We start from the raw sequence: 72089 nt of genomic DNA on the forward strand, positions 1-72089 counted from the left end.
GCGTTCTCTTAATGAGCGCTACGTTTGCTTAATGAATGCTGCCCATGCGTGCGCGTTCTCTGCGCGTGCGCGTGGGTGGTAAAATATCAATTCTATGCTTCAGCGCCATCCACGTGTTTGCGTGCTTTCTTCTAGATTCTTCATCGACGCGTGCGCGTCATGTACGCGTGTGCGTCATGTACGCGTGCGCGTCGGCTGCAAAATTTCAAATTCCAATTTTGAATGTGCCCAAAAACGGTGGTATAGTGAACGTAGCGCTTTCTTTAAAAACGAGCGCCAACCACTTCCACACGTACGCGTCATGCACGCGTACGCGTGGATCTTCGAAAGTTGTCCCTGACGCGTAAACGTCCTGTACGCGTGCGCGTCACAAGTGAGCGTGGCGTTCTTTATTTGAACGCTACGTTATACTGCAGTGCTCTTCTTTCTCTTCACTTTTTCACCTAAAATCAACCAAACAAGCAATCAAAGTCTCACCAAAATCACAAATTTTTTGCATCATTCCTAATAATCACCTATTTCTTGCATAAATCTCATGATTTTGTATAAAGTTAGTGATGTTTGATTGAATCAAAATAAACACAAAATTCCACTCCAATCACTTACTTATTGTGCAAGAAAGTGCATAAAACCTAATGAAAAAAATAAAAAAATGTCATCACAACACCAAACTTAAATCTTGCTTGTCCCCAAGCAAGCACTAAAACATGAGAAGAAATGAAAGAAAACAGAAAAGCATATATGTCCTTATTTAGCAGGTAATTGAATTTTGTTCATGGGGTTTTATGCAGATGTACTTGAAGCTCTACTTTTATTAGATTTTAGGATTGAAATGTCCCTTTCAGTGATAACCGAAGTTGCTACTGTGAACCTTGCTATTCATCCATCCCTGGTGTTTTGATTTTCTTTTGTCTTTCATGCTGAGAAGCTTACACTCTTATTCTTAGCTAAGTGTTATGTGTTGCAGCAGCTTTTTAGCTTTGTTTTTCAATCAACACATCTTCACTACAAACACTTGGCTCACAATTCATCCTAAGACATTGATACCCAGCACCTCTTTGGGTTGCTAAATGCCTTGTAACTAGGTTGCTCTTGATAATGAACTTTCGGTTGATAATCCCGGATTAATAAACCCAAGTTATCAAGTTTTAAAATACTCCTTAGAACCTATTTGTCCAAGAAGACCCTAGTACAAAAGGGCACCACAGGCATATGTCCTAAGGTCCAAGCTATTGGTGTCTAGCCTTATTATTTGTTTCTTTCATTTTTGTTGCCAATTCTTGGCTTTTCTTTCCTTCTTCTTTTGCTCTTCCTTTTTCCAGGGATACTTGTTAATTGAAGGTTCATAACAGCATTTAAGTTCACACTTCAAAGGAACATCTTAACCTTTATCCTTTATTAGTGAGCTTACTTTAGCAATCAAACATATATACCACCACTGAATTTTATTATTATTCCTACCACATTGGACAATCACTTTCTGTTTCAACATTTTCTCTTATTTATGCAGGGAAACAAGACATATATTCAAGTAGATGAGTGATGCAGACACTTTGGCTAGATCACTTAATTAAATAAGAACAGGACAGTAAACTTGCAGCGTACAGATAAGGGTAAAGTTATCAGAAAGGAGAACAATTAATCTTCCAACTAAAGCACAGTAAACATAAATAGTTGAGTAACAATACAACCTTTTGGTATCTTCTTGCTTAGTCTTTCATCCTCCCTCTTTGCTTTTGTGCTTTTCTTGCTGATGATGTACAGCCCTTCCAAAAATTTGAATAGTTTTCTGCACTGATAATGGAAATTACTTGTCCCCCAAGCACTTGAAAAGTGGTTAATATGCAAGAATGTTTGTAGGCTTTTGAACTTACTTTGGTGTGTGAACACCAAACTTAGTCCCTTGCCAATACCTCTTATGCAACAAATCAACCATATACATGAAACCTTGTGCCTTTGCTAAAGAGAGCAAAACTAAAAACTAGAAAACAGAAAATGGTTGAGTAGTTTTCCTGATTGTTTAGAGCTAATAACCATTTATGCAGAAGGTTGAAATGTGTTTTTAAATGAAATTTTTGGTGGAACACCAAACTTATCATCCTTCACTCACCCTTAAATTGTTTTGGTGTGTAACACCAAACTTAGCTCCTTGCAATACAGATAAATCTACTTAACCCTTTTATTGAAATAGTTAGGAAAAGAAAACTACCTTTGGTTTGGTTGCCTCCCAACAAGCGCTTGTTTATCGTTATTAGCTTGACGTTGGTTCCTTGTTAGGGTGGTTGATGATTATGGTGCCTCAACTTGTCCCCTCTCACTGTGAGCCTTCTTCCTGTGCTTTGATGATCAATCTCTATATGCTCCAACGAGAGTATCTTATTGACAGTGTAATAATCATCAGTTTGTGGGCCTGTTTCCAACTGTTGGTAGATCAGTTTCACTTTGTCTCCTTTTGAGAACCCTTCAGTTGGGATTCTTTTGTTTCTCCACCCTTTTGGAACCTTTTTTCTTGCTCTTCTTTCCCTTCTTTGGTGACCCTTCTGTCTTGGCAGCAGGTTTTATGTCAGGGGCTTTCTTCCTAGTGATCAAATTTCTAATCTCTTTTTGCCTTCCCTTCTCAGCCTTCACATCTTTACTACCCTCTTGTTCTTCTCCACTGTCTGTCTTTTGATTCAAAGGCGAGTTGATGAGTGCCTCCGTGGATTTTCCTTCCAATGCAAGTCTTCTTCTTCAACTTTCATGCAGCTTTTCTCTTCAGCAGTATACTACATTTCCTTAAAGACATTTAGAGTGATCTTCTCATCATGTGCCCTCAAAGTCATTTCTCCTTTTTCCACATCAATGATGGCCCTTGCTGTGGCTAGGAAAGGCCTTTCTAATATGATAGAATCACTTCCCTCTTCATCTAGATCCAAGATCACAAAATCTGCTGGAAATATGAACTTACCTACTGATGAGCGGATAATTTATATGCTTTTTGGCATTATTTTTAAGTAGTTTTTAGTATGTTTTAGTTAGTTTTTAGTATATTTTTATTAGTTTTTAAATAAAATTCATATTTCTGGACTTTACTATGAGTTTGTGTGTTTTTCTGTGATTTTAGGTAATTTCTGGCTGAAATTGAGTGACTTGAGCAAAAATCTGATTCAGAGGCTGAAGAAGGACTGCAGATGCTGTTGGATTCTGACCTCCCTGCACTCGAAATGGATTTTCTAGAGCTACCGAAGCCCAATTGGTGCGCTCTCAATTGCGTTGAAAAGTAGACATCCAGGGCTTTCCAAAAATATATAATAGTCCATACGTTGCCCGAGTTTTGATGATGCAAACTGGCGTTCAAACGCCAACTTCCTACCCTATTCTGGAGTTAAACGCCAGAAACAGGTTGCAAACCAGAGTTAAACGCCAGAAACAGGTTGCAAACCAGAGTTAAACGCCAGAAATAGGCTACAACCTGGCCTTTAACTCCAAAAAGTGTCTCTACACATGAAAGCTCAATGCTCAGCCCAAGCACACACCAAGTGGGCCCGGAAGTGGATTTCTGCATCATTTACTTATTTTCTGTAACCCTAGTTACTAGTCTAGTATAAAAACTACTTTTAGTGATTTATTTCACATCTTTGGATCATTTTTGAGACTATCTCTATATCACTTTTGATCTCTTGATCACGTTTAGGGGGCTGGCCATTCAGCCATGCCTGGACCACTTTCACTTTTGTATTTTCAACGGTGGAGTTTCTACACCCCATAGATTAGGGTGTGGAGCTCTACTGTTCCTCATGAATTAATGCAAAGTACTATTGTTTTCTTATTCAATTCAAGCTTATTCCTATTCTAAGATATTCATTTGCAATTCAACATGATGAATATGATGATCCGTGACACTCATCACTATTCTCAACCTATGAACGCGTGCCTGACAACCACTTCCATTCTACCTTGGGTTGAGTGTTTATCTCTTAGCCTCCATTCCGAAATATCGGAGTCTTCGTGGTATAAGCTAGAATTATTGGCGGCCATTCTTGAGATCCGGAAAGTCTAAACCTTGTTTGTGGTATTCCGAGTAGGATCTGGGAAGGGATGACTGTGACGAGCTTCAAACTCGCGAGTGTTGGGCGTAGTGACAGATGCAAAAGGATCACTGGATCCTATTCCAACATGATCGAGAACCGACAGATGATTATCCGTGTAGTGACAGCGCATTTGGACCATTTTTACTGAGAGGACGGGAAGTAGCCATTGACAACGGTGATGCCCAACATACAGCTTGCCATGGAAAGGAGTATGAATGATTGGATGAAGAAAATAGGAAAGCAGGGATTCAGAAGAAACAAAGCATCTCCATACGCTTATCTGAAATTCTCACCAATGAATTACATAAGTATCTCTATCTTATTTTCTGTTATTTATATTTTAATTATCAAAATCCCATAACCATTTGAATCTGCCTGACTGAGATTTACAAGATGACCATAGCTTGCTTCAAGCCGACAATCTTCGTAGAATCGAGCCTTACTCACGTAAGGTTTATTACTTGCACAACCCAGTGCACTTGCTGGTTAGTTGTGCGAAGTTGTGAAGAAGAATTTGAGATTATGAACGTGCGTACTGAGTTTTTGGCGCCGTTGCTAGAGATCACAATTTCGTGCACCACCTACTTTGACTAGGAGATTCTCAACCACTCCATTAGGGACTACCATTGATCTATCAGCGAGTTGCAAGGTCATCCTTATAGGTTTCACTTCTTCTGTGGAAAATTTTTGATGTGTGGAAAACGATCCAACACGAAACTAACCGGCAAGTGCACCGGGTCGCATCAAGTAATAAAACTCACGAGAGTGAGGTCGATCCCACAGGGATTGAAGGATTGAGCAATTTTAGTTTAGTGGATGACTTAGTCTAGCGAATCAAGAGTTGATTTGAGTGGTTTGTATTTGACAGAAGCTAAATTGCATGAAATTAAAAGGGAGAGGGACAATTGGCAAGAATTTAAAGTGCAGAGAAATTAAAGAGGCTGAATCTTAAAGTGCAAGTAATATAAATTGCAGAAACTTAGATTGCAAGAAATGTAAATTGCAGAATCTTAAAGTGCAAGAAATGTAAATGTCTTGAATTGTAAAGGGAATTGGGAATTGGATTTGCAGAAATTAAACAAGGAAAAGTAAAATGCAATAAACAGAAAAGTAGAAGATGACTTGAATTAAACCGGATCTAAAACGGAAATGGGAAAAAGCTTGGTGTAGCAATGAAATAAAGAAATTAAAATTTAAAACTATAGATCTCAGGACTCAAGAGACTAGATAGCTGAGTCTAGATCTCACTGCCTTCCTAGATCCAGCAAGAACAGTTGCAAAGGAAATAAAGAAGTGTAAATTGCAGAGAGAGTAAAAGAAGAAGCAATTAACAGAAAAGGAAATTCAATTATGCAGAAAATTAAACAAGATCTCAAGGTGAGATTGAAACAGAAGTTCTTCAATTCTTCACCCAAGATCCAAAGCAAGAAAAGTAAAGAGTGCTCAAGCAAGAACAAGAAAGAAGAGAGATCAATTCTCCTTCCCAATTCTCTAGAATTCTAAAACAACAATTCAAAAATATAAAGGTGAGTTCTCCACTGTAAGTCTCTAAGAATTCTAAAAGAAAAGCTCTCTCTGTAAGTGTTTTTCCCAATGCTAAAGGAAAGCTCCAAGAAAACTTAAATCCTAAGCTATTTATACACTTTCTTCAATGGTCTTCAAGCCTTGAATTGGGCCTTTGCTCTTGATGGAATTGGGTTGACAAAAGCCTCTGTTGATTGCACTTGAAGTTGGAGAGAAATCCCTTGTGAACCGGGCTATAAATCATAAAAGCTTGAGTCAAAGTTTGAGACAAACTTTGGCTCAAGCTTTTCATATCAGCTGCCCTCATTTGCTGCTACCAACGTTTGGGCTAAAGTTTGAGGTCAAACTTTAGTCCAAACGTTGATCCCCTTGTGTGCATATGTGGCGCCAACATTTGCCAAAAAGTTTGAGGCAAACGTTGGCGCAAGCTTTTCTCCTCCAGGGTGTGTTGGTGTGGCGCCAACGTTTGCCAAAAAGCTTGAGGCAAACGTTGACGCAAGCTTTTCTCCTCCAAGGTGTTGGTGTGTGGTGCCAACGTTTGCCAAAAAGCTTGAGGCAAACGTTGGCGCAAGCTTTTTGCTCCAACCAATGTGAATTCACTCTTCCAAAAGTTTGAGCTAAAGTTTGAGGCAAACTTTGGCTCAAGCTTTTTACCTCTTTGGGTTACTAAATGCCTTGTAACTAGGTTGCTCTTGATAGTGGACTTTCAGTTGATAATCCCGGGTTAGTTAACCCAAGTTACCAAGTGTTGATGCACTCCAAAGAACTTAATAATCCAAGCAGATCCTAGTGCAAAAATACCACAGGCATATATTCCAAGGTTCAAGCTATTGGTGTCTAGCTTTATTTTCTTTCTTCTTTTGTCCTGCTGCCACCTTTGGCTTTTTCTTTTCTCTTTTTGTTCTTCTTTTCAGCCAAGGACTTTATCTTGTTGAGATTCATAGACAGTGAGCTATTTTCTACTTAAAAGGAGACAGTCTAGTCCTTTTATTCCCTAAAAGTGAGCTATCATACAATCACACATACATACCACCACTCACTATTATTGTACTTTCCGCTAACAAAGAACTATCTTACTTCACATTCCAAACATTTCTTTTATTGAATTACAGATGCAGGGGACAAAGCTTGCATTTAGTTAAGTGAAAGTAAACACATAAGCACACACTTAGACTAGCTTATTTATTTCAAAAAAAATTGATTCTACTTGTACTAGATGAACACTTTAGCAAGATATAAATCATAGCATCTCTCAACAGCTGAAGTTAAGTGTAGATACAACCTATTGGTTTGCAGTTCTTTTGTCCTTCTTTCTGTTGGTCCCCTTTTGAGTCATGGTGCATAATGTCTTCAATTGGTGGTTAGTTCCCTGCATAATTCTCAAAAGTTGCTTGCTTCTCAAGCCCTTAGGTGACTGGTTAGTATGCATGAATTGAGTGCGGCTTTTGGATTTAATTTGGTGTGGGAACACCAAACTTAGTTCCTTGCCACTTCCTCTGATGCAACAGGTTAACTATATGTAAAATCTTGTGTTCTTGCTAAAAGTTATAAAGTTAAAACTAGAGAGCAATTAAGTAATTGAATAATCTGTTTGATTGCTTGGAGCTAGTATTGTGCAAGAAGTGAGAATGTGTTTTTAAATGATGTTTTGGTGGAACACCAAACTTATAATCCTTTATTCTCCTTTAAATTGTTTTGGTGTGTAACACCAAACTTAGCTCCTTACAATGCATACCAAATATTCAACATTTTTATTGAAAAGGCTATGAAAAGAAAACTACCTCTGGTTGGGTTGCCTCCCAACAAGCGCTCTTTTAATGTCACTAGCTTGACATTGGGGCTTTCTTTCATGGTGGTTGATGGTTATAGTGCCTCAACTTGTCCCCTCTGATTGTGAGCTTCTTCTTTGTTCCTTGGTTTTCTATCTCAGCATGTTCTTGTGAGAGTATTTTGCTCACAGTATAGTAATCATCAATCTGTTGGCTTGCTTCCAGTTGTTGATAGACTAACTGCACTTTGTCGCCTTTGGAGAGCCCTTCTGTTGGAATTTTTTTGTTCTTCCAACCCTTTTTGATTCTGTTTTCATTCTTCTTCCTTCTGCTTATTGATCCTTTCTACTTGCAAGTGGGCTTCATTTTGGGATTCCTCTTCTTGATAACTAACACATCAATGCTTTCATGAATCTCTTCATTGCTCTGTACAAGTTCTTTTTCTTCTTCCCATGCTGCATTATCTACTTCTTGAGGGAAGTCCCTTTTGAATCAATGATCTGCATTCTTCAGTGAGCATCACAGTTTCCTTTTCTAGCCAACTTTTTTTCTTGTTAATAAGCTCCTTCAAAAACTTGGCATACAGAGGCATTTGCTCAAGTGCTTCAGCCAAGGGAATGTTGATCTCTAGCTTCTTGAAAGTCTCAAGGAACTTATGAAAGTGTTGATTCTTTGCCTCCTTGTTGAATCTCTGGGGATATGGCAGTGGAGGTACAAAGTTCTTCTCTGCTTGTTGCTTTTGATTCTTGGTTGGCTCTTCAATTGCTTCATTCCCCTTTTTTGGAATTTTTGATTGTTCCTCCTTTTCTTGAGTTTGCTTTGAAATTTGCTTGCTTGCCATTGCATCATCACCATTGGCTTCCTCTGCGTGTGTTGGCTTTTCCCCCTCTATTGGCCTTTTGCTGTTCTCCGCTTACTTCCTTGTAGTGTCATTGTTGCTCATCAATGTTCTCCCACTTCTTAACTGTATTGCCTTGCATTCTTCCTTAGGATTTGGAATTGTGTCACTTGGCAGGGAACTTGATGGTCTCTCTACAGAAATCTGCTTGGATATTTGCCCAATCTGTCTCTCTAGGTTCTTCATGGAAGATTCATGGTTCTTGGTTGTCATTTCTTGGTGTTTCCATATTTTGTCTATCAAAGTTTCCAAGTTAGTGATTCTTTGAGAGTCCTGTGGAATTGGCTGGTTATGGGGCTGTTGCTCCTCTTGAGTTTCTTCATTTGTTCCCCATGTGGTTGATGGTTGATTGGTGCCTACTGCTGTAACTTGGAGGCTATCAATCCTCTTGGCCATTTGCTCAAATTGTTGTTGAATCTGCTGCTGCATCAATTTGTTTTGAGTTAGGATTGAGTCCACTCCTTCCAACTCCATCACTCCCTTCCTCTGTGATGGTTGGCGTTGCCTTTGGTGAGCGAAGAAATACTGGTTGTTAGCTACCATATCAATGAGATTTTGAGCTTCTTCTGCAGTTTTCATGAGTTGCAAAGAGCCTCCAGCTGAATGATCCAAGGCCTCTTGAGATTTCAATGTCAAGCCTTCATAGAAATTCTGCAATCTATCCCACTCATTGAACATTCCAGGGGGACACTTCCTGATCAGAGCCTTGTACCTTTCCCATGCCTCATATAATGGTTCAACCTCCATTTGGGTGAATGTTTGTACTTCAGTCTTCAATCTGACAACCCTTTGAGGTGGGTAAATATTGGCAAGGAATTTGCTCACTAGATCATCCCAATTGTCAATGCTGTCTCTTGGGAAAGATTCCAACCATTGGGTGGCTTTGTCTCTGAGAGAGAATGGAAATAGCAGTAGCTTATAGCTGTCAGGATGCACTCCATTGGTTTTAACAGTGTCACAATACTTCACTTAATCATTGCCAATCTATTTCAATCCCCGGCAACGGCATCAAAAACTTGATGTGTGGAAAACGATCCAAAACGAAACTAACCGGCAAGTGCACCGGGTCGCATCAAGTAATAAAACTCACGAGAGTGAGGTCGATCCCACAGGGATTGAAGGATTGAGCAATTTTAGTTTAGTGGATGACTTAGTCTAGCAAACCAACAGTTGATTTGAGTGGTTTGTATTTGACAGAAGCTAAATTGCATGAAATTAAAAGGGAGAGGGACAATTGGCAAGAATTTAAAGTGTAGAGAAATTAAAGAGGCTGAATCTTAAAGTGCAAGTAATATAAATTGCAGAAACTTAGATTGCAAGAAATGTAAATTGCAGAATCTTAAAGTGCAAGAAATGTAAATGGCTTGAATTGTAAAGGGAATTGGGAATTGGATTTGCAGAAATTAAACAAGGAAAAGTAAAATGCAATAAACAGAAAAGTAGAAGATGACTTGAATTAAACCGGATCTAAAACGGAAATGGGAAAAAGCTTGGTGTAACAATGAAATAAAGAAATTGAAATTTAAAACTGTAGATCTCAAGACTCAAGAGACTAGATAGCTGAGTCTAGATCTCACTGCCTTCCTAGATCCAGCAAGAACAATTGCAAGGAAATAAAGAAGTGTAAATTGCAGAGAGAGTAGAAGAAGAAGCAATTAACAGAAAAGGAAATTCAATTATGCAGAAAATTAAACAAGATCTCAAGGTGAGATTGAAACAGAAGTTCTTCAATTCTCCACACAAGATCCAAAGCAAGAAAAGTAAAGAGTGCAGAGCAAGAACAAGGAAGAAGAGAGATCAAGTATTGATTGCACTTGGAGTTGGAGAGAAATCCATTGTGAATCGGGCTATAAATCATAAAAGCTTGAGTCAAAGTTTGAGGCAAACTTTGGCTCAAGCTTTTTATATCAGCTGCCCTCATTTGCTGCTACCAACGTTTGGGCTAAAGTTTCAGGTCAAACTTTAGGCCAAACGTTGATCCCCTTGTGTGCATATGTGGCGCCAACGTTTGCCAAAAAGTTTGAGGCAAATGTTGGCGCAAGCTTTTCTCCTCCAGGGTGTGTTGGTGTGGCGCCAACGTTTGCCAAAAAGCTTGAGGCAAACGTTGGCGCAAGCTTTTCTCCTCCAGGGTGTTGGTGTGTGGCGCCAACGTTTGCCAAAAAGCTTGAGGCAAACGTTAGCGCAAGCTTTTTGCTCCAACCAATGTGAATTCACTCTTCCAAAAGTTTGAGCTAAAGTTTGAGGCAAACTTTGGCTCAAACTTTTTGTTCTCTCTTGCTCCTCGCCCTTTCTTCTTTCTTCAACCTTCTTTAAAGCTCTTTTCACATATCATCAATCAATCAAACACATCAAAGCTATGCTCAAAATCATGAGTTTGTTATTCTTTCATAATATATGACAATTATAGCATAAAATCTCATGAAATTACATTAATTCATCCATGGTTGATTGAATCAAAGGAAATATGAAATTTCACCCAATTGGCTTACTTATGGCTCAAGAAAGTGCATAAAATCAATTGAAACCAAAAGAAAAAGACTAGTGAAACTAGGCTAAGATGACTTGTCATCAATTTTCTCATCAAAGATAAGGGCATCAGATTGATACTTGATCCTAAATCACACAATGCCTTATCAATGGATATATTGCCAATGGTGCTGGGCAGAAAGAAACTCCCAGGATCTTTGAGTTTGGGTGGGAGCCCTTTTTGGATGATCGCACTGCATTCTTGGGTTAAGAACACTGTCTCCTTTTCGTTCCAGCTTGTCTTCTTATTAATGAGCTCCTTAAGGAACTTAGCATACAGGGGCATTTGCTTCCAATGCTTTAGCAAGTGGTATGTTAATTTCCAGTTTCTTGAAAACCTCTAGGAACTTGAGAAATTGTTGATCCTTAAGCTCTCTTTGCAATCTTTGAGGGTATTGCAGAGGAGGACTGTAAGGCTTCATTTCCTTCCTCTGTTCTTGCGAATGCTCCTCCGTAACTTGCTTTTCCTTCTTTGAAGATTGTGGTTCTTCATCCTTCTTCTTGAGCTCTTCGTAGTCCTTCTCTTCAATTGCCACTTCCTTCTTACTGCCAACCTTGTCATCCTTCAATGTTCTTCTACTCCTGAGTTGAATTGCTTTGCATTCTTCTTTGGGGTTTGGAATGGAATCACTTGCGAAAGTGTTGGTTAGTTTTTTAGGCTGTTTAGACAGTTGGCCTATTTGTCTTTCTAGGTTTCTTAGTGAAGTTTCGTGGTTCTTATTAGCTAACTCTTGATGCTTCATCATCTTCTCCATCATCATCTCCAAATTGGAGATTCTTTGGGATTCTTCGGGTGGTTGTGGCTGAGTGTGAGGTGAATGTGGTTGTTGGAAATTATTTTGGTTAGTTGATGAGTTATGGGGTGGATAGAAGTTAGAATTGGGGTAATTGTTTTGTGGTTTTCTATATGGATTTTGGTTAGTTTGCTGATGGTTCTGGTGGTTTGTGTTGCGGGAGTTGTTTTGGTTGGAGTTTCTTTGCCAAGAGTTTTGGTTCTGGTTGTCTCCCCACCTTAGATTGGGATGGTTCCTCCAAGAGGGGTTGTAAGTGTCTCCATGAAATTCGTTCTGTGCACCTTGGTTGTGCATATAGTTAACTTGTTCTGGCTGCTGCTCTTTATAGATTTCTTCATTCTGCCCCCATCCAACTGATGATTGATTTGTAGTGCCCACTGATGCTATTTGAAGGCCATCAATCCTCTTAGCCATCATCTCTATTTGTTGCTGGATTTGTTGGTGTATAACTTTATTTTGTGCCAAGATAGTATCCACACCTTCCAGCTCCAACACACCCTTCTGTTGAGCTGGTTGGCATTGCCTTTGATGACCATAGAAGTATTGGTTATTGGTCACAGTGTCTATGAGATTTTGGACTTTCTCAGCTGTCTTCATGAGCTGTATTGAACCTCCTACTGAATAATCAAGGGCTTCTTGAGCTTTCAGTGTCAAACCTTCATAGAAATTTTGAAGTCTGTCCCATTCACTAAACATCTCTGGTGGACACTTCCTGATCAAGGTTTTGTATCTTTTCCAGGTATCATACAGTGATTTTCCATCCATTTGAGTGAATGTTTGCACCTCTGTCTTCAATCTAATGATCCTCTGAGATTGGTAGAATTTGGCTCGGAATTTGCTCACTAGATCTTCCCAATTATTGATGCTTTCCTTGGGGAATGTCTCTAGCCATTGAGAAGCCTTGTCCCTCACTGAATAATCACGGGCCTCTTGAGCTTTCAGTGTCAACCCTTCATAGAAATTTTGAAGTCTATCCCATTCACTAAACATCTCTGGTGGACACTTCCTGATCAAGGTTTTGTATCTTTTCCAGGTATCATACAGTGATTTTCCATCCATTTGAGTGAATGTTTGCACCTCTGTCTTCAATCTAATGATCCTCTGAGATTGGTAGAATTTGGCTCGGAATTTGCTCACTAGATCTTCCCAATTATTGATGCTTTCCTTGGGGAATGTCTCTAGCCATTGAGAAGCCTTGTCCCTCAAGGAGAATGAGAACAGCAATAGTTTGTAGATGTCTGGATGCACACCATTTGTTTTGACAGTTTCATAAATCCTCAGAAAGATGGATAGGTGTTGGGTTGGATCTTCAAGTGGACCTCCTCCATAGGAATAATTGTTCTGCAACAAAGTAATAAGTTGAGGCTTCAACTCAAAGTTATTTGCATGGACATTGGGAGTTAGTATACTGCTCCCACAGTTTCTTGGATTGGGGAAGGTGTAAGAAGCTAGAACTCTCCATTGAGGTGGGCCATTGTTATTAGCCACTTCTTAGGGGGGATTAGGGAGATTTCCCTCCATCTCTTGGTCCTCCTCTTCTAATTCTTCTTCTCCAATAACACCCTTCCCTCTTGCAACTCTTCTCAATCTCAAAAATATCCTCTCTGGCTCAGAATCAAAAGAGGTAGATTCACCTCTTCTTCCTCCTGGCATACAACAGAAGTAAAACCAGAAACAAAAAGCAAAACGCTCCACTGCTAGAGTGAAGTTAAGATTAGCTTAATCAAAATCTCAAACAGTTAGTATAAAAACAAAGAAAAATGCTTAATCTATATTATCACATACTTAATCATTGTCAATCTAAATAAATCCCCGGCAACGACACAAAAAACTTGATGAGGGAAAATTGATTCCACACAAACTCACTGGTAAGTGTACTGGGTCGCATCAAGTAGTAAAACTCACAAAAGTGAGGTCGATCCCACAGGGATTAATGGATTGAGCAACTTTAGTATGATGATGAATTTAGTTAAGCGAATATTTAATGAATTTGGTGAAATTTGATTAACAGAAGGGAAATTGCAAGTAAACTAGAGTGCAGAATAAAAATTGGCAGAATCTTAAAGTGCAGAAGAGGTAAATTGCAGAAACTTAAAGTGCAAGAAATTTAAAAGATCTAAAACTTAAATTGTAAGAAAGGTAAATAGCTGAAACTTAAAGTGCAAGTAATTTAAATTGTAGAATCTAAATTGCTAAGAAACATAAATTGCATGAATAATAAAGGGATTTGGGTATTTGGGATCAAAACAAAACTGGAGAATGTAAACTGTAGTAAATCAGAGAAGAAAGTGTAGAAGATGAAAACTAGAATTAAGACTTAGATCCAATTTAAAATCCTAAAACAGAAAAGGAAATTTGCAGAAGAAAAATGAACAGAGAGGAAAATTTAGATCAGATCCTAAATTCTTTAACAGGAAATTTAAATTGCCAAAGAAGAAAAGAACAAAAAGAAAAATTGCAGGATAAGAAAAACAGAAAAGGGAATTTAGATCCGATCTTCAATTCTCAAATTCTAAAGACAACAGAAGAAAAATTAAAAAGAAGCTTTAGCACCAGTGTAAAAGATAATGAACATAATGAAAATAGAAAGCAAACTAAACTTAGATCTCAAAATCTCCCCAATTCCCAAAAGAAAAGCTTAAAGAAAAATTAAAAACTCAAAGGAAAAATAAAAGATCCAGCCTCCTCATGAAATCAAATTTTCTCCTATTTACAAACTTTCTAATTTAGTCATCATGTATTTGGAGTGGGCATTTTGGCCTTTATTGCAGTGGGTCAGGATGGCACTTGATTTCAGCTTCCAGGAGAACGTTGCGTTCTGAAAGTGAGCACAGCGTTCATTCATCCACGCGTACGCGTCTACTGCACCTGCGCGTTCCTTCGCAGTTTTGCTCATCGACGCGTACGCATCACATACGCGTACGCGTCATTGCCATCTTTAGCTTCCATCATGCTTGCACGCCATATTCATGCATACGTGTCTTCTATAGTGCTCTCTTAATGAGCGCTACGTTTGCTTAATGAACGCTGCCCACGCGTGTGCGTACTCTGCGCGTGCGCGTGGGTGGTAAAATATCAATTACATGCTTCAGTGCCACCCACGCATTCGCGTGCTTTCTTCCAAATTCTTCATCGACGCGTGCACGTCATGTACGCGTGAGTGTCGGCAACAAAATTTCTAATTCCAATTTTGAATGTGCCCGAAAACGCTGGTTTAGTGAACGTAGCGCTTTCTTTAAAAACGAGCGCCAACCACTTCCACGCGTACGCGTTATGCACACATACACGTGGATCTTCGAAAGTTGTCCCTAACGCGTAAGCGTCCTATACGCGTGCGCGTCACAAGTGAGCGTGGCTTTCTTTATTTGAACGCTACGTTATACTGCAGTGCTCTTCTTTCTCTTCACTTTTTCACCTGAAATCAACCAAACAAGCAATCAAAGTCTGACCAAAATCACAAAGTTTTTGCATCATTCCTAATAATCACCTATTTCTTGCATAAATCTCATGATTTTGTATAAAGTTAGTGATGTTTGATTGAATCAAAATAAAAAACAAAATGCTACTCCAATCACTTACTTATTGTGCAAGAAAGTGCATAAAACCTAATGAAACAAATAAAAAATGTTTGTGAAACTAGCATAAGATGACTTGTCATCAAAGGGGGATTACTACCTTGTTTAGCAGGTTTGTTGTCATTGAATGACTGATTTCCCTTGCTTGGGCGTTCAACGCCCAAGCTGCTGCCCCCCTGGGCATTTGAACGCCCAGTCTCTGCCCATTCCTGGCGTTTAACACCAAGAGGGATACCTCTCTGGGCGTTTGAACGCCCAGTCCCAACCTATTCTTGGCGTTCAACTCCAGGGGTGGTATTTCTCTGGGTGTTTAAACGCCCAAAACCATCTTGTGCAGAGATCTGGTTATCCTTTATGGGCTTTTCATTCTTATTGGGCTGAGGTTGGGAGCTTAAGGTTTTCCCACTCCTTAGTTGAATGGCCTGGCATTCATCTGTTATCTGCTTAGATAACTGTTGCCTTGTTTGACTCAACTGGGCTTCTACATTTCTGTTAGAAGCCTGAGTTTTTCACAGAGCCGCCTGCAATTCCAACATTTGCTGGGCTAGGGCTTGCAACTGCTGAGTCAATAGGCCATCCTGCTCTGGAGGGTTAGGTTCAGCAACTACTGTCTTAACCTCTCCTTTTAAAGAAGCCTTAGGAGATGAGTACAGATGCTGATTAATGGCATCTGTCTTAATGAGCTCTTGGGCTTCTTGAATGGTCTTTCTCATGTGTATGGAACCACCAGCAGAGTGGTCCAGGGACATTCTAGCCATGTCTGAAAGTTGATGATTGCGCATCATGTTATATTTTTCTATGCTTTTTCACGTTTAATTTTCATTAATCATGCTTAATTATTAAGTGTTTTTATGCTTAAATCATAGATTACTTTCATCCCTTTGATTTTTATCTATTTTACAGAAATTGGTGGAAAAAGAAGTAAAAAGCACAAAAGAAGCATGAAAGAAAAAAAGAGTTTAAAGGCTGAAGAAGAGAAGAAAAACGAGAAGAGCACCTTTGGCGCTACGCTCTTCACCAAAGAGTGCTTGCGATAGTGCAACTGGAAAATTTGCCGGTGACGCGTACGTGTGGGTGACGCGTACGCATCGAAGGGATAATTTTGGAAGACCACGCGTATGCATGGATGAGGCATACGCATGAAAGTGTTATTTTTGAAAGGCCACGCGCACGCATGGACAATGCGTACACATGGATTGGCACGAGCGCTACGCTCTTCTCAAGAACGCTGAAGGTCATGCGTACGCGTGGGTGACGCGTACGCGTCACAAGGGCCAAAAGCAGTTATGACGCGCACGCGTGGGTGCAAGAGCACTCCGCTCTCCTCAAGAGCACTACGCTAGCCTGCAGCCTCATTCTGAATCATTTTTCAATCAAAGTCCACTCTAAATTCAAGGAAGCAAGCCCACAATTGTCAACCAATCAAGGCCACAAGAATCATCTAGAATAGTTAATTTTTATTTGATTGTAATTTGCGTTCAATTTTATTTCAATTTGTAATTTAGGAAAGCCTATATAAAGGCCTTAGTTTCATAGAATTAGGCATGCTGGATTGGGAGAAGTCTTCAGACCCTCTCTGTTCACTATCATCTTCTTCTCCTTTCTTTCTTACTTCGTAAACATTTTAGTTATGAATTACTAACTCTTTCCATTAGGAAAGAGAGCTCTCTTGCTATTTGATGGATTAAATTGTTTTTATTCTTCTTCTTCTCTTCATCTCTCTTGATTTACTTGAAGGATTTTCGTTCTTCATTCTAGCATTCAATCATCTTGGAAAAGAGATTGAATGTATTTGGGTTTTATGGGAACCTTGGAAGAGGAAACATAAAACCATGCTTGAAAATCCTTATTACACTTGAGTAGATTTGGGTATGAATGGGATACGGTGACATTTAATCTCTCCATTATTTGGGTCTAGGAAAGTGTGTGGTATAATCAGGGACCATTCTTCATCTCTTCTCATGAGCAATTAGACCAACGAATTGGCTATTGATCAAGATTTGAGAGATTGAGTCACCAAGGAATTGGGGCTCAACCAATCATGATTGCCAAGAGGTCAATGAGTTGCATGATTAAAGATGAGATGAAATTAATTAATGCGGAGAATGCAATATCTCTTGATCCCAATGCTTATTTTATCTTTCTTTCTTTTATTTACTTTATGGTTATTTACATTTTCTGCACTTTACAATTCCAGTACTTTACTTTCTCGTACTTTACATTTATGCCATTTACTTTCTTGCACTTTATTGCTTTCCTTTACTTTTGTGTCATTTACATTTTCTGTTTAAATATCTCTCTCCAATATGAATAGTCTAACTAGGCTAATCAATAAACTATTGTTAGCTTAATCCGTTAATCCTCGTGGGATTCGACCTCACTCTATTGAGAGTTATTACTTGACGACAATTCGGTATACTTGTCGAAGGAATTCATTGTAGTGATATACATTAAATTCCAATAATCAAGTTTTTGAATTCCAATCATCAAAGAGTCCATAGTAGAAGATGTTTAACTGTACCCATTCTGAAAATATTTCAGTGGGACATTTTCATAGCATCTTCCTATACCTCTCCCAAGCATCATAAAGAGATTCACTGTCTCCTTGTTTGAAGTCTTGGATGTCCAGTCTCAGCTGGGTCATCTTCCTTGGGGGAAGGTGTTGGTTTAAAAACTTATCCACTAACTGTTTCCAAGTTTTTAAACTAGATTTAGGCTGGTTATCCAATCACATTTTTGCTTGGTCCTTTACTGCAAAAGAAAAAACCAGTAATCTATAGACATCTTGGTCTACTCCCTCACTTGTACTGTGTCAGCTATCTTTAAGAAATCTACCAGGAATCCTGTAGGTTCTTCTTGAGGAAGCCCAGAATACTGGCAGTTTTGCTGTACTAGGGTAATAAGTTGAGGGTTCACTTCAAACTTCAAAGCTACTAGCTTTGATGTGAGGTATGTTGATACTTCTTTCATAGAAGTCAACAGTGGAATTTGTATAAGACCCCAGAGTTCTCTTGAACTCTTCATTTCCACTTGGGTTCATAATTAAGAAAGGTAAAAGGAAAAAAAGAAGAAATAGAGATAGGAGAGTTGAATAATAATTAAAATATTTTTGTTTTTATTTATTTATTTAATTAATTTTTGAAAATAAGTTAATTAATTTAAAAAGAATTTAAAATTTAATTGTTAAATTTTTTAAAATAGAGGAGAGAGAAGAGAGAGAAATTTTCGAAAATTAAGAGAGAAGAGAGTTAGTTAGGTAGTTTTGAAAAAGAAGAGAGAAAAAGATGATATTATTTTCGAAAATTAAGGAAGAGAAGAGTTAGTTAGGTGGTTTTGAAAAAGAAGAGAGAGAAAATGGGAGTTAGTTTTTGAAAATTAAGAAGAGAGAGTAAGTCAGGTGGTTTTCAAAAAGATGAGAGAGAATAAGAGATATTAATTAAGAAAAGATAAAAATAAAAATAAAAGATAAGATAAGAAAAGATTTGAATTTTTATGTTTTGAAAAAGATAAGGTTTTTAAATTTGAAAAAGATTTGATTTTTGAAAACTTGACAACTAAGATATGATAAGAATAAATTTTGAAATCGAAAATCTGAATTTTTATGTTAATTTTCGAAAATTAAAGTAAAAATTAAGTTAGAAAAGATATTTTTTTATTTTTGAGTTTTATGATGAAAGGGAAAAACACAAAAAAGACACAAAACTTAAAATTTTTAGATCTAGTGCTCCCAAATTTTTGAAAATTTGGAAGGAAACACAAGGGGACTCCAAACTTAAAATTTTTAAGATCAAGACACATACAAGACTCAAGAACACCTTGAATACTCACAAGAACACAAAGAACAAAATTTAAAGACTCAAAGAACTCGAGAACATAAGAAAAGAACACCAAACTTAAAATTTTTAGAAAACTAAACTTAAATTTTCAAAAATTTGAAGAAAAATAAAAATAAAACACCAAACTTAGAAACTTGACACAAGAATTAAACAAAGAAAAATTATTTTTGAAAATTTTTAGAAAATAGGACTCAAGAACACAAAATTACTAAGAACATAGACACATTCAAAGAACAAAGATTAAACAAAGAAAATAAAAAAATAAAAAATATTTTTGGAAAAATTTTTGTGATTTTCGAAAATTTGAAGAGAAATAAAATAAAAATAAAAGACTTTAATCAAAGTTATACTCTTGCAAAAATCAAAGACTCAACAAGAACATAAATAGAACAAAGAAAAGAAAAATATTTTTGAAAAAGTTTGAAGAATTTTCGAAAATTGAGAAGAAGCAAAATGTAGAAGAGCTAACAAAATTAAAGAGAATACCTGATCTTGGGAGCAAGACAATCCAGCAGTTTGGCCAAACTCAACAATCCCCGGTAACGGCGCCAAAAATATGGTGCGTGTACGCAAACCCCACACTTTTTTACAGTAGTACCAGCAAGTGCACTGGGTCATCCAAGTAATACCTGAGAGAGTCACGGTCGATCCCACGAGGATTGTGGCTTGAAGCAAGCAATGGTTGTCTTGCAGGTCTTAGTCAGGTGGAATCGGAAGGATTTGGATTATATTATGTAAACCTTGAATGATTATATGTCATAAATGCTTAGATGTTAAGTAGAAATAAGGATAGGAATCGTATGCTGGGAATAGAGTTGAGAGTCGGAGTTGCTTTGTCTTTCTGAATAAACTTTGGTATTACTGTCTTCCTTGCTTGTGAATGATCTTCTTCTATGGTAGGCTGTATGTGATCAAAGCCATTGCCTATGGCCATTGATCTCCTCTACTATAAAATGAATGCCAGGGCCCTTGGTCATTCAATCTAATGGAGGGTGAAGCTCTAGCAAATCATTCCCCTAGCGATCCTACTCAACACGCCACAGACAAGGTCAAATCTTCCGGATCAGAGAACGCTGCTTCTTTGGATCTAGCCTATACTACGGAGACCTTAATCTCCCAAAAATTAGCTGAACTGGTGTCTCGAGAAGTCCCCAATGAAGTCGTGGATTAACCGTGTGAGAGATGTATAAACATAGCTGTTGGCTCGTCCTTTCCTTCCAAGTATTCACACAAACCCAATTAGACGTGGGTGTTTGTCAGGCACGTTCGTCTTAGTGTGGTGAACAGAGCTAATTTGTTAGATCATCCTGTTCACCACTATAAAGATCGAATATATATCTTAGAGATAGATCAAACACGGATTGAAGAAGAAATAGCAATATTTTTATTAATTCATAGGACTCAGCAGGGCTCCTCCCCTAAACCTAGGAGGTTTAGAAACTCATAATGAAAGTATAATACAAATAGGGCTGAAGATCCTTAACAAAGAGTAATCTTCTACTTTAAATACTAAACTAGCGACTAGTAAGGGTAAAATAGTCTATCTAGTGCTAAAATCCACTTCTGGGGCCCACTTTGTGAGTGTTTGGGCTGAGCTTTGATGAACTCCATGTGATTAGGCTTCCTTGGGCGTTGAACTCCAGTCCTAGCACCTTTTTGGGCATTGAACTTCAGCTTGGAATCCCTTTCTGGCGCTGGACGCCAGAACTGGTCAGACGGCTGGCATTATTGAATGCCAATTTTGGGCCTTCTACTCCAAAATAACGTATGGACTATTAAACATTGCTGGAAAGCTCTGAAAGTCAAATTTTTATAGCCATTGAGAACGCTCCATTTGGACTTTTGTAGCTCCAGAAAATCACTTCCGAGTGCAAGGAGGTCAAATCTATACAGCATATGCAGTGCTTTCTCTGTCTCTGGATCAGACTTCTGCTCCAGCTCCTCAAATTCAGCCAGAAAACACCTGAAATGGTGCAAAAACACACAAACTCATAGTGGAATCCAAAAATGTGAATTTAACACTCAAACCTGTAAAAATTTAGGGAAAACTAAGTAAAACTTATTAAAAACTATATAAAAACTATGGCAAAAAGCGTATAAAATATCCGCTCATCACATTCCTGCAGTGGCAGATGTGTTATTTCGTGCGTGTAGTGTACCCTGTGGTGGTAGAGGGGTTATTTCCTGTACATAGGGGTATAGCCAACAGGAAAGCCATATCCGGCTAGTAATGTTGGGTCGGGTAGAAACCGACAGATGAGCTTATTACCTGCAGTAGGACTAGACATGCATCATTCTTGTTTGCGCATCATTCTCTGTTGCATTCCTTTTATGTGTGTGATCTATTTCTTTATGTTTGTCTGCTTGTATGGTATATCTGTGTTTTATTTTCTTGTATTCATCTGTTCGTGTTTTGTTTTCTATTTTCTCTATTTTCTCTATTTATCTTCATCTCCTGTTTACTGCTTTGCTGTATTCTGTTATCTGTCTGCTAAATGATACCTAGGCATCTAAGGCTAGTTTTACAAGCCTTTTTCATTTTTTTTACTTGGTTTTCATGCATTTCTTAGGCAATAAGTAAGTATTTAGATGAGAATTTCATGTATATCTTGATTCAATCAAACATGGTTAAATATGTGCATTTTCATGAAATTTATGCAAGATTTACTTGAATACTATAAATGATGCAAAATCTTGTGATTATGGCAAGGCTTTGATGCATTTGTTTGGTTGATGATAGGTGGAAAGAAGCAGAGGAAGAGCAAGGAAGAGGAGAAGGAAGTAACATTGGTGGCCAAAGTTGGCTCACCAACGGTTGCCTTAAACGTTGATGGAGGAGGAAAGTGCAACGTTGGTGGCCATTTGGCTCACCAATGTTGCTGGAAACCATTTTTGAAAAAAGTAGTGCTAACGTTGGATAGAACGTTGGTGAACCAACGTTAGCCCCAACGTCCTCAAAATTGGAAGCTGGAAGAATTACCTTGTGTGCGTAAGCACAGCGTTGTGTGTGTACGCACAAGTGTGCAACGTTGGAGGGAACGTTGGTGAACCAACATTACCCCTAACGTCTGCGATCAAATTTTAGTTTTGAGATTGGAAAATTTGGCTGCGACGCGCACGCGTGGGCCACGCGCATGCGTGACTAAGCGAACGTTGGTGCACAACGTCGAGTCAAACGTTGCTGGCAACGCCCAAAAAATTTTTTTTATTCAACATTTTTACATAAACGTTGTTCACCAAAGTTAATGCCAAATTTTTTTCTAAAAGGGCACGCATGCAAGTATGAACGTTGGTGAATTAATCCCAACGTCAATGCTGCTAAAAGAGCCACTCCTAACTACTTCAATCAAGGCCAAGGCCCACATCCAAGTACATGAAGAATCCAATTGAAGATGAGAAGAAGAGTATAAATAGAAGAGTTTTTGAAGATGAAAGGGGACGGGGAAAAAAAGAGAGGCTCTCGTAGGACTAGAGGCTGGAGGATTAGAGATTCCAGAGCTCTCTTGGAGGATTAGAGACTCCAGAGAGCTTAGCTTAGGATTTTAGTTTGATACACTTTTTCTTTTTTGCACTTTTACATTTCATTTGTATTCAATTTAGTTTAGTTTATGCAATTTCAATTTCCTATATTTCTCTTCTGCAATTTTCCATTCTGCAAATTTTACGATTGAGTTTACATTAAGTTGGATCTACTTTCTTGCAATTTAGTTTCCCTTCAATTGTTCTTAGAGCGATGACCCACTGAACCCCAATCATTAGGGGGAGGAGCTCTATTGTAATTCACATAATTGAATGACCATCTTGATGCACGGAAAACTTGTCTCATAACAAATTTCCTTCGGCAAGTGTACCGAATTTGTCGTCAAGTAAAAACTCACAATAGAGTGAGGTCGAATCCCACAAGGATTGATTGATCAAGCAACTTTAATTAGAGGAATGTTCTAGTTGAGCGAATCAGAAATTGAGTTGAGAATTGCAGAAAATTAAATGGCGGAAAAGTAAATAGCAGAAAGTAAATTGTAGAATCTTAAATGGGAATGGGGGAATTGCTCATAAATGTAAATGACATAAATTAAAGAGAATGGGTAAGATCAGAAATGGGGAGTTCATTGGGCTTAGGAGATGTTGCATTCTCCGGATCAATCTCATTTTCATCTCTTCCTCAATCAATGCACTCATTGATCTCCTTGGCAATCTTAAGTGATTGAATTACAATTTCTTGTAATTCAATCTCTCAAATCTTGATCAATAGCCAATTCCTTGGTCAATTGCTCATGAGAAGAGATGAAGTATGGTCACTGATTATACCACATGCATTTCCCAAATCAAGTGTTGAGAGGATTATAGTCACACATCCATCCAAACCCAATTTGGTCCAGCATGAGAAAGCATTTCTAGCTTGATCCCTTCATTCCTCTTTCAAGGTTCAGAAGAGATCCAAGTATGAATAGCTTCTTTTCCAAGATAACTACCTAATTGGATGAAGATCGAAAGCTTTCAAGTAAAATCAAGAGAAAAGATAGAAGAAGAATAATGAAAACTAGTATTGATCCATCAAATTACAACAGAGCTCCCTAACCCAATGAAAGGGGTTTAGTTGTTCATAGCTCTGGAAAATGAAAACAAAGATGGAGAATATATGATGAAAACTAGAAGTGGAGAGAAAGTAAATACAGAGAGTAGTTCTATGCCAAGAGGCTCCCTATATTTTCCAACTCCTCAAATAATTCAAAGCTACTCCTATATATACTACTCTTCTGTTCTTCTAGTTGATTCTTCAAGTCTTGGGCCTTTGGATCTTGAGTTTGAAGCAGTTCTCTTCTTCATTGGGCTTAGCTTTTACTTGCAGAGAGAAAGTATGAAGTGGGTAGGGACTTTGGCTCAGGAAGTTAGTGGTGTTAACGTTCAGTGAAAATATGGGTTCGAGAATGTTAGTGACAATCACTTTTTTCACTAACGTTCCTCACCAAAGTTAAAAGCCACGTTAACCTCAACGTTAGTGGCACAAACGTTGCCACTAACGTTTCCACTATGTCCTTCGCACACGTTATTGGGACTCAACTTTCCCAATAATGTTGAGAAGCCTCCCCCTTCCCTATGTTAGAGTCCACGTTAACTTAGTTAACGTGGCTCTTTTAACGTAGGCTTGCCATCTTTCGAGAACGTTAGTGACACTTACCATTGTCACTAACGTTCTAAATTGCCCCTATTTTCCACGTTAACTAGGTTAACGTGGCTTCTAACGTGGCCTTACTAGCCATCTCCAACGTTAGTGACAAAGTTGGGTGTCACTAACGTTGGCGATCACCTTCCTTCTTCACGTTAGCTTCCACGTTAACTAGGTTAACGTAGGAGTCAACGTGGCTTATTGGGGGCTTGTGTGCTTCCAACGTTAGTGACAATGTTGGGTGTCACTAACGTTGTTGACCACTTTGTGTCTTCACGTTAGCTTCCACGTTAACTAGGTTAACGTGGGAGTTAACGTGGCTTAATGTGCTTTGGCCAACGTTAGTGACAATGTTGAGTGTCACTAACGTTGGCTTCCCCCTTTTCCTCTTAACGTTAGAGGCCACGTTAACTAAGTTAACGTGGACTCTAACGTGGCCACTCATGATATTGGTCCAACGTTAGTGATAATGTTAAGTGTCACTAACGTTGGCTCCATTTCTTTACTTCCACGTTAGAGTTCGCGTTAACTTAGTTAACGTGACTCTTAACGTGGGCAATGATGGCTTCGAGAGCGTTATTGTCAATCACTTTTCTCATTAACTTTGCAAGTTACTCCCATTCCACGTTAGTGTAACTAACGTAGCCACTAATGTGGTTCTTCTTTGCTTCCTATTGCCAAGGAATTGGGATCCAATCAATTACAACCTGCCATAAGATCTACTCATATGATTGAGAAGGAAGTTGAAACCCATTGATTCATGATGGATTATGATATCTCCAATCCCTAATGAATCTTTCCTTTTGTTAATTGTCCTTGAGTTCATTTCAATTGCTTGATTTACTGCTCTCTTTAATTTTCCTGCACCCAAAGCCCCTTTACATTTGATGCAATTTACATTCTATTGTCGTTTACATTTAGCTCTTTTACTTTCTTGCTCTTTAAGTTTCAGTCCTTTAAGTTTCTTGCTATTTACGTTTCAAGCAATTTATATTCAGCAATTTACATTCCCTGCAATTTACATTCTGTTAATCAATTTTCACTAAACTATTTCAATATTTTACTTGACTAGACATATCACCTCACTAAAGTTGCTTGATCCATCAATCCCTGTGGGATCGACCTCACTCTTGTGAGTTTTACTACTTGATGCCACCCGGTATACTTGCCAGTAGTTTATGCGGATGCAATTTTTTCGTATCACTAAACAACACCAAATTAATGAACGTAACTAATAACCCCATCCCTACTAAGAACTCCCCAGTTTTTACCCCCCTTTTCTCCCTTCCTCCCTTCAAATGGAGAAGGGCGTGATATTCTATGAGTTCGAGGACCCTTACATCTACGAGGATCCGGTACACCACAGTTACTTTATTATGGGATTGGAGCCTCGTATCAGATGTTATGCATTACAGAATCGAGCTTTTCAACATTCTCTGTCTAGCCCGCTTTTTGACCCCGATGCTCTTTACGAATTTCTCTTATTTTGGGTACACCCTGACGCACCTGGGAATCCTTTTCCCGATGTTCCCAGACACCCTATACCAGCTCAACCCTTGGATGAGGTGGCACCTGAGCCTATCATTCCTAATAAGCCCGAGATAGCTGGAGGGTATGTACCTACAATTCCACCAGAGTAGGACTTTTCCCCTGAGCCAATTCCTGATTTTCCACAGCATGATGAGCCGGCACTACCGGACGATGGGGTAGCTCCTACATACATAAACCAACCTGTGATCGTGAATGGTTTTGTACATAGTGACAGTATTGCTTCTGGTGGTTCTGAGGATATAGCTATAGCTATTGATGACTACGAGGAAGAGGACCCAGAGATAGAGATAGAACAGGATGAGGAGATGGACGAGCCTCATGACGATCTACTGAACGGCCACGTGTAGATATAGGTTGACAGCGGTAGGGGCATTCTTTTGATGACACTCTAGTCTGACATTGACTTTTGGTTAGTCTCTCACTTGTGTTAGTACACCCAAGAGCTAGGAGCTATAGAGTAGTTAAGCTAGCCTGGGAGCCAGCTTAGCAGCTTTTTGTATGGGCCATGCCCTAGGAGTGTCGTGTATATATTAACTACGTAGGTTGACGAGGATGTAAACTAACATTATCTCTTGTAAACGCTACATGTTTTGTCATAGTGTATATGATGTATATTATCAGCTGTGTTCTATGTTTTCTTATGCTTCCTTTATATTCCTGTCTATGTATGTATTACCTCATCGCTCGTAATGATATAAGTTAAATAAAAAAAAGTTACTCGTAAATTATCTACGTTCTAACAAGGAACAGGCTCATATATTAAATAATAGTTAATAATTAGGAAGGACAAGTTGGTAGCACTTGGCTTCTTGTATGACCATGACATACCGGGAGTTGGGTCGTTACAATTAGTATTTAAAGGGATCAGATGCACCCTGTCTAGGTATCTGGAATCTCGCATCAAGCATCATATGAATTAGCGTTTTCTCTGTATGTATGACCAACTAAACCTCTCTTGGTTAAGGTTAGGAGCTCTATTTATTTCTATAGATTAGAACTATTATTCTTCTATTTTAATTTATGTTTGATTCAATTCTAAGGATTGTTTTCGTTCTTAATCTTATGAACTGGGTGGAACGAGAGTATAACCCTGTTCTACATGAGTTCTTGTGATTCTCGAGTGAGTTATCTCGCTTGAACTACATCTTGAAAACATTCCTCTGAGGCGGCTAATTACACAACCGATGGGGATAAGCAACATCTATTTAGTCGGTTTAGGATAATTAGGGCCTTCGTGGTATAAACTAGCTTTCTAAACTTCACCATCTAATCTGAGTTAAGTAACCACGAGAGTGGCGGTTGATGAAGATTAGAGGAGGCTAAATCGCTAAGAGATTAGGGTTTAGACACTTATGGTTTGCCATAGAATGAATCATTCATTGTTAAAATAGTTGGTAAGATATTTTAATCCAAAAAGATAAACATCTCCGAGACCTTAACCGTTTTCTCACATTGTTTTCACATCAATTTGTTTGTTGCTTTCTTTATTTTTATTGCTTATTGTTCTATGCGAATTGCACACACCAAACCCTCTTTCAATTTGCCTGACCAATTCCAACAAGATAGTCATTGCTTGCTCAATTCGACAATCCTCGTGGGATCAACCCTCACTTACTTGAGGTATTACTTGGATGACCCGGTGCACTTGCCGGTTAAGTTGTGCGAGTTCACAATTCACGCACCAAACGCCAGCTCACCAGAGAGCTTGCATGCGATACGAGGCATCTGACGCCAAATGCCCAGTAGTGGCATTTAGCGCCAGCTTTCCTGAAATAAATAAAACCACAATGCACTTTAAAATAGCATCCAAACAGGCTTCAAACACTAAAAATTCAACAAAACTCAATAAATTCATATCCAAAATAACCAGAAAATAAAGAGAAGATGTCATGCATCACAACACCAAACATGAATTGTTGGTTGTGCTCAAGCAACTAAAATAATATAAAATTGGGGAATGAAATTATTAGAGAATTGAGTTTTAAATTGATCTCCTATCCATTCACTAAGTGGGGTAAATGACACTGTGTTCCTGAACAGTTTTGGCATCTCACTATCCTTTGAAGTTTAGAAGTGTCAAAGTCCTTCAGAGCTAGAGTTCGGATAATATTATGAATTCTCTTCCTTTTTAATCCCTGACTAATCCTTGAACACAGCTCTTTCTTATCTTTTCTTTGGTGCTTTGCACCTTGAGTCTAGTTGTGACTTCTAAATATTTTGTCCCAAGCTTTACTTGACATAGAAACACCACAAGCACTTGATTGGGGTACTCTTTGAGTTCAGACTTTTCTTTTTTATTTTTCTAGTCAGTGGTACTCAGAGCCTTTGGCATACTCTTTTATTTACACTTGGTCTCGACTCTTAGTGCTCTATCTCAAGAATTCCTTGACACATTTACACCACAAGCATATGGCTACGAAAACAACTTCTTTGAGCTTTTAATCATATTTGACCTTCCTAGCCATTGATGCTCAGAGCCTTGGACCTTGCTTTCTATTTTTTTTCTTTTTGCTATCTCTTTTGCTTCAAGGATTACTTTCTTGTTTAATTTAGAGAATCCATAATACTTCTCTAAATTCCTGTGCTTCAGAACTTAACACTCTCAATTTCAATATTAATTACGCACTATTCATTTCATACATTTAGAACCACTGATAATACCACCACATCAAGACAAATAAGACACTTCAGAATATATAACTCAATTTCTCATGCAATTACATCACTTTTTTTTCTTTTTCTTTCAAGCTCAGTGAGCAATACATGAGACCACTTTTCAAAATAAGCAAAAATTAAAGACACTTAAAATTATTAACTATAACTAGACTTAGTGACTCTAAATAAGATCATGCAAAAGACACTAATAAGCACTAGAAAATAGGAGATAATAATAATAATAATAGTAGAGCTAAAATAGGAAAATATACATAAAAAGAACTAAACCACCTCAAGTGTCATGGTGGCTACCTCCTCCTCCTGACGGACTTATTGGGAATCCTCTCCAAGTTCCAAAGTTGCACCTTAGCTCATCCATATCCCCCCTCTGGCTTTACTGCTCCTCCACTAGCTACTGGAGTAGGGTAGAATGGCCCTCATGATCGATCCTCATCTAATCAACAGATGATGTCAGCTGATCCCAATAGTCTCGTGGAGGAAACTAATATCCCTGAGGCATCACGGGCTGCCCTGGCTAAGGAGAGGAAACTGGCTCCTCCCTCGGGGCTCTCGCATACTCACAAGCATATTCCATGATCCTCTTGGTGATGGGCTGATGCCAAGGCATCTTGGCTAGTTTCACAAGCCATTTTTTGTTTGTTTTAGAGTTTCATGTATTTCTTAGGCAATAAGTAATATTTGGATGAGAATTTTATGCATGCCTTGATTCAATCAAATAGTATTAATTATGATATATTTTCTTGAGATTTATACCATAATTACTTGTGTGCTAAGACTGAGGCAATTTCTTATGATTTTAGCAAAGCTTTGATGCATGTGTTTGGTTGTTGATAGGTGGAAAGAAGTAGAGGAGGAGAAAGAAAAGGAGGCAATGCAACTTTCTGCAAGTTTCTGATGCCAACATACAATGTATTTCAATACATTGTGCTTTCTGGAAACTTGAGAAATTTGATGCAATGCGTACGCGTGGGCGACGCGCATGCGTGAAGCCTGGAAATTTCACAATCCACGCGTACATGTGGGTGACGCGCACGCGTGGAAAAGGCCAATATTGGAGGGAGCGTTTGTGGTCCAACGCTGAGGCCAACGTATGCGATGAGTCTCCAAAATTGGAATTGGGAAAATTTGAGGCGACGCATACGCGTCTATTACGCGTACGCGTGAATGCGAATTTTGGCCTTGCACGCGAATGCCTGAAAGACGCATACGCGCAAAAATTTGTTTGACGCGTACGCGTGGGAAACACACACGCGTGGAATGACAATTTTGACCACCCACGCGCATGCGTGGACGCGCGAACGTTGGTGCTTGGTGCACGAAATCGTGATCGTTCATTCCTTGGTAACGGTGCCAAAAACTTTATACGCAGATTCATAATCTTAGTTCTTTGTCACAACTTCGCACAACTAACCAGCAAGTGCACTGGGTCGTCCAAGTAATAAACCTTACATGAGTAAAGGTCGATCCCACGGAGATTGTCGGCTTGAAGCAATCTATGATCACCTTGTAAATCTCAGTCAGGCGAATTCAAATGGTTATAGAGTTTTAATAATTAAAAGATAAATAAAACGTAAAATAAAGATAGAGATACTTATGTAATTCATTGGTGAGAATTTCAGAAAAGCGTATAGAGATGCTTAGTTCCTTCTGAATCTCCGCTTTCCTACTGCTTTCATCCAATCCTTCATATTCCTTTCCATGGCAAGTTGTATGTTGGGCATCACCGTTATAAATGACTACATCTCGTCCTCTCAGTGAAAATGGCCCAAAATGCACTGTCACCGCACGGCTAATCATCTGTCGGTTCTCGATCCTGCTGGAAGAGGATTCAGTAATCCTTTTGCGTCTGTCACTACGCCCAGCACTCGCAAGTTTGAAGCTTGTTGATGCCAGGGCATCTTGGCCAGTTTCACTGACCTTTTCTTTAGTGTTTTTAGGTTAGTTTCATGCATTTCCTTAAGAAATAAGCTAGTTTTGGGTAGATATTCACTTACACCTTGATTCAAGCATACATTGTGCATCTTACATTATTTCATGAGGATTTTGCATAAGTTTAGTGACAAATTGTATGTTGCATTGCCCATGACTTGGACTAGAACTTTGATGCGCTCTATTGCTTGATTTTAGGACCAAAGGAAGCAAGAAATGGGAGGTAACTTGCAAAGTTAATGAGAAAAAGTGATTGCCAATAACGCTCTCAAAGCCATCATTGACCACGTTAAGAGTCACGTTAACTAAGTTAACGTGAACTCTAACGTGGAGAAGGGAAGTTGAGCCAACGTTAGTGACACTTAACATTGTCACTAACGTTGGCAAATGCTCATAAGTGGCCACGTTAGAGTCCACGTTAACTTAGTTAACGTGGCCTCTAACGTTAGAAAGGGGGAGGAACGCCAACGTTAGTGACATTCAACATTGTCACTAACGTTGGCCTAAGGAGAAACATACCACGTTAACTCCCAGGTTAACTTGGTTAACGTGGGAGCTAACGTAAGAAGCAAGCATGGTCGACAACGTTAGTGACACCCAACATTGTCACTAACGTTCTCGAAGGATGGCAAGCCCACGTTAACTAAGTTAATGATGCGGGTGGAAACTTGTCTCACAACAAATCTCCTTTCGGCAAGTGTACCGAATTTGTCGTCAAGTAAAAACTCACAATAGAGTGAGGTCGAATCCCACAGGGATTGATTGATCAAGCAACTTTAATTAGAAGAATGTTCTAGTTGAGCGAATCCGGAATTTAGGTTGAGAGTTGCAGAAAATAAATGGAGGAAATGTAAATAACAGAAAAGTAAATGCTAGAATTAAAGGACTGGAAGTAAATGACTGAAAATAAATTGCAGAATTGTAAATGGGAATGGGGGATTTGCTCATAAAAGTAAATGACAGAAATTAAAGAGAATGGGTAGATCAGAGATGGGGAGTTCATTGGGCTTAGGAGATGGTGCAATTCTCTGGATCAAGTTCATTTTCATCTCTTCCTCAATCAATGCACTCATTGATCTCCTTGGCAATCTTAAGTGATTGAATTACAATTTCTTGCAATTCAATCTCTTAAATCTTGATCAATAGCCAATTCCTTGGTCAATTGCTCATGAGAAGAGATGAAGTATGGTCACTGATTATACCACATGCATTTCCCAAATCAAGTATTGAGAGGGTTATAGTCACATACCTATCCAAACCCAATTTGGTCCAGCATGAGAAAGCAATTCTAGCTTGATCTCTTCATTCCTCTTTCAAGGTTCAAAAGAGATCCAAGTTTGAATAGCTTCTCTTCCAAGATAACTACTCAATTGGATAAAGATCGAAAGCTTTCAAGTAAAATCAAGAGAAAAGGTAGAAGAAGAATAATGAAAATTAGTATTGATCCATCAAATTACAACAGAGCTCCCTAACCCAATGAAAGGGGTTTAGTTGTTCATAGCTCTATTAAATGAAAATAAAGATGGATAATACATCATAGAACCAGAAATTTCAGAGAAAGTAAAATACAGAGAGTAATTCCCTTTTCCCAACTTCCAGAACTCCCTTAACAGTTCAAAGCTACTCCTATATATACTACTCTTCTCAGCTTCTAGTTTGCTCTTCAAGTCTTGGGCCTTTGGATCTTGAGTTTGAAGCAGTTCTTTTCTTCATTTGGGCTTGGCTTTACTTGCAGAGAGAAAGTGCTAAGTGGGCAGAGACTTTAACTCAGGGCGTTAGGGGTGTCAACATTTAGTGAAAGTATAAGTTCGAGAACGTTAGTGACACTTAACATTTTCACTAACGTTCCAATGTACCCCTTTGCCTCACGTTAGAGCCCACGTTAACTAGGTTAACGTGGCTTCTAACGTGGCCTTGCCACCCTTCGAGAACGTTAGTGACACTCAACATTGTCACTAACGTTCCAGTGTGCCCCTTTTTGCTTCCCGTTAAAGCCCACGTTAACTAGGTTAACGTGGCTTCTAACGTGGCCTTGCCACCCTTCGAGAACGTTAGTGACACTCAACATTGTCACTAACGTTCCAGTGTGCCCCTTTTTGCTTCCCGTTAAAGCCCACGTTAACTAGGTTAACGTGGCTTCTAACGTGGCCTTGCCACCCTTCGAGAACGTTAGTGACACTCAACATTGTCACTAACGTTCCAGTGTGCCCCTTTTTGCTTCCCGTTAAAGCCCACGTTAACTAGGTTAACGTGGGCTCTAATGTGGCCACTCATGAGTGTTTGCCAACGTTAGTGACAATGTTAAGTGTCACTAACGTTGGCTCAACTTCCCCTCTCCACGTTAGAGTGCACGTTAACTTAGTTAACGTGACTCTTAACGTGGGGAATGATGGCTTTGAGAGTGTTATTGGCAATCACTTTTCTCATTAACCTTGCGAGTTACCTCCCTTTCCTTGCTTCCAAGTCATGGGTAATGCAGCATACAATTTGTCACTAAATTCATGCAAAATCCTCATGAAATAATGTAAAATGCACAATGTATGCTTGAATCAAAGTGTAGGTGAATATCTACCCAAAACTAGCTTATTTCCTAAAGAAATGCATGAAACTACCCTAAAAACAGTAAAGAAAAGGTCAGTGAAACTGGCCAAGATGCCCTGGCATCAGTTAACGTGGGCTCTAACGTGGGAACAAAGGGGGCTTTTCAAAGTTATTGGAAATGTTAATTCTCAATAACGTGTGCGAAGGACTTAGAGGTAACGTTAGTGGCAACATTTATGCCACTAACGTTGAAGTTAACGTGGCTTTTACTTAGTAACGTTAGTGAGAAAGTTGATTGTCACTAACGTTCTCGAACTTATATTTTCACTAAACGTTAACACCCCTAACGTCCTGAGCTAAGGTCTCTGCCCACTTCACATTTTCTCTCTGCAAGTAAAGCCAAGCCCAAATGAAGAAGAGAACTGCTTCAAACTCAAGATCCAAAGGCCCAAGACTTGAAGAGCCAACTAGAAGCTGAGAGAAGTAGTATATATAGGAGTAGCTTTGAATTGTTGAGGGGAGTTCCAAAAGAGGGGAAAAAAGGGAACTACTCTCTGTATTTTACTTTCTCTGCAATTTCTAGTTCTATGATGTATTCTCCATCTTTATTTTCATTTTCTAGAGCTATGAACAACTAAACCCCTTTCATTGGGTTAGGGAGCTCTGTTGTAATTTGATGGATCAATACTAATTTTCATTATTCTTCTTCTATCTTTTCTCTTGATTTTACTTGAAAGCTTTCGATCTTCATCCAATTGAGTAGTTATCTTGGAAAAGAAGCTATTCAAACTTGGATCTCTTCTGAACCTTGAAAGAGGAATGAAGAGATCAAGCTAGAAATGCTTTCTCATGCTGGACCAAATTGGGTTTGGATGGGTATGTGACTATAACCCTCTCAATACTTGATTTGGGAAATGCATGTGGTATAATCAGTGACCATACTTCATCTCTTCTCATGAGCAATTGACCAAGGAATTGGCTATTGATCAAGATTTGAGACATTGAATTGTAAGAAATTGTAATTCAATCAATTAAGATTGCCAAGGAGATCAATGAGTGCATTGATTGAGGAAGAGATGAAAATGAACTTGATCCGGAGAACTGCAACATCTTCTAAGCCCAATGAACTCCCCATCTCTGATCTTACCTATTCTCTTTAATTTCTGCCATTTACTTTTATGAGCAAATCCCCCATTCCCATTTACAATTCTGCAATTTATTTTCAGTCATTTACTTCCAGCCCTTTAATTCTAGCATTTACTTTTCTGTTATTTAAATTCCCGCCATTTTATTTTCTGCAACTCTCAACCCAAATTCTGGATTCGCTCAACTAGAACATTCTTCTAATTAAAGTTGCTTGATCAATCAATCCCTGTGGGATTCGACCTCACTCTATTGTGAGTTTTTACTTGACGACAAATTCGGTACACTTGTCGAAGGAAATTTGTTGAGAGACAGTTTCCACCCGCATCACTCGTCACAGCCATCCCTTCCCAGATCCTACTCGGAGTACCACAGAAAAAGTTTAGACTTTTTGGATCTCAAGAATTGCCGCCAATAATTATAGCTTATACCACGAAGACTCTGATTGTAGGTCAGGAGGCTAACAGATATGCATTCAAGCTTGCTTTCATGTAGAACGGAAGTGTTTGTCAGGCACGCGTTCATAAGTGAGAATGATGATGAGCGTCACATAATCATCACATTCATCATATTCATGTGTGCGAATGAATATCTTAGAGAAGAAATAGGCTTGAATTGAATAGAAAAATAATAGTACTTTGCATTAATTCATGAGGAACAGCAGAGCTCCACACCTTAATCTATGGTGTGTAGAAACTCTACCGTTGAAAATACATAAGTGATAATGGTGCTCATTGGCTTCGGCCCCAGAGAGGGAACCAGAATGACCAAGATTAAAGTGCTCCAAAGACTTTGAATACAATAGTAAAAAGTCCTTATTATACTAAACTAGTTACTAGGGTTTACAAAAATGAGTAAATGATGCAGAAATCCACTTCCGGGCCCACTTGGTGTGTGCTTGGGCTGAGTGTTGAAGCTTTCACGTGTAGAGGTCTTCCTTGGAGTTAAACGCCAGTTTGTAACCTGTTTCTGGCGTTTAACTCTGCTTTGCAACTTGATTCTGGCTTTTAACGCCAGAATAGGGCAGAGAGCTGGCGTTGAACGCCAGTTTGCGTCGTCTAAACGCAGACAAAGTATGGACTATTATATATTGCTGGAAAGCCCTGAATGTCTACTTTCTAACGCAATTGAGAGCGCACCAGTTGGACTCTTGTAGCTCCAGAAAATTCACTTTGAGTGCAGGGAGGTCAGAATCCAACAGCATCTGCAGTCCTTCTTCAGCCTCTGAATCTGATTTTTGCTCAAGTTCCTCAATTTCAGCCAGAAATTACCTGAAATCACAGAAAAACACACAAACTCATAGTAAAGTCCAGAAATATGATTTTTATTTAAAAAAACTAATAAAAATATACTAAAAACTAACAAAATCATACTAAAAACTATGTAAAAATAATGCCAAAAAGCGTATAAATTATCCGCTCATCACAACACCAAACTTAAATTGTTGCTTGTCCCCAAGCAACTGAAAATCAAATAGGATTAAAAGAAGAGAATATACTATAAATTTCAAATATCAATGAAACTTAGCTCCAATTAGATGAGCGGGACTAGTAGCTTTTTGCCTCTGAACAGTTTTGGCATCTCACTTTATCCTTTGAAGTTCAGAATGATTGGCATCTATAGGAACTCAGAATTCAGATAGTGTTATTGATTCTCCTAGTTCAGTATGTTGATTCTTGAACATAGCTACTTTATGAGTCTTGGCTGTGGCCCTAAGCACTTTGTTTTCCAGTATTACCACCGGATACATAAATGCCACAGACACATAATTGGGTGAACCTTTTCAGATTGTGACTCAGCTTTGCTAAAGTCCCCAATTAGAGGTGTCTAGGGTTCTTAAGCATACTCTGTTTTTGCTTTGGACCTCAACTTTAACCGCTCAGTCTCAAGTTTTCACTTGACACTTTCACGCCACAAGCACATGGTTAGGGACAACTTGGTTTAGCCGCTTAGGCCAGGATTTTTTTCCTTTGGGCCCTCCTATCCATTGATGCTCAAAGCCTTGGATCCTTTCTATTACCCTTGACTTTTGGTTTAAAGGGTTACTGGATTTTTGCTCTTGCCTTTTGGTTTAAAGAGCTCTTGGCTTTTTCTGCTTGCTTTTTTTTTCTTTTTCTTTCTTTTATATTTTTTTTCGCCAATTTTCTTTTCTTTTTTTTTTCGCAAGCTTTTCTCTATTCACTGCTTTTTCTTGCTTCAAGAATCATTTTTATGATTTTTCAGATCATCAAATAACATTTCTCCTTTTTCATCATTCTTTAAAGAGCCAACAATTTTAACATTCATAAACAACAAATTCAAAAGACATATGCACTGTTCCAGCATTCATTCAGAAAACAAAAAAGCATTGTCACCACATCAAAATAATTAAACCAATTTCAAGGATGAATTCAAAATTATGTACTTCTTGTTCTTTTGTAATTAAAACATTTTTCATTTAAGAGAGGTGATGGATTCATAGGACATTCATAGCTTTAAGATATAGACACTTAGACACTAGTGATCATGTAATAAGACACAAACATAAATAGACATAAAGCATAGTAGACGAAAAATAGAGAAAATAAATAAACAAGGAGATTAAGGAATGGGTCCACCTTAGTGAGGGTGACGTCTTCCTCTTCTTGAAGAACCAATGGTGCTCTTGAGCTTCTCTATGTCTCTTCCTTGTCTTTGTTGCTCCTCCCTCATAGCTCTTTGATCTTCTCTAATCTCATGGAGAATGATGGAGTGCTCTTGGTGTTCCATCCTTAGTTGTCCCATGTTGGAACTTAATTCTCCTAGGGAGGTGTTGATTTGCTCCCAATAGTTTTGTGGAGGGAAGTGCATCCCTTGAGGTATCTCAGAGATTTCATGGTGAGGAATTTCCTCATGCTCTTGTTGAGGTCCATGATCTCTTGTTTGCTCCATCCTTTTCTTAGTGATGGGCTTGTCTTCATCAATGAGGACATCTCCCTCTATGTCAATTCCAGCCGAATTGCAGAGGTGGCAAATGAGGTAAGGAAAGGCCAACCTTGCCAAAGTGGAGGACTTGTTAGCCACCTTGTAGAGTTCTTGAGGTATAATCTCATGAACTTCCACTTCCTCCCCAATCATGATACTATGGATCATGATGGCCCGGTCTACAGTAACTTCAGACCGGTTGCTAGTAGGAATAATTGAGCGTTGAATGAACTCCAACCATCCTCTAGCTACAAGCTTAAGGTCTGGTCTTCTCAATTGAACCGGCTTGCCTCTTGAGTCAACTTTCCATTGAGCTCCATCCACACATATGTCCATGAGGACTTGGTCCAACCTTTGATCAAAGTTGACCCTTCTAGTGTAGGGGCGTGCATTTTCTTGCATCATTGGCAGGTTGAACGCCAACCTTACATTTTCTGGACTGAAATCTAAGTATTTTCCCCGAACCATGGTAAGCCAATTCTTTGGATTCGGGTTCATACTTTGATCATGGTTCCTATTGATCCATGCGTTTGCATAGAACTCTTGAACCATTAAGATCCCGACTTGTTGAATAGGATTAGAGAGAACTTCCCATCCTCTTCTTCTAATCTCTTGTCGGATCTCTGGATATTCGCTCTTTTTGAGCTTAAAAGGAACCTCAGGAATCACCTTTTTCTTGGCCACAACTTCATAGAAGTGGTCTTGATGGACCTTTAAGATGAATCTCTCCATCTCTCATGACTCAGAGGTGGATGCAATTGCCTTCCCTTTCCTCTTTCTTGAGGTTTCTCTGGCCTTAGGTGCCATTGATGGTTATGGAAAAACAAAAAGCAATGCTTTTACCACACCAAAATTAAAAGGTTTGCTCGTCCTCGAGCAAAAAAAGAAAGAAAGTGGTAGAGGAAGAAGAAGAATGGAGGAGATGGAGGGAGAAGGTGTATTCGGCCAAGGGGGAGAAGTGGTCATTATAATATGTGAAAATGGAGTAGTATTGAGGGGTTTATATAGGAGTGGGGTGGAGGGTAGGTTTCGTCCATTAGGGTTGGGTTTGGGAGGGAAAAGAATTTGAATTTTGGAGGTAGCGGGGTTTATGGGGAAGAGGTATGGAAGTGATTGGTGAAGGGTATTTGGGGAAGAGGTTTATGAAAAGGTGTGAAGAGGAGAGAAGAAGAGGTGGGGTAGGTGGGGATCCTGTGGGGTCCACAGATCTAGAGGGGTCAAGGACTTAACATCCCTGCTCCATTTAGGCGTGCAAAGCGCCCTTAGAGTGCATGTCTGGCATTAAACGCCAGCTTGCTGCTTGTTTCTGGCGTTTAACGCCACTTCCATGCTCTGTTCTAGCATTAAACGCCAGTCTGGTGCTTGTTTCTGGCGTTTAACGCCAGCTTGATGCTTCTTTCTGGCATTAAACGCCTGTTTGATGCTTCTTACTGGTGTTTAAATGCCAGTAAGTTCTTCCTCCAGGGTGAGCTATTTTTAATGTTGTTTTTCATTCTGTTTTTTATTTTTCAGTAGTTTTTGTGACTCCACATGATCATCAACCTAAAAAACATAAAATAGCAATGGAAAATTAATAGATATAATTATATAACATTGGGTTGCCTCCCAATAAGTACTTCTTTAATGTCAATAGCTTGACAATGAGCTCTCATGGAGCCTCATAGATATTCAGAGCAATGTTGGGACCTCCCAACACCAAACTTAGAGTTTGACTGTGGGGGCTTTGGTTGACTCTGCAGTGAGAGAAGCTTTTCTTGCTTCCTCTCCATGGTTACAGAAGGAGAACCTTGAGTTTTAAATACAAGGTAGTCCTCATTCAGTTGAAGGACCAACTCTCCTCTGTTCACATCGATCATAGCTTTTGCTGTGGCTAGGAAGGGTCATCCAAGGATGATGGATTCATCCTCCTCCTTCCCAGTTTCTAGGATTATGAAATCAGCAGGGATGTAAAGGCCTTCAACCTTTACTAGCACGTCCTCTACTAGTCCATAAACCTGTTTTCTTGAGTTGTTTGCCATCTCTAATGAGATTCTGATAGCTTGCACCTTAAAGATCCCAAGTTTCTCCATTACAGAGATTGGCATAAGGTTAATGCCTGACCCCAGGTCACATAGAGCCTTCTCAAAGGTCATGGTGCCTATGGTACAGGGAATTAAGAATTTACCAGGATCCTGTTTCTTTTGAGTTAAAGTGTGCTGAACCTAGATATTTAGTTCATTAATGAGCAATGGAGGCTCATCCTCTCAAGTCTCATTACAAAATAGCTTGGCATTCAGCTTCATGATTGCTCCTAAATACTGGGCAACTTGCCCTTGAACAATGTCTTCATCTTCTTCAGAAGATGAATAGTCATCAGAGCTCATGAATGGTAAAAGGAGGTTCAGTGGAATCTCTATGGTCTCTAGATGAGCCTCAGATTCCTTTGGTTCCTCAAAGGGAAACTCCTTATTGGTTACTGAACGTCCCAGGAGGTCTTCCTCACTAGGATTCACGTCCTCCTCCTCCTCTTTGGGTTTGGCCACACCAAGTAAGGTTATGGCCTTGCACTCTCTTTTTGGATTCTCTTCTGTATTGCTTGGGAGAGTACTAGGAGGAGTTTTAGTGACTCTTTTACTCAGCTGGCCCACTTGTGCCTCCAAATTTCTAATGGAGGACCTTGTTTCATTGATAAACCCATATTTTATGATATATATTGTGCTCAATTTAAATGATTTATTCAACCCTTCACCCACTTATTCACGTAAATTTCATGGTTTTACTTTCCCTTCCTTATTATGTGATATATGTGAAAAACATGTTTCCTATGCTTAAAAATAATTATTTCAATTACCCTTTATTACCATTCGATGCCGTGATTTGTGTGTTGAGTAGTTTCAGATCTTCTAAGACAGGAATAACTTAAAGGATGGAAAGGAAACATACAAAAATGGAAGGAAAGCACAAAATGGAGTTTTTGAAGAAACTGGCAGCGACGCGAACGCATGGACGACGCGGTCGCATGCCCAGCGCAAAAAGGCAGCGACGCGAACGCGTGACTGACTCGGACGCGCGCCATTAGCAGAACACAGATGACGCGTACGCGTGACCGAAGCGAACGCGTGACAATGAAAACTCCAAATGACGCGACCGCGTGACCCACGCGGACGCGTGATAGACGCCATGTACCAGAAATTACAGAAAATGCTCCCAGCGATTTCTGAAACCCTTTTTGGCCCAGATCCAAGTCCAGAAGGCACAGATTAGAGGTTATAAAGTGGGGGAATGAATCCATTCAAGAGGAGAGTCTCCAATTAGGCACTTTTCATGATTTAGATGTAGTTTTTAGAGAGAGGTTCTCTCCTCTCTCTTAGGTTTTAGGATCAGGATTTCTTATTATTTCAATTTAGTATTCCAACTCCTTATCAGGTTCAATATTCCTTTTACTTTATATTTCTCTTTTACTTTCAGTTATTCTAATGTTATCCTTTAATTACTTTTATTGCCAATTTGGCTTATGAACCATTCATGTTTAGGTTTGATTTTCTATTTAATATAATTTGAGGTATTTCAGAATTATGATTGCTTTCCTTTATTTATATTAATAATTTAGATTTTTCCCTTTTGGCTTTGGTAAAGTAATTGGTAACTCATGAGTTATCACACTCAACGTGATTGATAATTGTTGTCTTTGCTAATTGAATTGAACTTCAATAACTCCAGTCCTTTCTTAGGAATTGACTAGGACCTGAGGATCAAACTAATTGGTCCACTTGAGCTTCCTTTGCTTTAGTAAAGGTTAACTAAGTGGGATTAAAACTCAATTCTCATCACCATTGATAAGGATAACTAGGATAGGACTTCCAAATTCTCATACCTTGCCAAGAGTTTATTTTATAGTTATTTATTTATTTTATTTGTCATTTAAATTACTTGTTCCTTACTTTCAAAACCCCCAATTTACAAAATTCATAACCGATAATAAAGAACACCTCCCTGCAATTCCTTGAGAAGACGAACCAAGGATTAAATACTTCGGTTATCAATTTTAAAGGGGTTTGTTACTTGTGACAACCAAAACGTTTGTAAGAAAGGACTTTTGTTGGTTTAGAAGCTATACTTGCAATGGGAATTTATTCTGAATTCTAGATCACGCAAAAGTTCTCTCTTCATTCATTCATGAAACTTAAAGTGGCCTTAGATAGATCAGAGACTATATTTGCTAAGCTAGATGGATTCTGCTCAAAATTCTCTGTCTGTTGCTGAGAGGATGATGGAAAAGGCTTACTATTGCTAAACCTGTTTCTTCCACCATTATTAAAGCCTTGTTGAGGCTTTTGTTGATCCTTCCATGAGAAATTTGGATGATTTCTCCATGAGGGATTATAGGTGTTTCCATAGGGTTCACCCATGTAATTCACCTCTGCTATTGTAGGGTTCTTAGGATCATAAGCTTCTTCTTCAGAAGATGCCTCTTTAGTACTGTTGGATGAAACTTGCAATCCATTCAGACTCTGAGAAATCATATTGACTTGCTGAGTCAATATTTTATTCTTAGCCAATATGGCATTCAGAGTATCAATTTCAAGAACTCCTTTCCTCTGAGGCGTCCCATTACTCACAGGATTCTTTTCAGAAGTGTACATGAACTTGTTATTTGCAACCATGTCAATAAGTTCCTGAGCTTCTGCAGGTGTTTTCTTTAGGTGAATAGATCCACTTGCAGAATGGTCCAATGACATCTTAGATAATTCAAACAGACCATCATAGAATATATCCTGGATGGTCCATTCTGAAAGCATGTCAGAAGGACACTTTTTGGTCAGTTGCTTATACCTCTCTCAAGCTTCATAGAGGGATTCACCTTCTTTCTGTTTGAAGGTTTGAACATCCACTCTAAGCTTGCTAAGCTTTTGAGGAAAGAACTTGGCTAAAAAAGCCGTGACCAGCTTATCCCAAGAGTTCAGGCTATCTTTAGGTTGAGAGTCCAACCATATTCTAGCTCTGTCTCTTACAGCAAACGGGAAAAGCATAAGCCTGTAGACCTCAGGATCAACCCCATTGGTCTTAACAGTATCACAGATCTGCAAGAATTCAGTTAAGAACTGAAAAGGATCTTCTGATGGAAGTCCATGAAACTTGCAGTTATGTTGTATCAGAGAAACTAATTGAGGCTTTAGCTCAAAATTGTTTGCTCTAATGGCAGGGATTCAGATGCTTCTTCCATGTAAGTTGGAATTTGGTGCAGTAAAGTCACCAAGCATCTTCCTTGCATTATTATTATTTTCGGCCGTCTCCTTTTTTTTCGAGAATTTCTGTCAGATTTTCTCCAGAGAGTTGTGCTTTAACTTCCCTTAGCTTCCTCTTCAGAGTCTTTTCATGTTCAGGATCTGCTTCAACAAGAATGTTCTTATCATTGTTCCTGCTCATATGAAAAAGAAGAGAACACAAAAGAAAATATGAAATCTTCTATGTCACAGTATAGAGATTCCTTATATGAGTATAAGAATAGAAGAATGGGAGAAGGAAAAGATAAGAATTCGAACATAGAGGAGAAGAGTGGGTTCGAATTTTTGAGTGAAAGAGAAGTGTTAGTAGATAAATAAATAATTAGAAGGAGATGAGAGAGGGAAGAATTTGAAAATTAAACAAAAAAAAATAAAAATACTTTTGTTTTTAATTTAAAATAATTCAAAAATAAACTAAAAATGAAATTAAATTAAATTAAAATTTAAAATAACTAGTTAGTTTAAAAGGAATTATGAAAAAGAGGTTAGTGATTTTCGAAAATTAGAGAGAGAGAATTAGTTAGGTAGTTTTGAAAAAGATAAGAATCAAACAAAAAGATAAGATTAATTGAAAAGGATTTGAAAATCAATTTTGAAAAGACAAGAAGTTAGAAAAGATTTTGAAATTGATTTTAAAAAGGATGTGATTGAAATTTATTTTGAAAAAGATTTAAAAAAGAATTTTAAAAAGATTTGATTTTGAAAATTAAAAATGATTACTTGACTAACAAGAAACTAAAAAGATATGATTCTAGAGTTTAAAGATTGAACCTTTCTTACTAGGCAAGTAACAAACTAAAAATTTTTGAATCAATCACATTAATTGTTAGTATTAATTTCGAAAATATGAAATAGAAATAAGAAAAAGATTTTGAAAATAAATTTTGAAAATTTTGAAATTCTGAAAGAAAAATTGAAAAAGATTTGAAAAAGATAGAATTTTTAAATTGAAAATTTGACTTGACTCATAAGAAACAACTAAATTTTAAAAAGTTTTAAAAAAGTCAACTCAAATTTTCGAAAATTTATGAGAGAATAAGGGAAAGATATTTTTTTATTTTTGAATTTTTAATGAAGAAAGAGAAAAATACAAAAAAGACACAAGACATAAAAATTGTGAATCAAAACACACAATGCATCCAAGAACACTTTGAATGTCAAGATGAACACCAAGAACACTTTGAATGTCAAGATGAACATCAAGAACATGTTTTTGAAAATTTTTAAGAAAAGAAAAGCATGCAAGACACCAAACTTAGAAATTTTCAAACTTTAGACACTAACAAATTGAAAATGCATATAAAAAACAAGAAAAGACACAAAACAAGAAAAATTAAATATCAAACATAGAAAATCATCAAGAACAACTTGAAGATCATAAAGAACACATGCATGAGTTTTCAAAATTTTTAATGAAATTAAAAATATGCAATTGACACCAAACTTACAATTTGATACTAGACTCAAACAAGAAACATCAAATTATTTTTGATTTTATGATTTTATAAAAAAATTTTAGATTTTTTGAAAATTATTTTGAAAAGGAAAATAAGAATTTCAAAATTTTTAATAGGAATTCTAGGAATCTTGCAATGTTAGTCTAAAACTCCGGTCCAGGAATTAGATATGGCTTACTAGCCAGCCAAGCTTTCAGTGAAAGCTCCGGTCCAAAACACTAGACATGGCCAATGGCCAGCCAAGCTTCAGCATACATAGTTCAAGCATGTGAAGAGGAAGCCTCAGTCCAAAAGAATTTAGACATGGCTTTACAGCCAGCTAGGCTTCAACATATTATCTTGAAACTCTAGAATTCATTCTTAAAAATTCTGAAGCCATAGAATAATTTATTTTTAAAATTTTTTTTCGAAAATATAAATAATTAAAACAAAAAGCTTAAATTAAAATAAAATTACCTAATCTGAGCAACAAGATGAACCGTCAGTTGTCCAAACTCGAACAATCCCCGGTAACGGCGCCAAAAACTTGGTGCACGAAATCGTGATCGTTCATTCCTTGCTAACGGCGCCAAAAACTTTATACGCACGTTCATAATCTTAGTTCTTTGTCACAACTTCGCATAACTAACGGCGCCAAAAACTTTATACGCACGTTCATAATCTTAGTTCCTTCTGAATCTCCACTTTCCTACTGCTTTCATCCAATCCTTCATATTCCTTTCCATGGCAAGCTGTATGTTGGCCATCACCATTGTCAATGGCTACATCCCGTCCTCTCAGTGAAAATAGTCCAAAATGCGCTGTCACCGCACGGCTAATCATCTATCGGTTCTCGATCCTGTTGGAATAGGATTCAGTAATCATTTTGCGTCTGTCACTACGCCCAGCACTCGCGAGTTTGAAGCTCGTCACAGCCATCCCTTCCCAGATCCTACTCGGAATACCACAGACAAGGTTTAGACTTTCTGGATCTCAAGAATGGCCGCCAATAATTCTAGCCTATACCACGAAGACTCTGATTGTAGGTCAGGAGGCTAAGAGATATGCATTCAAGCTTACTTTCATGTAGAACGGAAGTGTTTGTCAGGCACGCGTTCATAAGTGAGAATGATGATGAGCGTCACATAATCATCACATTCATCATGTTCTTGTGTGCGAATGAATATCTTAGGGAAGAAATAGGCTTGAATTGAATAGAAAAACAATAGTACTTTGCATTAATTCATGAGGAACCACTACAAGGTTTTTGTTTATTTGTGGCAATTTTTTTCTTATTTGTGGAGGTTCATAACCCCACCAAATAGTTTGTGGGGGTTTCTAAAACCCCCCAAAATTTGAGGTGCCACGAGGTCTTTTGTGGGGGGTTTTTAAGAACCTCCACAATCTATTCAGTGGGGGGTTTTGTGTGTGTTTAGTGGAGGTTTTATATTGAACTTTTGTGGCAGTTTTAAATCACTTTTGTGGCAGTTTAAAACCCCCACAAATTGATTTTTTAATTTAACAAGAATTAACTATTTTGTGAGATTTTCAAACCTCCACAAATCCTGTAATTAATTATTTATTTTTAATTTCAAATCATTCATTAATCTCATCCCATTTATATACTCTCAAATTAGAAATTTATTTTGTAATATCAAAATTTAAAAGCTAAATCTTTTATAACACAATTCCTGAATATAAGACATAACTCTATATATAAAAATTCTCAAAGTCAATAGTTCCAAACATAATTGCATATGGTATTGTTTTACATAACTATTACTGTTTTTCTTTAAAAAGTAAAATACAACTTCAATATTTCAATGTCATCTAATTACATAAAAATATCAAATATTTGTCCTCGGATGTCCGTTACTATCACCAGCTAATCTCCTAGCATCAAAGGGAGTAGTAGGCTCACTTTCAGCATCATTAGCCTATATGTAAACATAAGATGTTATTAGTAATTTCAGTAAAGTTAAAGCATCAAGATAATTCGATATAAGCCTTACAACTCAATTTTAAAGAGCATCTAAACCTAGTGTAAGAAAACAAAAAACTGCAGCTATACGATTAAAGAGGTAGAAACATGCGGATATGCTTGGTTGCTTACTACAAAATGATATCATTATCCTAAAACATGGGTTCAGTAAAATATGGTTGCCTTTTTGTGAGGCTGATTTATTTTGGGGAAATGAATGATATATGGCTATAGCTTCCTCTGCAATCCATGCAATACGCAGCAGCAGAGCAGTTTCTCATGTTTAATGCACAACGACCACTAACAGAATGCAAGAACATTATGATGTCCATGTTCTTAACCATTCTTAGCCTAATTTTTGGCATCTAGAGTCGTGGGTTTCCACTGATAATGAAACAAGTTGGTAAAATAATGTAACAACTTTAACATAACACTAGCTTTTTTATAACTATTAAACACACCAATTGTTATCATTTGAGCCTTTTACTTTTAGTGTGTCACACTATTAAACACACCAATTATTATTCCATCTAAACTTATATTCCTAACAAATGAATTAATTATAAAGTTACCTCGCGGGCAGAAAAGAAGCCAACAAGCGCTTTGGGAATTCCTCCTTCCTTCATCATTAGATATGCTTTCATCATATCAAATGATTGCTGCAACTTAGACTCTAGACTAATGACCTTTTGCTGTGAATTATGTAAGTCGGACTCCAAATTATTGATCTTTTCCTGTAAAATTGCAGCACTAGTAGGCGAAGAAGATCCAATTGAATTAGTGGAGATGGTCATCCCATTAAGCCGACTTCTCACATTCCTAAAGGTATTTGTAGGCGCTGCTCCCATGCCGATGCAACGAACTCTCCCAGAGTGTTCAGGCCCAAAAATTTTACCAACAGCATCATTAGGGGACACCTCAAATTGTGTATTTGACTGTGTTATATTCAGCTCAATTTGTTCCTATTTAAAAGAATAAATAGAAACTATTCAATTTAAAAGTAGCAACACATGTAACCAATGGCATTGCAGATTATGATTATTCTAGTGTTCCTAGACCATTATCACAACCAAAAATTTAAAGTGAAAAGTACTTGCAAGTGAAGTGAACCACTTTCCTATAATCATTATATATCTCAATCCACAAGAAACCACACTCAAATCCCATTTTCACATGATCACATACAAATAAAATAAGATAAGATAGCAAAGGTTTACAAAATACTTAACACTATAGTTAATGCCTCGTTATTTACAAAAGACCCATCCTTTCTCTTATGTGTTTCAATGTACATCATTCCTCTACTAGGCTTCTTTCCCGTTTCCAAGTACTAAAAAAGAAAGAATAAAGAGTTAAACATTTAACATATATAATGCAAGTAAAATCACACATGTACCAAGTGTGTATATATGTACCATTTCATGTCGCCTCCGAGAGTTGGATTTAGATCCACAAGTGTGAGGAATGGTTTGCTTGCTTCAATTTTCCTTATTTTTCATGCAAAGCTCCTAAAAATAAATATAATAACTTCAATTAATATTTCTTTTAATTAAAGTACAACAATAACTAAATGAATTGTTTAGTGTCTTACAACTATAGACAGTTTTAGTCGATAATTGACAAAGCAAGCCCATTGATCTCTTGGAACATCATCAGGCACATTGTTCACCAATGCTTCTCTTCTCATGGTTAGATCATAGAACTCATTCCACAATCTTTGCCTATATGTTGCCCACTTCTTTGCAATACTTTGAATGCAATACCTGTAGGCAATCTTTTCTGTGCTTGTAAAATGGAAATGGGACTTCAAACAAACAAATAAATAAATAAATAAATACTTGAACTAATAGAAGTTTCAAATAAAATGAATTTTACCTTTATCATTGTATCAAAGCACTCATCCTTAAAAGACTTAGGCATGCCACCATTTTCTTGTCCTGACCACTTTTCAAAGCTAATTGGAAAGATACGTGCATTAGTTGCTAATATACCACAATAGCCAGCAAGTAAACCTTGTGCTTCACCATATGCCGCACCCTCTTCGTCAACCTCTACAATTACACGGTCTCCCCTAGGTAAGTTGCAAACATCCTTAACTTTGATCTTAGCTTTCTTCTTCATATTTGTAGAGTCTTAAGAAAAATAAAAAACTTAATTATTGAAAACATTCATAAATAATGCATGTATAACTATTTATCCATTTTTTTTAAAACTTCATTGTTACAATTATTCTCAAAAGTCAAATATAAAATATTAGGAGTTACAACCCTTTAAGCTAACAAATGATTATGGATCAAGACATGTTCAACCTAATAGCATAAATGATTTAAACTATGCTTTAATCACATAAATTAATTATGCAATATAAATTAATACCAATTATCTCTACATTCCAAGCAGATGAAGACTTTGAGTTAGAACAACATGTAGCTCCATCAGATGAAATGGAATTTGCAGCGGCTTGAGAAGGAGCTTGAGAAGGATCTTGAGAAGGAGCCTCACTAGCCTCTACACTAGTGGTATCTTCAAATGCTGCTGGTGCTGGAGGTTGAAGTAAACGAGAAGCATTATTGTTTTCCCTCTCATCTACAAACTTTAATGGAATTTTTATGCGTTTGCCCCTTGGCATGACTGCACATCAACAAATACAAAAATGTTAAGTATTAGTTTATTCTCTTCTATCCTCCTTACCACCCTGTGGAATATTAATGAATTCAATAACATGCCTTTTTTAATCAATCTTCAGTTGATAAGCACAGTAAACAAGACAAATAGGACAAAAATGCAGACAAATCATACCAGTGGCCAGAAATCTTTTCATGCGGTCAGCTATGAAGCTGTAAGATTCCAATTTAATTCAGTGGTTTACAATGTGTTACATCAGAATACATGGCAATTTTTGAATATTATTTATTAAAGTAAACAAATTTAACAGTAAGACCCGGTGACAGGAAAGGAGCCTCATTTGCAGAAATTGTGGCAGCTGACACACAAAAAGCAGTATATATTTGGCAGTAAACTAGTAAACTAGTACTACAATAGTGGTCAGGAATAAAACATGTGTGCTAGGTTCTAGAGGAGGACCTCAGTCTTCAAAATCTAATATGGTTCAGTAGCTGCTGGGTGAATTAGAGGCCCAGAAGAGGGAGACAGGCAATGCTAGGAAAGAATGCAATGAAACGAGAGCTAAGCTTGTTGAGGTTGAGTCCCAGCTAGATAAAGAGCGAAAAATAATCTTGTTCCTGAAAAGCATTACAGGTTTAGAACAATTACCAGCAATAGAATAACTAAATTTAAAGCAAGTGAATAAGAAGGAAGCTAAACAATGAAAATGGAAGCAAAGAAATACTTCAGACTTGTTTGGTTTTGTTTTCATTTTTAGTATATTCTATTTTCTTTTCTTCATCATCATCACTATAATTCAGAGTTTTCCTGTACAGAACATGATTCAAGAAACTTTCAAGGGATCTAAGCAAATCTAAAGCTCTAGTCATCCTCCTCACATCATTGATCTGAATAAAAGATGTTGGAATGTGTGTGTACAAAGTCTGCATATAGAACTCGAATTTTCCTTTCAATTCCTTGAATTTCTTCTTCATAAATTGATCAAATGTCATTATACTTTCAATGAGAAAATGATACTTCTTTGCAATGTCACTGTATTTCATGTTCACAAATTCCTTCAATGTTTTAGAATCACCAAAGAGCAAGTTCCTTGTTTTGTATAGGCTATACTGGATTTCAACAGTGCTATTTTCTCTTGCTGCACAAAATCTTTGAATGGCATTAGGCCCTCCTCTTTTTGATACAATTTATATAGCTTCTTAGGTTCCTTACACATGATTCTTCCCAAAATCAAACATGTGAAAATTTATCCATGATAAAGGAAGGAGACACATGGGACAGAACAATTGTTTTCCCTCAACAAAGGACAGTTTAACTATAGCAAATTAGACAATTTCAATAATGGTTACTACAAAAAACAAACTTAAATCAAATTAACTCTTCAATCAATGTAGAGAAGTACATATAACTAACCAAATTCAGACAGAATAAGCAAGGTACAAAAATCATAGGACAATAGAAAAAGTAACACATTGTTCACTTTCTTTTTCTCCACTAAGAATTAATACAAAAAAAATGAGAACAAGTCACTGATTGAGTGTACTAGCTACCTTTAAAGTCATATAAGTGCCACCATTATTTCAAATAGCAGCATACATTTTATATATCAAGCCAAATAATCTGGACAGATCTGTTTATAGAAGTTACATTTCTTGTTGTTCCTGTTTATCTTTTTCAATAAAAAAAAATTGTATTATAATTAGACAAATATAGATCCTAGATGTAGATCTACATACAGAATTCGTAATTCATGCTCTCTAGCACATTTTTAGCAAAATATCATGTCATTTTCCTTTGAACAAAGCAACACCAAAACAGATATGTCTTCAAAAGTTACAAAAAAAGTGAGAGATAAGAACACATTAAATTAACAAAGAAAGTAAACAACAAACGAGAACCAACCTCATGCTTGGCATCCAGAGAACTTTTGGTTTACAATATAATCTGAAATTTACTCTGAAAAATGGGAAATTAATTTGTATCTTCATGAACAGATCAAAATGTCAATTAATAGGACAAGAGAATAATTAATTAATCAACTAATTATAATTCACAATTAGACAGAGAGATAGAGAATCATAATCATAGCAAATAATCAAATCCAAAATAACAAAGACACAGAGAAACGTAAAGAGACAAATGAAATTCTTCAGAATAAAATGACATTTATTAATAGAGAAGAGATATCAACAAATTAATAGCGAAGAAGTACCAACGGCAGAGGAGAAATATGGAGGGAGAGAAAGTTGCGTCGAAGAAGAAGCTTGGAAGCGAACAGATCCAAAAACGCGTTGAGGAGGTGGCTCGATTAATAGCGTACAGATCTGGAAATTAATAGCGAGGAGGTGGCTCGATTAATAGCGAACAAATTAATAATGAACAGATCTGGAAACTTCACTGTGGCAGCAACAACAGTATAGAATGGACATGGCAGAAGCTCTCTACCGCAACGGACACGGCAGTGGTGGCGGTGCCGCTGGCGATGCCGGCGGCAGAAATGGCAGCGGGAATGATGCAAAAATGGCGGTGGAACCCTAAAAAGTACTCGGCAAGTTCTCACTCACCTAACTCAGTATCACAGCTAACTCAGTCTCTCAATTTTGAAAAATTGAAAAAATTAGGTGTTGTTTTAAAATTTAATATTAATTAATTATTAGTGGAGGTTTTTTAAATTGCCATAAATAAAATGTATTGTGGAGGTTTTTAAAAACCTTCACCAAAATACTCCCTCAAATAAATATTAATCTTGTAGTGAACAGCAGAGATCCACACCTTAATTTATGGTGTGTAGAAACTCTACCGTTGAAAATACATAAGTGATAATGGTGCTCATTGGCTTCGGCCCCTGAGAGGGAACCAGAATGACCAAGATTAACGTGGTCCAAGAACTTTGAATACAATAGTAAAAAGTCCTATTTATACTAAACTAGTTACTATGGTTTACAGAAATGAGTAAATGATGCAGAAATCTATTTCCGGGCCCACTTGGTGTGTGCTTGGGCTGAGCATTGAAGCTTCCACGTGTAGAGGTATTCCTTGGAGTTAAACGCCAGTTTGTAACCTATTTCTGGCGTTTAACTCTGCTTTGCAACTTGTTTCTGGCGTTTAACGCTAGAATAGGGCAGAGAGCTGGTGTTGAACGCCAGTTTCCATCGTCTAAACTCGGGCAAAGTATGGACTATTATATATTGCTGGAAAGCCCTGGATGTCTACTTTCCAACGCAATATAGAGCGCGCCATTTGGAATTCTTAAGCTCCCGAAAATCCACTTTGAGTGTAGGGAGGTCAGAATCCAACCGTATCTGCAGTCCTTCTTCAGCCTCTGAATTTGATTTTTGCTCAAGTCCCTCAATTTCAGCCAGAAATTACCTGAAATCATAGAAAAACACACAAACTCATAGTAAAGTCCAGAAATGTGATTTTTATTTAAAAATTAATAAAAATATACTAAAAACTAACGAAATCATACTAAAAACTATGTAAAAACAATGCCAAAAAGCGTATAAATTATCTGCTCATCAGTGCTCCAACATTGAGTCAAAAGTTGCTCAAAGTACCGAGAACTCATTTTCTTAAGAGAACGTTTGACTCAACGTTTGCCCTCAAACGTGGACTCCAACGTTGATATCAAAACCTTGCAATTGAGCACCCCTCTCTTCTCAACAGCATTGGAGCCACTTCAACCCACTTCAACAAAAGCCAAGGCCCACATCCAATAAATATAAGAATTGTTGAATATTGAAAGAGCTCTCTAGGAGGCCCTTAGGGGGGGCTATGGGAGTTCATCACTCTGATTTTCATTTTCTCTGCTATGTCTTTTAGTTTTATGTACTTTTCTTTTCTTTTCTATTTTTGTTTTGGGTTTTGGATAGATTGGAGGGCTGACACACACGGAGTACTAAAACTCTGCCCAATTTTACTTTTTTTGCACTTTTTTACTTTTCAATTCTATAATGTACTTTTCTAGTTCACTTTCCATTCTTAGAGCTATGAACAACTAAACCCCTTTCATTGGGTTAAGGAGCTCTATTGTAATTCAATGGATCAATAATAGTTTTCATCTTCTTCTTCTATCTTTTCTCTTGATTTTGTTAGAAAGTTTTCGATATTAATTCAATTGGATAGTTGTCTTGACAGAGAAGCTATTCATAATTGGAATTCCTTTGATCCTTGAGAGAGGGATGAGGAATTCATGCTAGAAATGCTTTCTCACATTGGATTGGATTGGGGGTTGGATAAATATCGTTACATGTAATCCTACCAATACTTTGATCTATGTATTTGTATAGTAAAATCACTGACCGAACTTCATCTCTTCCCATGAGCAATCAAATCAAGACATTGGAAAATTGTTCAAGCTTAGAGAGATTGGTGAGCCAAGACATTGGGATCCAATCACTTAAGATTGCCAAGAAATGTCAATGAATGCATTGATTGAGGAAGAGATGAAAATGATTTGATCCGGAGAGTTCAATACCTCCTAAAATCCAATGAATCCCCTATTCTGATCTCACCCATTCTCTTTACATTCTCCCCTTTTTAATTTGATGCTTAACAATCCCTATTCCCTTTTAATTTCTTGCAATTTAAATTTCTGCACTTTAGTTTCCTGTAATTTCTTTTCTGGTATTTAATTTCTGTTATTTACATTATGTCATTTACATTTCTTGCTCTTTAAGTTTCCCGCCAATTTACATTCTGCAATCCCAATTTCGAATCTGAATTAGCTCAACTAGAACATTCTTCCAATTAACATTGATCAACCAACCAACCAATCCCTGTGGGATTCGACCTCACTCTATAGTGAGTTTTTACTTAACGACAATCCGGTGCACTTGCCGGTGGAAATTTGTTGAGAGACAAGTTTTTGTAACATCAGGTTTATGGCGCTGTTGCCGGGGATTGATTTTGTATTGACAATTATTAAATTGGAGGATAACTATATTGAACATTTTTCTTTTCTTTAGTTAATTAGTTTTAATTTCCGTAGTCACTGTTACTTTCTGTAAATTTAATTTTGTTTTTCAGTGTTTATTCAATCACTAGCTATTTGTGATATTGTCTCACTAAGAATCCTCATTCATGATAATGGAGATTCTAATTTCTTTTGGTGATTATTGTTTGAGATAGAGCCTGTTGCAAGAAAGAAAGGATCATCCATCATCTCTTGGTCAATCACATTTCATGTGAAACTTTCTACCACCATAGAATGATTCATGTTATTATGCTCATGGCCGGTGGGAGTATCAAGAACATGATATGTGGTACTTTCCAGAGCCACAAAATGGTCCATATTTTGGTGAAATTGATCACTACTCAAGTTGTGGCTGGGGAAATCAAAATCAAAGAGATTTCACTCATTCATACCCCATTCATCAAGAGCCATCACCTCTTAATTATCCAACCTCACCTCCTAGTTTTACATGTCCAAATTCTTCATCATTTGAGTATGTCTCAGCACAAGATTTCCCCCTAAATCCATACAATTCATTTCACTATTCACAAAATTCATTCCACTACACACAAAACTCTTTTCACAGTCCACAAAACTTATTCCACTACCCACAAGAATCATACCACTCTCAGAACACACAACCACAAAACAACCAATTCCATTTACAAGCCAACCCCAACCAACTATCACAACCTTCTTTAGATAGCCTTGCTAGGATAGAACTCATCATTGAAGAATTCAACAAAAGGAGAGAAGAAGATCAACTTGCTAGGATAGAACTCCTCCTTAAAAAAATGATAAAGATAAACGAAGAGGAGAAAATAGCAAAGAGGGAGCATGAAGAAAAATTGAGACAGATAGCACAATCCAATTCCGAAGAATAATTCATTGAAGAGCTGAGATCACAAAGAGAGACCACTTCACTCTCTCCTAAAACAGAGAAGTTCACTCAAGGGTCAAGAATAAGGGAGGAATCAGAAGAACAAGAAAAAGAAGGACCCATGCCAAGTGAGATTCCTATGAAGAAGGAGGAGGTTGTAAGAGTATATAAGCCTAGAGCTCCATACCTACAGAGGCTGCGAAGGGTGACAAAGGAATGTGCAAACTCACTCCCAGAAGACTCAATGCAACATCATGAAGAAGAAAGGGAGGAAGTCAATCAAGAAAGTCCACACTCCAATAAAACAGAGAGTTGCATAGAGGGCGAGTTCATTGAACCACCAACTTAAGAAGCTCTTAATGAAGAGGATGCTCCAACTATCCAACAATACCCAAGTCTTGAGATCAAAGATGTGAAGGCAGTAATTACAAGCACCAAAAAGAGGATTGTGACCGAAAAATAAAGGATCATATCCATGAAAAAGAGACGGTCAAAGAACAATCTAACTCCTGATCCAACAAGCAAGTTCACTCAAGCCAATCACAAAAGAAAGCTTGCTGAAAGGAGGAACTCACAGCAAGGGGCATTAACTGGCTCCTTTTTCCACTTGAGGTCATTCCTCTTAGCAAATTGGAAGAAGGGGAAGAAATTCATGAAAATAATGTCAAGCTAATGATAGTAAAAGAGCACTTGTTAGGAAGCAACCCAACTAGAGGTAGTTTTCTTTTCCTAGTTAATTCAATAAAGAGTGGAGTAGATTCTCTGTATTACAAGGAGCTAAGTTTAGTGTTGCACACCAAAACAATTCAAAGGGTGAATGTGTGATGCTAAATTTGGTGTTCTACCACTATTTTCATTTAAAAACACATTGCAACCCTCAATGACAAGTCACTGACTCCAAACAACCAGAGAAACTACTTAGCATGCTTTTAGTTTCTAGTTCATATTTTGTTTTTCTAGTTTATAGTTGTTTTCTTAATAAAAGTACATGAGGCTCTCTGCATGTATTCAATCTGCTGCATTAGGCAAGGAACTAAGTTTGGGGTTCACACACCCACTTAAGTTCAGAAAATCACAAGCATACATGCATGCTAACCATCTCTCAAGTGCTTGGAGAACAAGGAACTTCTAATAATTTTGCAGGAATTCAATCAATCTCTTAGAGGGACTATGCACCATCATCCAAGGAGACAAGAAGGATATAAAAGCTATGGATGATGAGGACAAGGAAGAAACAAGAAGACACCAAGAGGTTGTATTGTTACTTAACTATTTCTTGTTTGTAAAGCTTAAATTAGAAGTATGATTGTACCTTGTCTTCATGAATCTTTGCATTCTGCTTGTTTTTCTTTATTGACATTTGGGGCTGCTAGTCTAAGTGCCTAGGCCACTGCATCCTTGCTTGAATTATATGCTTTGTTCTTGAGCTCAATAAAAGAAATTATGAGAAATTGTTGTGAAAAACAAGAGTGAAAACCAATGTTGCAGAATTAAGTCCTAGTGTTGTGGTGGTAATTGTTAACTAAATTGGTTTATCAATAAGGTACAAGGCTAAGATATCTCTTGAATTATGAGCTTGAAGTGCATTCTATGAGACTTAAGTGAATTAATAAGATCCTAAAAAGAGAAAAAGAGAATGAAAAAAAAAGAGGGAAAAAAGAGCATAAATTAAAGCTAGGCACCAATAGTTTGAGCCTTGAGGCATGTGTCTGTGGTGTTTTTGTGCAAGGATATGCTTGGATGAGTAAGTTCTTAGGAGTGCTTCATCACTTGAAAACTTGGGTTAACTAACTCGGGATTGTCAACTGAAAGTCCACTATCAAGAGCAACCTTGTCACAAGGCATTTAGCAACCCAAAGAGGTGCTAGACACCAAGGTCTAAGGAATGAATAACAAACCATGTGCCTGTGGTGTGTATGTGCTGAGGAGAGACTTGGGTGATTAAGTCCTTAGGGGTGTTTCAACACCTAGCACCTTGAACCAACTGGTTCAGGAGTGTTGGCTGAAAACCTATCCTAAAGAGTTGTCTCAACACAGAACACTTAGCCACAGAAAACAATAAGCTATAAAGAAGGAAAGAAAACAAAAACAGAAAAGCTAAGGATAAAAAATAAGAGTCTCATAGAAGGCAATAGAATCAGAATTCAAGAGTATATGAGAGCCTAGAAACCAGCATGAATATTAACCTAAGTTGCCATGCATGAAACTCCATGAACCAAGGATTTGAATTCTCTGAATAAGGACTTGTGTCTCTTGTATTTTCATTTCATTCTTCTTATGTTCTATCACTTGCTTGAGGACAAGCAAGATTTAAGTTTGGTATTGTGATGCCAGGACATCTTGGCTAGTTTCACAAGCCATTTTTTGTTTGTTTTAGGGTAGTTTCATGCATTTCTTAGGCAATAAGTAAGTATTTGGATGAGAATTTCATGCATACCTTGATTCAATCAAACAGTGTTAATTATGATGCATTTTCATGAGATTTATACCATAATTACTTGTGTGCTAAGACTGAGGCAATTTCTTGTGATTTTAGCAAAGCTTTGATGCATGTGTGATGCGCATAAACTTGTTATGCTACGATTTAGGAAATTGCACGATTGGCAAAATTCCTTCCGGCAAGTGCACCGGTTATCGTCAAGTAAAAACTCACAATAGAGTGAGGTCGAATCCCACAAGGATTGGTTGAGTGAGCAATTCGGATTAGAAGTGTGTTCTAGTTGAGCGGAATCAAGATTTAGATGAGAATTGCGGAATGTAAAATTGGCGGAAAACGTAAATGACAAGAAATTTAAATGGCGGAATCTTAAATTGCATGAATTAAAGAGCAGAAGCTAAATTGCTGAAATTAAAAGGGAATGGGGGTGATTGCATGAATTGAGTTGCAGAATGTAAAGAGAAAGTGGAAATCAGAAATGGGGAATTCATTGGGTTATAGGAGATATTGAGATCTCCGAATCAAAACATGTTTATCTCTTCCTCAAGCAATGCGTTCATTGAATTTTGCTTGGCAATCTTATATGATTGGATCCCAATCCCTTGGCTCACCAATTCTCTCTAAAAACAAACAAATTCCCAATCCCTTGGTTTTAATGTTCATAAGAAGAGATGATGCTCGATCACTGATTTTACCACACAGTTTCATGAACCACAATTTGGTAGGATTACATGTCACAATATCCATCCAAACCCCAATCCAATTCACTGTGAGAAAGCTTCTCTAGCATGAATCCTCCATTCCTTTCCCAAGGTTCCGAAGGATTCCAATTATGGGTAGTTTCTTTCCCAAGACAACTACCCAATGGAATTAGATCGAGAAGCTTTCTAACAAAATTCAAGAGAAAAGATTGAAGAAGAAGATAAACTATTATTGATTCATTGAATTACAATAGAGCTCCCTAACCCAATGAAAGGGGGTTTAGTAAGTCATAGCTCTGAATTCAATTACAAAACTAAAATCAAAATCATACTGTTTGGATGGTTCATTGCTTTGTTATTCATTTAACCATTCTTGGTTACTTTAAGCTCAAGAAAATGCATAAAACAACTAAAACTAACAGAAAAATGCTAGTGAAACTAGCCTAAGATGCCTTGGCATCAATGTGTTTGGTTGATGATAGATGAAAAGAAGCAGAGGAGGAGAAAGGAAAGGAGGCAATGCAACTTTCTGCAAGTTTCTGATGCCAACGTTGGAAACCAACGTTACCTCCAACGTATTTCTTTACAATGTGCTTTCTGGAAATTTGAGAAATTTGGTGCGACGCGTACGCGTGGGCGACGCGCACGCGTGAAGCGTGGAAATTACACAATCCACGCATACGCGTGGGTGACGCGCATGATAAACCACAATTTTATGATTTATCTTGTGCTTATTTTTGGGAATTTTATCACTTTTTCCTACATTTATTCAATGAAATAAAATGGTTTTGTAATTCTCCCTTGATTTGTGCTTAAGTTTAAAAACATGCTTTTTAGGCCCTTAAATTGGTGATTTTAATTCACTTTAATCCCATTCGATGCCTTGATATGTTTGTTGAGTGATTTCAGGTCCATAAGGCAAGTATTTGATGGAAGAAATAAAGAGAAAAGCATACAAAGTGGAGAATGCATGAGGAAACAAGGATTTGGAGTACATCAGCGCACGCGTGGAAAGGCCAACGTTGGAGGGAGCATTTGTGGTCCAATGCTGAGGCCAACGTACGCGATGAGACTCCCAAAAATAGAATTGGGATAATTTGAGGTGACGCGTACGCGTCTATAGATGCGTACGCGTGGATGTGAATTTTGGCCTTGCACGCGAACGCCTGAAGTACGCAAATGCGCAAAAACTTGTTTGACGCGTACGCGTGGGATACGCGCACGCATGGACACTCGAACGTTGGTGCTCCAACGTTGAGTCAAACGTTGCTCAAAGTGCCGAGAACTCATTTTTCTTAAAAGAACGTTTGACTCAACGTTTGCCCTCAAACGTGGACTCCAACGTTGATATCAAAACCTTGCAATTGAGCACCCCTCTCTTCTCAACAGCATTGGAGCCACTTCAACCTACTGCAACAAAAGCCAAGGCCCACATCCAAGTACTTTATCCAATTGAAGATGAGAAAGAAGAGTATAAATAGAAGAATTATTGAAGATTGAAAGAGCTCTCTGGGAGGCCCTTAGGGGGGGCTTTGGGAGTTCATCACTCTGATTTTTATTTTCTCTGCTTTGTCTTTTAGTTTTATGTACTTTTCTTTTCTTTTCTTTTTTTGTTTTGGGTTTTGGATAGATTGGGGGGCTGACACACACGGAGTACTGAAACTCTGCCCAATTTTACTTTCTCTGCACTTTTTCACTTTTCAATTCTGCAATGTCCTTTTCCAGTTCACTTTCCATTCTTAGAGCTATGAACAACTAAACCCCTTTCATTGGGTTAGGAAACTCTATTGTAATTCAATGGATCAATAATAGTTTTCATTTTCTTCTTCTATCTTTTCTCTTAATTTTGTTAGAAAGCTTTCGATATTAATTCAAATGGATAGTTGTCTTGATAGAGAAGCTATTCATAATTGGAATTCTTCTGATCCTTGAGTGAGGGATGAGGAATTCATGCTAGAAATGCTTTCTCACATTGGATTGGATTGGAGGCTGGATAGATATCATGACATGTAATCCTACCAATACTTTGATCTATGAATTTGTGTGGTAAAATCAGTGACCAAATTTTATCTCTTTCCATGAGCAATTAAATCAAGACATTGGGCAATTGTTCAATCTTAGAGAGATTGGTGAGCCAAGACATTGGGATCCAATCACTTAAGATTGCCAAGCAATGTCAATGAATGCATTGATTGAGGAAGAGATGAAAATGATTTGATCCGGAGAGTTCAATACCTCCTAAAACCCAATGAATCCCCTTTTCTGATCTCACCCATTCTCTTTACATTCTGCCCTTTTTAATTTGATGCTTAACAATCCCTATTCCCTTTTAATTTCTTGCAATTTAAGTTTCTGCACTTTAGTTTCCTGTAATTTCTTTTCTGGTATTTAATTTCTGTTATTTACATTATGTCATTTACATTTCTTGCTCTTTAAGTTTTCTGCCAATTTACATTCTGCAATCCCAATTTTGAATCTGAATTAGCTCAACTAGAACATTCTTCCAATTAACATTGATCAACCAACCAATCCCTGTGGGATTCGACCTCACTCTATAGTGAGTTTTTACTTGATGACAATCCGGTGCACTTGCTGGTGGAAATTTGTTGAGAGACAAGTTTTTGTGACATCAAGTTTATGGCACCGTTGTCGGGGATTGGTTTTGTATTGACAATTATTAAATTGGAGGAGAACTATATTGAACATTTTTCTTTTCTTTAGTTAATTAGTTTTAATTTCAGTAGTCACTGTTACTTTCTGTAAATTTAATTTTATTTTTCAGTGTTTATTCAATAACTAGCTGTTTGTGATATTGTCTCACTAAGAATCCTTATTCATGATAATGGAGATTTCAATATCTTTTGGTGATTATTGTTTGAGACAGAGCCTGTTACAAGAAAGAAAGGATTATCCATCATCTCTTCGTCAATCACATTTCATGTGAAACTTTCTACCACCATAGATTCATGTTATTATGCTCATGGTCGGTGGGAGTATCAAGAACATGATATGGGGTACTTTCCAGAGCCACAAATGGTCCATATATTGGTGAAATTGATCACTACTCAAGTTGTGGCTGGGGAGATCAAAATCAAAGAGATTTCACTCATTCATATCCCATTCATCAAGAGCCATCACCTCTTAATTATCCAACCTCACCTCCTAGTTTTACATGTCCAAATTCTTCATCATTTGAGTATGTCTCAGCACAAGATTTCCCCCCAAATCCATACAATTCATTTCACCATTCACAAAATTCATTCCACTACACACGAAACTCTTTTCACAGTCCACAAAACTCATTCTACTACCCACAAGAATCATACCACTCTCAGAAATATACAACCACAAAATAACCAATTCCATTTACAAGCCAACCCCAACCAACTATCACAACCTTCTTTAGATAGCCTTGCTAGGATAGAACTCATCATTAAAGAATTCAACAAAAGGAGAGAAGAAGATCAACTTGCTAGGATAGAACTCCTCCTTAAAAAAATGATAAAGATAAACGAAGAGGAGAAAATAGCAAATTGGGAGCATGAAGAAAAATTGAGATAGATAGCACAATCCTATTCCGAAGAACAATTCATTGAAGAGCTGAGATCACAAAGAGAGATCACTTCACTCTCTCCTGAAACAGAGGAGTTCACTCAAGGGTCAAGAACAAGGGAGGAATCAGAAGAACAAGAAAAAGAAGGACCCATGCCAAGTGAGATTCCTATGAAGAAGGAGGAGGTTGTGAGAGTATATAAGCCTAGAGCTCCATACCCATAGAGGCTGCTAAGGGTGACAAAGGAATGTGCAAACTCACTCCCAGAAGACTCAATGCAACATCATGAAGAAGAAAGGGAGGAAGTCAATCAAGAAAGTCCACACTCCAATGAAACAGAGAGTTTCATAGAGGGCGAGCTCATTAAACCACCAACTTAAGAAGCTCTTAATGAAGAGGATGCTCCAACTATCCAACAATACCTAAGTCTTGAGATCAAAGATGTGAAGGCAGTAATTACAAGCACCAAAAGGAGGATTGTGACCAAAAAATAAAGGATCATATCCATGAAAAAGAGACGGTCAAAGAACAATCCAACTCCTGATCCAACAAGTAAGTTTACTCAAGCCAATCACAAAAGAAAGCTTGCTGGAAGGAGGAACTCACAGCAAGGGGCATTAACTGGCTCCTTTTTCCACTTGAGGTCATTCCTCTAAACAAATTGGAAGAAGAGGAAGAAATTCATGGAAAAAAATGTCAAGCTAATGACAGTAAAAGAGCGCTTGTTGGGAAGCAACCTAACTAGAGGTAGTTTTCTTTTCCTAGTTAATTCAATAAAGAGTGGAGTATATTCTCTGTATTACAAGGAGCTAAGTTTAGTGTTGCACACCAAAACAATTCGAAGGGTGAATGTGTGATGCTAAACTTGGTGTTCTACCACTGTTTTCATTTAAAAACACATTGCAACCCTCAATGACAAGTCACTGACTCCAAACAACCAGAGAAACTACTTAGCATGTTTTTAGTTTATAGTTCATAGTTTGTTTTTCTAGTTTATAGTTGTTTTCTTAATAAAAGTACATGAGGCTCTCTGCATGTATTCAATCTTCTGCATTAGGCAAGGAACTAAGTTTGGTGTTCAGACACCCACTTAAGTTCAGAAAATCACAAGTATACATGCATGCTAACCATCTCTCAAGTGCTTGGAGAACAAGCAACTTCTAATAATTTTGCAGGAATTCAATCAATCTCTTAGAGGGACTATGCACCATCATCCAAGGAGACAAGAAGGATACAAAAGCTATGGATGATGAGGACAAGGAAGAAACAAGAAGACATCAAGAGGTTGTATTGTTACTTAACTATTTCTGGTTTGTAGAGCTTAAATTAGAAGTATGATTGTACCCTGTCTTCATGAATTTTTGCATTCTGCTTGTTTTTCTTTATTGACATTTGGGGCTGCTACTCTAAGTGCCTAGGCCACTGCATCCTTGCTTGAATTATATGCTTTGTTCTTGAGCTCAATAAAAGAAATTATGAGAAATTATTGTGAAAAACAAGAGTGAAAACCAATGTTGCAGAATTAAGTCCTAGTGTTGTGGTGGTAATTGTTAACTAAGTTGGTTTATAAATAAGGTACAAGGCTAAGATATCTCTTGAATTATGAGCTTGAAGTGCATTCTATGAGACTTAAGTGAATTAATAAGATCCTAAAAAGAGAAAAAGAGAATGAAAAAAAAAGAGAGAAAAAAGAGCATAAATTAAAGCTGGGCACCAATAGTTTGAGCCTTGAGGCATGTGTCTGTGGTGTTTTTGTGCAAGGATATGCTTGGATGAGTAAGTTCTTAGGAGTGCTTCATCACTTGACAACTTGGGTTAACTAACCCGGGATTGTCAACAGAAAGTCCACTATCAAGAGCAACCTTGTCACAAGGCATTTAGCAACCCTAAGAGGTGCTAGACACCAAGGTCTAAGGAATGAATAACAAACCATGTGCCTGTGGTGTGTATGTGCTGAGAAGAGACTTGGGTGATTAAGTCCTTAGGGGTGTTTCAACACCTAGCACCTTGAACCAACTGGTTCGGGAGTGTTGGCTGAAAACCTATCCTAAAGAGTTATCTCAACACAGAACACTTAGCCACATAAAGCAATAAGCTCTAAAGAAGGAAAGAAAACAAAAACAGAGAAGCTAAGGATAAAAAATAACAGTCTCATAGAAGGCAATAGAGTCAGAATTCAAGAGTATATGAGAGCCTAGAAACCAGCATGAATATTAACCTAAGTTGCCATGCATGAAACTCCATGAACCAAGGATTTGAATTCTCTGAATAAGGACTTCTATCACTTGCTTGAGGACAAGCAAGATTTAAGTTTGGTTTTGTGATGCCAGGGCATCTTGGCTAGTTTCACAAGCCATTTTTTGTTTGTTTTAGGGTAGTTTCATGCATTTCTTAGGCAATAAGTAAGTATTTGGATGAGAATTTCATGCATGCCTTGATTCAATCAAACAGTGTTAATTATGATGCATTTTCATGAGATTTATACCATAATTAGTTGTGTGCTAAGACTGAGGCAATTTCTTGTGATTTTAGCAAAGCTTTGATGCATGTGTTTGGTTGATGATAGGTGGAAAGAAGCAGAGGAGGAGAAAGGAAAGGAGGCAATGCAACTTTCTGCAAGTTTCTGATGCCAACGTTGGAAACCAACGTTACCTCCAACGTATTTCAATACAATGTGCTTTTTGGAAATTTGAGAAAATTGGTGTGACGCGTACGCATGTGCGACGCGCACGCGTGAAGCGTGGAAATTTCACAATCCATGCGTACGCGTGGGTGACGCGCACGCGTGGGTGATGGGCATGATAAACCCCAATTTTTTTGTTTATCTTGTGCTTATTTTTTGGGATTTTATCATCTTTTCCTACATTTATTCAATGAAATAGCATGGTTTTGTAATTCTCCCTTGATTTGTGCTTAAGTTTAAAAATATGCTTTTTAGGCCGGTGCACGAATTTGTGTATGTCAATGTTAATATTACTATATCTCACAAATTCGCACAACTAACCAGCAAGTGCACTGGGTCGTCCAAGTAATACCTTACGTGAGTAAGGGTCGATCCCACGGAGATTGTTGGTTTGAAGCAATATATGGTTATCTTGTAAATCTTAGTCAGGAAATCAATTATAATTATCAATATGAATTGCGAAGAATAAAAGAGTATGGATTAAATACTTGTTCTGCAGTAATGGAGAATATGTTGGAGCTTTGGAGATGCTTTATCTTCTGAATCTCTGCTTTCCCCTGTCCTCTTCTTCACGCACGCAAGGTTCCTCCTATGGCAAGCTGTGTGTTGGTGGATCACCGTTGTCAATGGCTACCATCCGTCCTCTCAGTGAAAAAGGTCCAGGTGCGCTGTCACCGCACGGCTAATCATCTGTCAGTTCCCACTCATGCTGGAATAGGATCCATTGATCCTTTTGCGTCTGTCACTACGCCCAACACTTATAAGTTTGAAGCTCGTCACAGTCATTCAATACCTGAATCCTACTCGGAATACCACAGACAAGGTTTAGACTTTCCGGATTCTCAGGAATGCTGCCAACGGATTCTAGCTTATACCACGAAGATTCTGATTAAGGAATCCAAGAGATATTCATTCAATCGAAGGTAGAACGGAGGTGGTTGTCAGGCACGCGTTCATAGGTTGAGGATGATGATGAGTGTCACGGATCATCACATCCATCATATTGAAGTGCGAATAAACATCTTAGATAGAAACAAGCGTGTTTGAATAGAAAACAGAAATAATTGCATTAATTCATCGAGACACAGCAGACCTCCTCACCCCCAACAATGGAGTTTAGAGACTCATGCCGTCAAAGAGTACAAAGTTTAGATCTAAAAATGTCATGAGGTACAAAATAAATCTCTAAAAGTTGTTTAAATACTAAACTAGTTACCTAGGTTTACAGAAAATGAGTAAACTAAGATAGATAGTGCAGAAATCCACTTCTGGGACCCACTTGGTATGTGCTGGGGCTGAGACTTAAGCTTTACATGTGCCTAGGCTGTTTCTGGAGTTAAACGCCAGGTTGTAACCTGTTTTGGGCGTTTAACTCCAACTAGTAACTTGTTTCTGGTGTTTAACGCCAGACTACAACATGGAACTGGCATTGAACACCAGTTTACGTCGTCTATCCTTGAGCAAAGTATGAACTATTATATATTGCTGGAAATCCCAGGATGTCTACTTTCCAACGCAATTGAGAGCGTGCCATTTGGACTTCTGTAGCTCTAGAAAATCCATTTCGAGTGCAGGGAGGTCAGAATCCAATAGCATCTGCAGTCCTTTTTCAGCCTGAATCAGATTTTTTCTCAGCTCCCTCAATTTTAGCCAAAAAATACCTGAAATTAGAGAAAAACACACAAACTCATAGTAAAGTCCAGAAATATGATTTTTATTTAAAAACTAATAAAAATATAATAAAAACTAACTAAATCATACTAAAAACATACTAAAAACAATGCCAAAAAGCGTATAAATTATCCGCTCATCACAACACCAAACTTAAATTGTTGCTTGTCCCCAAGTAACTGAAAAGCAAATAGGATAAAAATAAGAGAATATACAATGAATTCCAAAAACATCTGTGAAGATCAGTATTAATTAGATGAGCGGGGCTATTAGCTTTTTGCTTCTGAACAGTTTTGGCATCTCACTTCATCCTTTGAAGTTCATAATAATTGGCATCTATAGGAACTTAGAATTCAGATAGTGTTATTGACTTTCCTAGTTCAGTATGTTGATTCTTGAACACAGCTACTTTATGAGTCTTGGCCGTGGCCCTAAGCACTTTGTTTTCTAGTATTACCACCGGATACATAAATGCCACAGACACATGACTGGGTGAACCTTTTCAGATTGTGACTCAGCTTTGCTAGAGTCCCCAATTAGAGGTGTCCAGGGTTCTTAAGCACACTCTTCTTTTTGCTTTGGATCTCGACTTTAACCGCTCAGTCTCAAGTTTTCACTTGACACCTTCATGCCACAAGCACATGGTTAGGGACAGCTTGGTTTAGCCGCTTAGGCCAGGATTTTATTCCTTTAGGCCCTCCTATCCACTGATGCTCAAAGCCTTGGATCCTTTTTATTACCCTTGCCTTTTGGTTTTAAGGGCTATTGGCTTTTTCTGCTTGCTTTTTCTCTTCTTTTTTTTTTCTTTCATTTTCGCTATTTTTTTTTCCTGCAAGATTTTGTATTCACTGCTTTTTCTTGCTTCAAGAATCATTTTTATGATTTTTCAGATTATCAAATAACATTTCTCCTTTTTCATCATTCTTCAAGAGCCAACAATTTTAACATTCATGAATCAACAATATCCAAAATATGCACTGTTCAAGCATTCATTCAAAAAGACAGAGAAGTATTGCCACCACATCAAAATAATTAAACTGTTTTAAAATTTGAAATTCATGCACTTCTTTTTTCTTTTTCAATTAAAAACATTTTTCATTTAAGAATGGTGATGGATTCATATTCATAACTTTAAGGCATAGACGCTTAGACACTAATGATCATGTAACAAGATACAAACATAAACATAAAGCACAGTAAATGAAAAACAGAAAAATAAAAACAAGGAGATTAAGGAATGAGTCCACCTTAGTGAGGGTGGCGTCTTCCTCTTCTTGAAGAACCAATGGTGCTCTTGAGCTCCTCTATGTCTCTTCCTTGTCTTTGTTACTCCTCCCTCATAGCTCTTTGATCTTCTCTAGTTTCATGGAGGATGATGGAGTGCTCTTGGTGCTCCACCCTTAGTTGTCCCATGTTGGAACTTAATTCTCCTAGGAAAGTGTTGATTTGCTCCCAATAATTTTGTGGAGGGAAATGCATCCCTTGAGGCATTAGTGGTTATGGAAAAACAAAAAAAAAGCACTGCTTTTTCCACACCAAACTTAAAATGTTTGCTCGTCCTCGAGCAAAAGAAAGAAAGTAGTAGAAGAAGAAGAAAATAGATGAGATGGAGAGGTATGAGTGGTTTGAATTTGAGTGGGTGGGTGTAGGTGGGTTGTATGATGGTTTTGGAGGAGTAATGGAGGTGATTGGTGGAGGTTAATTTGGGGAAGAGTGTTATGGAAAGGTGTAATAAGGAGAGAAGAAGAGGTGGGGATCCTGTGGGGTCCACAGATCCAGTGGGGTTAAGGACTTAACATCCCTGCTCCAATCAGGCGTGTAAAACACCCTTGCGGTGCAATCCTGGCATTTAACGCCAGACTGCTGCCTATTTCTGGCATTAAACGCCCAAATGTAGCTTGTTTCTGGCGTTAAACGCCAGCTTGGTGCCTGTTTCTGGCGTTAAATGCCAGATAGATGCTTGTTTCTGGCGTTTAAACGCCAGACTGTTCCTCCTCCAGGGTGTGCTGTTTTTAATGTTGTTTTCATTCTGTTTTTGATTTTTCAGTTGTTTTTGTGACTTCACATGATCATCAACCTAAGGAAAACATAAAATAGCAATAGAAAATAAAGAGATATAGTTAAATAACATTGGATTGCCTCCCAATAAGCGCTTCTTTATTTGTCTTTAGCTGGACCTTGCTGAGCTTTTAATCTAGCCTCAGCCTTGAGCACTCTTGCTCAACATTGCCTTCAAGATAATGCTTGATTCTCTGTCCATTAACAATGAACTTCTAATAAGAATTAATGTCTTGAAGCTCCACATAGCCATATGGTGACACACTTGTAATCATATATGGTCCCCTCCACCAGGATTTCAGTTTCCCGGGGAATAGCCTGAGCCTAGAGTTAAACAATACAACTTTCTGTCCTGGTTCAAAGACTCTAGATGACAAATTTCTGTCATGCCATCTTTTTGCTTTCTCTTTGTAAAGCTTGGCATTTTCGAAAGCAGTGAATCTGAATTCCTCTAGCTCATTCAGCTGGAGCAATCTTTTTTCTCCAGCTAATTTGGCATCAAAGTTTAGGAATCTGGTTGCCCAGTAGGCCTTATGTTCCAGTTCCACGGGTAGATGACAGGCCTTACCATACACAAGCTGGTATGGAGAGGTCCCTATAGGAGTCTTGAATGCTGTTCTGTAAGCCCACAGAGCATCATCCAAGCTTCTTGTCCAATCCTTTCTACGGGTACTTACAGTCCGTTCCAGGATTCTTTTTAGTTCTCTATTAGAAACTTCAGCTTGCCCATTTGTCTGTGGATGATATGGAGTCGCCACCTTGTAGCGAATCCCATACCGGACCATGGTAGAGTAAAGCTGTTTGTTGTAGAAGTGAGTGCCCCCATCACTGATTAGTACTCTAGGGACACCAAACCTGCTGAAGATATATTTCTGGAGGAACTTCAGCACTATTTTAGTATCATTGGTGGGTGTGGCAACGGCCTCTACCCATTTTGATACATAGTCGACTGCCACCAGAATATAAGTGTTTGAGTATGATGGTGGGAAAGGTCCCATGAAGTCAATTCCCCATACATCAAACAACTCAATCTCCAAAATTACCTATTGATGCATGGCGTAACCATGAGGCAGATTACCAGCTCTTTGGCAACTATCACAGTTATGTACAAACTCTCGGGAATCCCTATAGAGTGTAGGCCAGTAGAAGCCACATTGGAGGACCTTGGTGGCTGTTCGCTCACCTCCGAAATGGCCTCCATATTGTGATCCATGGCAATGCCATAAGATCCTCTGTGCTTCTTCTCTAGGCACACACCTACGGATTATTCCGTCTGCACATCTCTTAAAGAGATAGGGTTCATCCCACAAGTAGTACTTTGCATCAGTAATTAATTTTTTCTTTTGTTGCCTGCTGTACTCCTTGGGTATGAACCTTGCAGCTTTATAGTTTGCAATGTCTGCAAATCATGGTGTTTCCTGAATGGCAAACAAATGCTCATCCGGAAAGGTCTCAGAGATCTCAATAGAGGGGGGAAACTCCCCTTCTACTGGTTCTATCCGGGATAGATGATCAGCCACTTGGTTCTCTGTCCCTTTTCTGTCTCTTATTTCTATATCAAAATCTTGCAGAAGCAACACCCATCTTATGAGCCTGGGTTTTGAATCCTGCTTTGTGAGTAGATATTTAAGAGCAGCATGGTCAGTGTACACAATCACTTTTGATCCTACTAAGTATGATCTAAACTTGTCAATGGCATAAACCACTGCAAGCAATTCTTTTTCTGTGGTTGTGTAATTTTTCTGGGCATCATTTAAAACACGGCTAACATAATAAATGACATGCAGAAGCTTGTTATGCTTCTGCCCCAATACTGCACCAATGGCATGATCACTGGCATCACACATTAATTCGAAATGTAATGTCCAGTCTGGTGCATAAATAACTGGTGTCGTGACCAGCTTATCTTTTAGAGTTTCAAACGCCTGCAGACACTCTGTGTCAAACACAAATGGCGTGTCAGCAGCTAGCAGATTGCTCAGAGGTTTTGCGATTTTTGAAAAATCCTTTATAAACCTCCTATAGAATCCTGCATGCCCTAGAAAGCTTCTAATTGCCTTAACATTGGCAGGTGGTGGTAATTTTTCAATTACCTCTACTTTAGCTTGATCCACCTCTATTCCTTTGTTCGAAATCTTATGCCCAAGGACAATCCCTTCAGTCACCATAAAGTGACATTTCTCCTAGTTTAAAACCAGGTTAGTCTCTTGGCATCTTTTCAGAACCAGTGTAAGGTGATCAAGACAGGAGATGAATGAGTCTCCATATACTGAGAAGCCATCCATGAAGACTTCCAAAAATTTTTCCACCATATCAGAGAAAATGGAGAGCATGCATCTCTGAAAGGTTGCAGGCGCATTACACAGCCCAAATGGCATCCTTCTGTAAGCAAACACTCCAGATGGACATGTGAATGCTGTTTTCTCTTGATCCTGGGGATCTACTATGGTTGTAGCCTGAATAGCCATCCAAAAAGCAATAATAATCATGACCTGCTAGTCTTTCTAGCATCTGGTCTATGAATGGTAAAGGAAAATGATCCTTTCTGGGGGTAGTATTGAGCCTTCTGTAGTCAATACACATGCGCCACTCTCTAACTGTTCTTGTAGGAACCAGTTCATTTTTTTCATTATGAACCACTATCATGCCTCCTTTCTTGGGAATAACTTGAATAGGGCTCACCCAGGAGCTATCAGAAATAGGATAAATAATCCCAGCCTCCAGTAATTTGGTGACCTCTTTCTGCACCACTTCCTTCATGGCTGGATTTAGCCGCCTCTGTGGTTGAACCACTGGCTTAGCATCATCCTCCAATAGGATTTTATGCATGCATCTAGCTGGGCTTATGCCCTTAAGGTCACTTATGGACCACCCAAGAGCTGTCTTGTGTGTCCTTAGCACTTGAATTAGTGCTTCTTCTTCTAGTGGATTTAAAGCAGAGCTTATGATCACTGGAAAACTGTCACCTTCTCCCAGAAATGCATATTTCAGGGATGGTGGTAATGCCTTGAGCTCGGGTTTAGGAGGTTTCTCCTCTTTCTGAGGAAGTCTCAGAGGCTCTTTCAATTCCTCTAAACCCTCCAAATCAGGCTGAACATCTTTAAAGATGTCTTCTAGCTCTGATTCGAGGCTCTCAGCCATGTTGACCTCCTCTACCAAAGAGTCAATGAGATCAACTTTCATGCAGTCTTTTGGTGTGTCTGGATGCTGCATGGCTTTGATAGCATTCAACTTAAATTCATCCTCATTGACTCTCAGGGTTACTTCCCCCTTTTGGACATCAATGAGAGTTCGTCCAGTTGCTAGGAAAGGTCTTCCTAGAATGAGAGTAGCACTTTTGTGCTCCTCCATTTCCAGCACTACAAAGTCAGTGAGAAAGGCGAATGGCCCAACCCTGACAATCATGTCCTCAATCATGCCTGATGGGTATTTAATGGAGCCATCAGCAAGTTGGAGACATATCCGGGTTGGTTTAACTTCTTCAGTTAAACTAAGCTTTCTGATAGTGGATGCAGGTATTAGGTTGATGCTTGCCCCAAGATCATATAAAGCTGTCTTGGTGCAATTACCCTCTAGTATGCATGGTATTAGAAAGCTTCCGGGATCTTTAAGATTTTCTGGAAAGCTTTTCAGAATGACTGCACTGCATTCTTCAGAGAGGAGAACTCTTTCAGTTTCTCTCCAATCCTTCTTATGACTCAAGATCTCCTTCATGAACTTGGCATAAGAAGGTATTTGCTCAAGTGCCTCTACAAATGGAATCTTTATTTCAAGAGTCCCGAGATAATCTGAAAAGCGAGCAAATTGCTTATCCTGCTCCTCTTGGCAGAGTTTTTGAGAATAAGGTATCTTGGCTTTATATTCCTCGACCTTAGTTGCTGCAGGTTTATTTCCTACAGAGGTGGTTGGAGAAGCCTTTTTAGAGGGGTTATTATCAGCACTTGTGTGTGTTTGATCCCTCATTGGCATTTGAATGCCAGGGTTAGAAGCTGGAGTGGCATTGGAGGCCAACTCCTTACTTGTTCCTGGCGTTTGAACACCAGAACTGAGCTTCCATTGGGTGTTTGACGCCAACTCCTTGCTTGTTTCTGGCGTTTGAATGCCAGAGTTATTCATCTCTGGGCTCTTACTGTCCTCAGATGGATTTTGAATAACAGTTTGTTCATTTCTTGGCTTCCTGCTACCTTGAAGTGAGGTATTTAATGTTTTCCCACTTCTTAATTGAACTGCTCGGCACTCTTCTGTTATTTGTTTTGATAAATGTTGTTCTGTTTGCTTCAACTGTACCTCCATATTTATATTAGCCATTCTTGTGTCTTGTAGTATCTCCTTGAATTTGGCCAACTATTTTGTTAGAAAGTCTAATTGCTGATTGAATTCAGTAATTTGTTCTGCAGGACTGAGTTCAGCAGTTACTATTTTAGCCTCTTCTTTCATGGAAGATTCACTATTTAGGTACAGATGCTGATTTCTGGCAACTGTATCAATAAGCTCTTGAGCCTCTTCAATTGTCTTTCTCATGTGTATAGATCCACCAGCAGAGTGATCTAGAGAAATTTGAGCTCTCTCTGTAAGCCCATAATAGAAGATGTCTAACTGCACCCATTCTGAAAACATTTCAGAGGAGCATTTTCTTAGCATCTCTCTGTATCTCTCCCAGGCATCATAAAGAGATTCATTATCTCCTTGTTTAAAGCCTTGGATGTCTAGCCTTAGCTATGTCATCCGTTTTGGAGGGAAGTATTGATTCAGGAATTTTTCTGATAGCTGTTTTCATGTCCTTATTCTAGCCTTAGGTTGGTTATTTAACCACCTCTTAGCTTGGTCTTTTACAGCAAATGGAAACAGTAATAATCTGTAGACATCCTGATCTACTTCCTTATCATGTACTGTGTCAGCAATTT

The 72089-nt window shown here is 38.1% G+C and overlaps 2 protein-coding genes and 1 long non-coding RNA gene across 7 annotated transcripts; all 3 read right to left on the reverse strand.

Moving 5' to 3' along the window:
* On the reverse strand, positions 11057-12178 carry LOC107627286 (TBC1 domain family member 5 homolog A-like). Its single transcript, XM_016330134.1, has one exon. It carries the CDS (start codon positions 12176-12178, stop codon positions 11057-11059), a length of 1122 nt encoding a protein of 373 aa, XP_016185620.1.
* On the reverse strand, positions 45337-48610 carry LOC107625338. 5 transcript variants are annotated; one of them, XM_021115862.1, is made up of 7 exons: positions 48000-48609; positions 47499-47755; positions 47039-47131; positions 46852-46953; positions 46439-46585; positions 46196-46357; positions 45337-45579 (listed from the first exon to the last, which is right to left on the reverse strand). In XM_021115862.1, the coding sequence occupies exons 3-7, from the start codon at positions 47039-47041 to the stop codon at positions 45490-45492; spliced, it is 504 nt and encodes a 167-aa protein (XP_020971521.1). In that variant the 5' UTR covers positions 47042-47131; positions 47499-47755; positions 48000-48609; the 3' UTR covers positions 45337-45489. The 5 variants fall into 5 exon arrangements, with proteins under 5 accessions (XP_020971521.1, XP_020971518.1, XP_016183448.1 ...); XM_021115859.1 differs by adding an exon at positions 47215-47427 and having other exon boundaries at positions 46196-46585; positions 48000-48602; XM_021115860.1 differs by adding an exon at positions 47215-47427 and having other exon boundaries at positions 45379-45579; positions 46310-46585; positions 48000-48602.
* LOC107625339 lies at positions 48657-50868 on the reverse strand. The gene is made up of 3 exons (XR_001617211.2): positions 50461-50868; positions 50151-50204; positions 48657-48865 (listed from the first exon to the last, which is right to left on the reverse strand). It is a non-coding gene; the product is annotated as an uncharacterized LOC107625339 (long non-coding RNA).

The sequence above is a fragment of the Arachis ipaensis genome, chromosome B02 (assembly GCF_000816755.2).
Source record: "Arachis ipaensis cultivar K30076 chromosome B02, Araip1.1, whole genome shotgun sequence".
In the NCBI taxonomy this organism is placed as follows: Eukaryota; Viridiplantae; Streptophyta; class Magnoliopsida; order Fabales; family Fabaceae; genus Arachis; species Arachis ipaensis.

Bases quoted from the DNA above. Each gene is read 5' to 3' on its own strand.
- LOC107627286 (XM_016330134.1), bottom strand. From the start codon at position 12,178: ATGAAGACAGCTGAGAAAGTCCAAAATCTCATAGACACTGTGACCAAT.
- LOC107625338 (XM_021115859.1), bottom strand. From the start codon at position 48,252: ATGCCAAGGGGCAAACGCATAAAAATTCCATTAAAGTTTGTAGATGAG. The intron at 47,756-47,999 runs GTATTAATTTAT...ATTTTTCTTAAG, and splicing joins TTGGAATGTAGAGATAATTG to ACTCTACAAATATGAAGAAG. The intron at 47,132-47,214 runs GTAAGACACTAA...ATTTATTTTTAG, and splicing joins GACTAAAACTGTCTATAGTT to GAGCTTTGCATGAAAAATAA.